Source organism: Fulmarus glacialis, unplaced genomic scaffold, assembly GCF_000690835.1.
Source record: "Fulmarus glacialis isolate BGI_N327 unplaced genomic scaffold, ASM69083v1 scaffold239, whole genome shotgun sequence".
Lineage (NCBI taxonomy): Eukaryota > Metazoa > Chordata > Aves > Procellariiformes > Procellariidae > Fulmarus > Fulmarus glacialis.
In genome coordinates, this window is record NW_009233617.1 from 462 (window position 1) to 57,736 (window position 57,275).

At 46.4% G+C, this 57,275-nt stretch overlaps 3 protein-coding genes across 3 annotated transcripts in view; all 3 read left to right on the forward strand.

The window, feature by feature from the left end:
• The window catches only part of NXNL1 (nucleoredoxin-like 1), a 1,615-nt gene extending 366 nt beyond the window's left edge, over positions 1–1,249 (forward strand). The window contains exons 2-3 of the mRNA XM_009585357.1: positions 87–166; positions 952–1,249. Coding sequence (XP_009583652.1) covers positions 87–166; positions 952–1,249 — 378 coding nt within the window. The remainder of the gene's footprint in view (positions 1–86; positions 167–951) is intronic.
• Positions 1,250–9,697: 8,448 nt separating this feature from the next.
• On the forward strand, positions 9,698–27,136 carry GMIP (GEM interacting protein). The gene is made up of 21 exons (XM_009585359.1): positions 9,698–9,719; positions 15,914–16,007; positions 16,097–16,172; positions 17,041–17,104; positions 18,003–18,128; positions 18,407–18,471; positions 18,904–19,014; positions 19,247–19,327; positions 19,996–20,184; positions 20,303–20,440; positions 20,881–21,071; positions 21,644–21,765; positions 22,014–22,100; positions 22,226–22,324; positions 22,406–22,545; positions 22,854–23,042; positions 23,124–23,261; positions 23,371–23,567; positions 24,147–24,441; positions 26,008–26,121; positions 26,642–27,136. Exons 1-21 carry the CDS (start codon positions 9,698–9,700, stop codon positions 27,134–27,136), a joined length of 3,033 nt encoding a protein of 1,010 aa, XP_009583654.1.
• Positions 27,137–37,530: 10,394 nt separating this feature from the next.
• LPAR2 (lysophosphatidic acid receptor 2) lies at positions 37,531–46,630 on the forward strand. The gene is made up of 3 exons (XM_009585358.1): positions 37,531–37,571; positions 41,739–42,481; positions 46,329–46,630. Exons 1-3 carry the CDS (start codon positions 37,531–37,533, stop codon positions 46,628–46,630), a joined length of 1,086 nt encoding a protein of 361 aa, XP_009583653.1.
• The last annotated feature ends 10,645 nt before the right edge of the window (positions 46,631–57,275 follow it).

Genomic DNA, 57,275 nt, shown 5'->3' on the forward strand with positions numbered 1-57,275 from the left:
TCAAGGATTTCTTCCTGCGGCTGACCGACGAGTTTTACGTGGAACGAGCTTCGCAGCTGGTCCTGGTGTACGTGTCCCGGGACGAGACGGAGGAGGAGCAGAGTGCGTTCCTGAGGACCATGCCGAAACGCTGGCTGGCCGTACCTTTCGGGGACGCCTTCAAAAGGTACAGCCCGGGTGAAGTAGCGAGGGGCAGACCCTGCGCGCTGCAAACGGCCCCTCTGACCGGCCCTGGCTGTATTTCCAGATGTTTAGAGTCTTTTCCAGATGTTTAGAGTCTTTCCCAGATACTTAGAGTCTTTCCCAGGTGTTTTCCCAGTCCCCACTGCAGCGGTGAGGTGGGGTGTGTTAATGGAACAAACGTTAAAGCTGTTTGGCTCCTATGTATAAAGCAAAAATCCTTCCTCTTCCTTCCATCTTGCTTTTTGCTGATATATTTGTATTCCGATTTTATAATGCACTATTTATAACTCTACAAGACACGTCAGCCGACCCTCCAGGCAGAACACGTAGTGTGAAAGATGGATGCAGCCAGGCGAATTGGAAGCACTCACGTATTTACTGTAACCTCATTAGCGACAGAATGAGCTGCAATTAATACCGAGAATTATTCCCAGCTGCTTTTGAAGGCAAACGGGAACACATTAAAATTTCAAGCGTCCTGCTGCTTTTTAACCGCTGCTCGTGTCCCGCATCTCCCGTACCCCAGGGAGCTGACGCCCAAATCGCCTTCCCCTTTTACCAGCCCCCCAGAGATCCGCATCGGGCTCTAATTACCAGCGACGGACAAACGAGCGGGTTATGTTCAGCAAATAGGCTCTGCATAACTCTGCACCAGCACAGCCGCGGGAATCCTACCGGATGGTGAGGATGAGGAGCGGTGAGGACGATGAGCGGCGAGGACCGCTACACCCTTCCCGATTTGAGGTTTCTTCCCCCTTTGCCTTGCAGGGAGCTGGAGCTGCGGTTTGCCGTGTCCGAGGTGCCCGCGGTGGTGGTGCTGAAGCCGAACGGGGAAGTCATCGTTGGAAACGCCGTGGAAGAGATCCGGCGCATGGGCCCCGCTTGCTTCCGAAACTGGCAGGAGGCTGCCGAGCTGGTAGACCGAAATTTTCTCTTGGCAGAGGATTTTGATGACTGGACCAGGAGAAGCATCACCGACCCTATCCGCCGCCTCAAGTACAAGCTGGACAAGAAGACGGAGGCAAAGAACAAGGAAAGGAGAGAGGAAGGTGAAGAGTCTTCTTAGGGGCTCAGAGGTTGCGGCTGCGCGGGCTGACTTGGCCGGGGACGTCCCTCAGGTCGCTGTCCCTACCCGACGTCTCCAGAACAGCAACACCTGCCTGTATTGTAGAAGTTCACTAAAATTCACGTTAGTTTACAAAAGGTGAATTTTTTTTTAAGGCAAATGTGCTCTACTCCCCTGCACAGCTTTTCATATCTGGAAAATTAGTTAGCGTAACAAGGATATTTCGACCCTGACTGAATTACATTTCCTTTTTATCACCCTAGGACCTGGTGTAGTAAAAATCTCACAGTTACGTCTTTGTCATTTATTTACCAAAAAAGTGAGAAGAAAAGTAACTGGTAGAGACCAGCAATTCAGTGAATGACTCACTAAACAGTTTTAAAAACAGGAATTGCATTAAAAAAACCCCACAGCATGCCCAAGCGCTGCGATGGAGGTACGGAGAAGCTGCGGCAAACGACAACAGGAACTGTATCCCTACGATAAGCCCATACAGGGCTTTTTTTTTTTTAGGAGACAGACACCCACGCGCTAAGTGAGCAAGTCCTGAGAAATCTCCCATCGCTGCTCACGTTACACTGCTGAAAATTTACGTCTCGGACAAATCCTGCCAAGGAGCAGGTTGCTCCATGACCGGAATTACAACACGCAGCAGCTGCCCCGGTGACCTGCCTCTCTTTATCTGCTAATCGCGGTTGCCATCTGCTGCTGCAGAGAACCCAGCGCTGCAGACGGCAGCAATCTGCCGGGAAGCCGAGTCCCATCCCGGATGGAAGATCTGCCTGTCCAGGGGAGGGGTAAACTGCCAGGGCAGCGCACATCCTCATTAAACATCACTCTGCTTCGTCCTTTCAAATTCAACAGATTTGTACGAAGGCGACTCTCTGAACGGCTCAGAGGGACCACGCTCTGAAGCCAAAAATCTCGTTTACGGAGCCTGCAGGGAATCCTGCTGCACGCATCCCCCGCTTTCCGTAATCAAGGGGTTTGAAAAGCAGGAGAAGGGGGAAAGGGAGCATTCATTTGCTCGTTTCTGGTCCCCTGTTCTCCACTGTATCACCAGGGGATGAGTGGAGGATTTCCAAAAACTTTGCCGGATCCATGAAGGATCTGGGAAGGAAAGCGCATGTGAAAGACAGAGAGAGGCCGTGCAAGGCCGGCTTGTTCGACTTGTCTTCTCACTTAATCCTCCCTCTCGTCACCCAGCAAGTTTGACAGGTAGACGAGGGAAGGAGGAGAAGTCCTATAAAACAAATGGTTGGGAGGGACTCCGCGTTAGGCAGAACGAGAAGGGCACTTCCTTCAGGATGCTTTGTGGTGCAGACACTACGTGAAAAGGCACAAATAAGACCCAAAAGTGCTTTCAGGTGACATACCTGCGGGAGGAGTGAAGCTGTGCTGGCTGACAGTCACTAATGAAACAATATTCCATTTACCTCGGGCAGCGTCCAGCAGTCAGTACGCCTGTATTTAGAAAAGAAGTTATAAATCACAAATTAGGAACCTGCAACGGGAGGGAGGCAAAGGGCAACATTTTCACCTGTTATTAACTGGGAGTCGGGTGGTGCTTCTCATCCCATGGAACTTTGATGTCAATAAAAGGACACTCTTCACCTAAATTTATGTAAAGTTCAATAATATTGGACTATGTGGACTTTTACCAGCCCTACCCATTTTTTTTTAACCATCATATTTTCCTCTGTTCAAAACTGAAAGTTGCCCTTTTCTTGGTTGTTGTGTCGCCAAGGAAGGGACGCTGTGCAATAGCGACAAGTGAATCCGCCAGCACAGGACAGTGCTGCTGTGCTAACGTCAACATCACCATAAAGAGAAACAAGTGCTTTAGTTCCTCTTCTCGATTTTCTGGATTTCCCCCCCCCCCAGTAAAAGAAGCCATAATGCTTATGAGTGTGCTTTAGACAAAAGCATGAGATGGAGTCGCTCTTTTCTTAGAGCTAATAAAGCTCGGCAATACGTGGGAAGCCAAGAAGGCAACCTCTACGCTGCAGGTCTGAGGACAAGGGCAGGCAGCGCCGGCAGAAGCTCTACCTAGTGAGTGAACGCAGTATTGCACTTCGTGCTGCCTGCGAGAAGAAAAATCCTACGAACAAACTGCCACAAACATAATTTCTCCATCTCAAGTTCCATCAGCGATGAAAATCCTCCCGATGGATGCATTGCACGGTGCTGTTAAGACATTTAGCTCTGCTTTCATGTGTGGGGCTTATTATTTATATTTGTAGACGATAGAACAAAGGGTATTTGAATGCCTAGGGCAGTATCTAAGCACCCTTTAGTGCAAATAATCGATTTCTGATATATTTACTTTTTCAAACATGCTACCTTACAGTCGGTCTGTGTTATTCTTGCTTTACCTTTTCCCTGTGTCACACAATCTCCTTACAAAGAGCCTTGCTGTTCTGTAAAAATAAACCATACTGATGCACGTGGAATCACGAAGATGCTTCACAAGCTTCAGACAGCACAGAGTTAATGAGAGCCAGGTAGGAGGATGGGTCTGATCCAGTAGATAGCCTGGGAAGTGAGTAATTTCACAACTCCCAAGAGGAATGTGGAAAATCCACACAGCCTGACACCTGTCTGAGGTTGCAGACTCATCCCACGCAGACTGCACGTAGCGTCGCTTCCCGCAGCAGAGGCACAGGGCAGCCCAGCGGAGATTCGGGAGCCCAACTGCACCGGGGCACCGGCACCGGCTCGATTTTCTGGTTTCACCAGCAAATACCAAGATGCCGCAGTACTTCGGATAAACTGAGAGATTTCTCACGAGAGGTGATGGCTTTTTCCTCATCCATGGTTTAGCTGAAGAAGGACAAGGAAATATGGAAGACATTCTCTACAGCTTGCCTAAACCAACATTTTTACTTGCAGATAATGTTATGGTAAATAAGAGAGACCGATACGGAAATGCAGCGCTATTGCATATGGATCTTTGGGGCTTGTTTTTGGTATCCAAGCCTTGCTAAGACAAAGTTTCCTAAACTTGGGTTTCCATTTGCTGGAAAGGGTGCGAAGAAACTTGATAATTAAAACTTGCTTCAGTCATTTCTCAGAAAACACTGGTTGCAACTCTACTGAATTAGAAAATGAATAAATGCTGAGAGCATGAGAATTCATCCCATACCTTCCATTTTTTTCCAAGTGTTTTGTCTCGTGTCTCCAGTTGCTTTTGCAGAATGCTGCTTCTCCTCCTTTCAATGAGGGGAAGCCGTGCTCACGGCCCGCGGGACCTCGGAGGTGTGCACCCAAAAACATAGCCTGAGAAAAAGGCTCACCCACCGGACTCGGGAAAGCTCTGCAGCGGGTGCTCCACCTCACCATGAACGGGCCGGGAGCCCAGGACAGCGCCGGTCGTGCTCGGATCGCAGGCGGATCGCCAGGCAGACGCCTTCCACCCAGCCACGAGCCCGACGCCGGATGCCTGGCTGCTGCCTGGGCTTCGATCCAGAGCCCTGCCCCTGGCGATCACGCCGGCCGCGTGGACCTCACGGCCGGCGAGGTGCTCCGCATCACCAAACACCTGAGGAACATCGACGGGAAATTTCAGAACTTCCGTGAGCTCTTCCAAAAAGGTAAATATTTTTTCAATCCATTTATTTGCTTACAAAACAAGCAGATTATGTTCAGCAAAAGCGATCCTGTCTCATTCTTGCTGCATTATTTATTTAAAACAATGAATTTAGACAGTCCTCAGACAATTTAGGGTGGCTTCTCTCTGCACAGATGTTTAATTATGTAAACATCTTTTCCTACAATGAATTGCATCAATAGATAAAATTTCAGAGCACTTAACCATCTAAGTGCACAGGTTACCTCCAAAAGCGATGCAAAAACACTTCAAGTGCTATTGAAAGCACCTGCAATTACTCACGAGTGAGTTAAACTGGCTCGAAGAAAGGGTGCCTGCGATGACCCTGTTGAGAGAACCGGGATTCGTCACCGGGAAGGAGTCCAAATGTCTTGAGTCGAAGAGAGGCTCAAGCTGGTGCTGCGCTGGGTGGTGGTGGGAGCCCAAGCGTGTGTCGCAGCCTGGAAACGTGCTCCAGCAGAAGTGCCATGCCTCCCTGTCCGGCACACCGGCACTTTCCCCCTCTCTCCTCCTTTTTCCCAGGATAGCCTCTGTACTTGCATGACACTCTCCAGGCTGGAGCCCAAGTAAATAGACCTAAACTGAGAATTAAGAAAACAGTTATCACAGGCTCGGTGCTGCTCTAGAAACCTTGTACAGCATGGCAGCGTTAACAAAATCCCTTCAACTACTTGCTGGAACAAGAAACCTCCTGGAGAAGTGCCACCCTCTCCACCAAGGCATCCGGAGTTCCCTGTGATCTTGGTCTCCCCACCCACAGCCGCAAGCTGTAGCTCTAGGTCACGGTGACTGCCTTACCCCAGGCACGCCGAACAAGTTGGGTTGGCCACGCTTCTCGAGCGAATTCCTAACTGCGGTCGTGCTCTTAGCATTGCAAGATGTTTGCTTTTAACAGCCCCCAAACAATGCCGGCTGCACATGGAAATTCAACCTGCCTGGGCTGGCTCCTTCGCTGAGCGTCCTTCTGAGTGCCCAGCTTGGGACTGCATTTTTGTCTCAGAGGTTGGCCTTTGGATGTAAAGACATGAAGATACGCAAAACTTCTGCAGCAGGAAGCGGGGACGTTCATCGCTTGGGCTCGGAGAGTCAAACCCAGACAAAAGGCAGCGTGGAGCCTCATCGAGGGTCCTGGCCCTGGTGACTAAGGACGGGGCAACTTCCACATCCATCCCATCGCTGCATGTGCATTTCTTTGCTTGCTTCGGTCTTCAGAGTTTATTATTTGCTGTTTCGTGAAGAACTTGAGTATTTAGGAACAGCCGGGTACCTGTACCATTGTGCTAATCCTGGGAGAGGTGAGGATGAGAGTTTATGCATGCCAAAAAATTGTAATTTTTCCCCTTCTTAATTTTAGGAGAAGTTATTTCAGCTTCTGTTGAAGCCAAACTGGCAGACTTACTGCAAGCCATCTCCTCCTTCCTGAACACATATCCTGCTTTGACCGGGGATGCCATCCAGCCTGCCGTAGCCACCCTTATCACCAATATCAATGGTAAATCCATAACCTTAGAGAACCTAACGAGTGCTGTACTTATTGCCCTCTGCTCAGTGGTGATGGAAAGCTTTCAATCGGGCTCAGCACAGACACACGCGGGTGTCCATGTGCATGGAAAGCACACATCACTACCAAAGCTGAGCAGAAATCAGTGATCGCAAGGCTTATTTGTATCCAGATCCCATCGTTAGGGAAGACAGTGCTTTTAAAATGCATGAAAGCAAGATAAAGGCTTAGATGTGAGAGCCTTTCTGTTTAGGTTGGCAATTGTGCTGGCAAACCGCACCTATCTGTCTGTTCTCCACTAATAAAGACACATTGCGTTCGGATGGTGAAACCAAAGAACGGAAATGCGAGGCCCCGGGGAGCTGTTCTTGGCTTGGTTATGTCTGTTGGAGCGAGCAGGCGTGTATCAGGACTTCTCTCAGGGCTGAATTCCTGTATAACCCGGTACAAAACGTTTTCACGTGTTTGCTTGTCAGGGCGTGGCACGGGGGTGGAATTAGACTGACCCACAGAACGGTTGTGATAGTTCATGTACACAGCCCTTGGAGGTCTGCAGGCGCTACGCGCTAATTAAGAAACTGTTAACAGCCTCTAGGAGGTAAGGGTAGTGTCCTACGCCACGCTGACCTTCTTGGTTTGATGGTTTGAATATGAATCCTTAATGCTCTTTCTATCCCCGTTTTGCACATTGTCTTGGGAGCTCAGATATACTTAAATCTAGTGGAAAATCCTCACCTGAAAACTAGTCTCTGCCTCCTCAGAAGAAAGGCACAGTGGTTCCTGGCCTTTGTTTTGGGAGTCAGATGAGCTTCAAGAGGAAGCAGTGAATGTCCCGTCCCAATATTCTGTGCATGGTCCCCACCAGAGCAGAGCCAGGACTGGCACGAGGCTCTTGACGGGGAGCTGGAAGGAAGGAAAGTGCATTAACCACACCGCTGCTTTCACTCCCGGTTCCTTTCCTCCCCTGCCTTCAAAAGACTCGCCGACGTGAAAATATATTTGCCTTTTAAAATAGCAGTAGTGACGTAAAAGGAAGTTTAATGAGACCTCACAGGGGGCTGCTGCTGTGTATTGTCTGCAGTAACTTGCCATTGTGCTTGGTCTAAAACAGTAATTAAAAAAGTTCACCTGTTAGAAACGCAGGAGGAGTTTGCAGGCAGCGCTGGAGGAGCTCAGTGCCAGGAGAGCAGCCGAAGCAGCTTTCTGCTCCACGATCAGTGCTGATCTGGCAAGGGGAGAGACTGCTGCTACAGCTTCCCTCTGCTTAGAGGACCACGTTATTACGCTGTATACGGCTCTGTGTTACCTTGGAAGTGGAAAGATGGGCCACTTCTCAAGAATTCCTGTACTTCCCTTTTGTGAGCCTCTGATCTGCAAAAGAAAGTTTAGGGGTTTGCCATCTCCACTTTTACCCCCCAAAAAAACCCCAACCGAAGAAGGACATACTCATTCAGCAAGAATGTCTAGGAAACAGTCTGGTGAGACTGGGAATTGGGATCCTGAGTTATGTTTCTGGTAAATAAGGAACCACACCCCTTGCTTGGTGTTAGCTTTTATTAGCTTTTTTTTTTTAAATATAATTAATCGGAGGGGTGTTGCTGTACTATGTTGCAATCCTTTTGGCTATAAATGCCTTTACACTAGAAAAACACTTTTTATAGCACTTACCTGTAAATAAAGCACTTTGCACACAGGATATGATAATTACACTTACACTAAACGTACCTGTAGTTATACCGATTGAACATACAAAACCGAGACACAGGTTAGGGAAGATTTGGTAGGAGAAACTCATCATGCTGACCCCCTGCAGCAGCACTTTGCCATGGTGATGCATCCCACGTCTCCTGCTCTTCTAAAAGTCAACTGTTACCTCCAGAGTCTGAGCAGAAACCGTCGCACGCGCCACATTCACTTGAGCCTGAAACAGTCAACACTGAAGCTGTAACTCCGAGATTCTAGGGTTATTATTTTTTTTTAATTAAGCAAGTGGTAATGATAGAAAGGTCAGCTGAATCTAAACTCTGACTTGGGTCTGGCTGTAGTTAGTGGGACAGAAGAGCCCGTAGGTTTGCCTGCCATGAAATCTGTGGCGCAATCGCAGGGAGAAATTTCACAGAAGAAATTTAGCGGCGTTACTTGAGTCTCCAGCAAATGCCGAGGAAAGGGAAACTGTGTTTTCTGGGAGTCCAGGGCCACAAGCGTATTTTTGGTTGCATAAGAAAGCGGAGTTTTTTTAATTATTCATTAATCAGTGAAGAAAAATCAATAGCTTCACAGCTGAGCACAAGTTTGTTTGTTGACTGTCACATCTTTGCTGTCAGTTTCTCTAATATTTGCAGAAGAAAAAAGTTCACTTCAGTTTCTGCTCACTTCGATCTATAATCTTTGAATAAATGTTTTCTATTTCCCATAGCACAATTTCATCATTAAATCACCACCAGTATTCCTAAACTGAAGGCAAAATTCACCAACTTTAAAGACGGCAACGCTAGCTACATGCTTGCAGCCAGTAAATCAATTGCTTGGAGTGTATTGTACAGCACGAGGGGTAGTCGGATTTAAAGCCTGACACCCCAGCCCACCATCTGGAGAATGCTCCCAGGCTGAAAAACATCTTGACGCAAGCGATAGCGTTTTCCCTAGCTCATCAAAAACTTACAAAATCAGTGCTTGTTTTCATTTAAGAAACAAACCCTCAAAAGTTTAGATTTCGGTTTTGCTGAGCAAAAGTCGAGAAGGGCTGTGATCTCCGAGAAGGCTCCGTTACACCTACGCACCGGCGAAGGGAGCAGAGGAACGGTGGCTCAGGCAAGGACCAGTGCTGGCCCATCCCTGCCCGAGCTGCTCATCCTTTCCTTTCTTCTGTCCCCTCTTTTAACCTGACAGCCCTTTCCCCTCCCCGCTGGCAGTTTCTCAGTGGTTTGTTCAGTGTATTTGGGTGTTTCTTAGGAAAAAAAAAACTCTCCAGGTGGAAAAACTGGGGCTGCTGCGATAGCTGCAAGCACTGAAGCCAGGAGGACTCAGAAACGGTCCCTTCTTTGCTATTTACCAAGACATATCTGAGTTATGCAAATTGCATGATCAAACAAATGTACGCTGCACACTGTTTCCTTACACGGAAGCGTGTCTGCAGGAAGCAGATTTGGCTACAGCAGCCACACTCACCGACCCGCACTTCTGCCAGTTATTTCAGGCAGGTCTTCTTCACATGCAGCTATCATGGGCCTCTGGATAATTTCTTCGCGTCTGATCTGACCAGGAATTTGTGTTTTACTTAATTCAGCTGTAATTTGGGATTCTGCTGCTTTCAGACCAAAACACTGAAGATTCAGCCATGGGAGACCCAGAACCAAGTGGTATGTGATAGCATTTGAAACAACCTTTTATACTGTTTGTAATGTAAGCTTTTGGGGCATGATGTGACATATGATGCAGATCAGCCTGTGAGCCACATAGGAAATATGGGTGCTAGCAAACAGCTCTAAGTTCCTCTAACTGGGGTTTCCATGAAAATCCCCCCCAACTGTTCAGTTCTCTAAGTCTTTCTCTGACAGATGAAATTATTTGATGCATTTGCACCGGACATTGATTTATGTAAGAGGAAAGGGTGCAAACCCCTTTTTCAGGAGGCAAAAGGTGCAGCATTTTCTCCTAAGAGATTGGAAGTACATAATGCTGGTACTTGCATACCACCAACTCAAGTCCCTCTGATAAAAATTTGCTGTAAGTCCTTGTTCTCAAAGATGACAACCTTAATTATGAACATAATCAGTGTGAATCGGAGTAACACTTACCGATCAAGCATCTAAGAGGTCTCTGTACCACCTGAGAGCACAAATCCCTCCTGCCAGAGCCCCGTCTTCAACAGGGGCCAGTCCCCGGCGCTTCAGAGAGGTGAAAAAAAATTTCACTGTCTCTGTAATCAAGGAAACACAGCAAGCAACATTAGTCCTTTCCCTGCTGTCACATTCAAATGCATCATTATCCTTGTAGCTAGAAAACTCTTTATTTCAGCTTGCCTTTCAGCAGCGGTCATGTCTTTGTCACGAAAATCGAAAAACTATTAGCAGAATTTCTATAGCTCATGATCATACATGAGGAGAGTTAAAGGATGTCTCAGTGTCTTTGATAAACGGAATAAGCTGAGCTTGTTTGGAAACTGTGAGAATAGTTTTCTCCCCACTCTTGCCCTACAGAGCGCTTTTGTGTCTTCAGCAATGTCTGCACAACCCCTTGTCAGAACTGACAGACACTAACATCTAACGCGCTCATCATCAAGCACTGCGTGCGGAGGCACAAGCAGAGCCTGTTTCTGCTCGATGTTCCCCTTTTGTGCGTACCCAGAGCTTGCAGAGGTCCTCTTTCCGCAGCACTGCGTGTTAGGCAACTACCCATTGTGCCCATCTCTGCTTTTCAGGGCAGAGACTTCCAGCCTGGCAATATGACATCTGCACCTAATTTGTGGACGTTCAGCTATATGCTACAGTGGAAGCATAACTGTTTCTGAGGCCACTTAAGGCTCCGTAATAAATAGCTGCCTTACTTCTTGGCCTACAACCTTGGTCTCATCAAGCACTTTACCAGGAGAGATGATGATACAAGTCTGATCATTTAATAAACCCACCAAAAAAGCAGGAATCTGTTTCTGAGCTCCCTCTAGAAACAACCCCATATGTTGATTCAAGATGTATTTTTAGGTTTGTCAGTGAAACAGTTTTTAATACGCGACCAAGAATGCCACCCAGAATGTGACATGACTGTAAAAGTCAAATGCCCTTGAGAAATCCAAGTGTGCCGTATCCACAGAGTGCCTTTTATCAACAAAATCTCATCTGTTAAGGAGGTTTGACAGCTCTTTTGCAAAACCAAAATGACTGGCATAAATGATTTTGTTCAGTCTTATTTTTAGCCAGTAAGTGTCCTAGATTCAGCCTTCTGTTGCTAATTGGGAGGTCCTTTTACTGCTTTCCAGTACTGGAAGCATCTGCTGTGCTTCACTGCCAGGCTAAATTCTTCTTACCATCACTAACATTTCCTTATTCTTAATATTGAAGAAACAAGCAGCCAGAAATTTAACGTAGTTGTACTTTTCTTACTTAATTGCTTAATAAACCTTGCTTTTTAAGTACTGCAGGGGGCTGCCATCTATCAAGACAAGACTGTTTTACTAATATTTTCCTCTAAAGCTGGCAACCACCTTATTTTTCTTTTGCAAACTAATGCACCAGCACTCAGTTTCTGCTGCCAGACATCTGAGGAACATTTGCAGCGTGCACACCACCTTTTTCAATGAATTGATGTATTAAGTGGAAATTCTCCTTTCCCCATGCCTGACATGTTTCATTAATCCCCTCATTAATACATACTGCTATTTAAGACGTCTGACCTTGCTAGTATTTCCTGCCAGTTGTGGGTGATCGCACTGTTTGATAGAGGTTCCAACCTCCTCAAAAATTAGCCGATTTGTAAATTCAGTTTTTGCCAGGGCCTTTGTTCCACTGAAATAGGAAAAGATGATGAGAAATCAGAGTGACAGATGGGAAGTGGTCTTGGTTTTGCAAAACTGTTACCAAGGAACTTGGATTATTTATTATTTTGTTCCAAAACTCTTATTCCTCAGATAGACAGAGATGCTGATCTAGGCAGCCGGAGCAGCGTCCTTCGCTGCTAGCCATAACCGTAGTCTCACTGAGGGATATTTTGGTTAAAGAGGGAAGATTTCACACAGGAGTGGCAGATGACAATTTGAGAGTTTTCAGACTTATTTGGCCTAATTTGATTTGAACCGTTGTGGCTTAGCAAGCAGGGGATTTTACACAGATGCTGCTAAGAAGCATGAGTCCTTTTATGCAGAAACGGGAGATTTGCCCCGGTGGAAAAATTCAGATGTTGTGTTGCAAAGTGCAAGACTGAGCACAGAGAAGAGGAAGGTGCTACCAGGAACAGGCTTGTAATACCGAGGCAACGGTGGCACGCTGAATTAGGGTTTTAGACATTTACCTCATTTCACGGTAACGGCGGCTGAAAGGGAAGTGATGCTTCTGCTGATCGGCAGAACAAGAGCTTCTCCTGCTAAAAATATCCTCAACGCTCTGCACACCCCCCACTGTGGGAGCTTGCTCTCCCCGTAACGACGGCAAAAGACAGAAGGTAGACGATGCAGATGAGAACAGTCTTGTCCATCCAAGGATGGGGCAGAACTTCGCACGACAGCTGGCGAGCATTAGCCATGCAGAGATGCTTTCCTTCAGGATGAAGGTCTAGTGCCAATGCTGAAAGAGGTTTCTGCTGGAATTGGCTAGGATAAGAAGAATAAGGATACCCTGTCCCTCAAGAAACATGGTTTTTAATCTCCAGAAGAGTTAGTTTCTAGATCAGCCTTCCAGTTGTCATTGGGGTGTCCAGTAAGACAACTGGTTTTAAATTGAAGCGTCCATTTGTAAATAAGGCTGCAGAGTCGTAGTGAATGGACAAAGGACTGAGCCAGCGTCTCTTCCAGGCCTGGGGTCCCACATCCCAGCACTGCAGCAGATGCTCTGCTACCTAATCCTCACTGGACAAGGCAAAGGGCTTTCATCAGGATTAGAAAGATGAATTATGGATATTTATGGGAGCCCCTGCAAGCCTGCCAGGCACAAGGGTTCCATTTTCCTTTCAGTACAGGAAAACGTATACAGATGTTTATGTATTTAGCAAGTGGGCAATCAGGAGTGCACGGTTCATCAGGAAGGGACATCTTGAAGGTGTCCAACAGATGGCTGGCTGAGGTCAGCTGTGACGATGAAGAGCAATACATTCGAGGCAATTCATTTCCTTGATGAGATATGTATGAGGCACGTGAATCGTTTGGCCCAGACCTGCACACGCCAAAAAGCCATTCGAAAGATTTCAAATAGATGGGACAAATTGGTGCTGCTCCTGAATGACAAAGGGGCTGCGTATGGGGAAGCACATGTTTAAACTTGTGAGAATGCAGCTAACAATGTCAGCTGCAGCAAAGGCTAGGGGAACTTTTTATGTTCAATTTTTCCACCTTCCTGCTTTTCTAGTATTACATATAATATTATCTTACTGAGATGAAGCAAAAGACCTGTGAGAACCCGAGGTTCTTGCTTATCTTACGGCACTTCACAATAGCGGCTTTCAAAAGCAGAATGTTTCATTTTGCCCATCACCAGCGCTGCTCAAGTTGAGTCACTTCTTCCTGTTATACAATCCTCTGCGAGTGGTAAACAAGAGAAATTAAAGATGTCCGTCTGCTCAAAGTAACAAGAGTAGTTAGGATTCAAATTAAATTAGCATGCCTTGGATTTGTTACGTCTTGGATTGTGAACAATTTGTGTCTCTTGCAGAATAACCAGAATGAGACGTTTGGTAAACTGCCTGTTGATTTATCATGATTAAGCAGGACAGGGGCTGGGTACAGTTTGCAGTTCTCTCTTAGCATCGTTGGTGCTTTTAAATCCCTTCCCCAGGTCCCCCAGGCGTGGCAGGCCATTCTGAGCGATTCCTTGCAGTTCCTTCAGACCTCAGTGGTTTATGGTAAAAAACCAAGTGTGTCTCCACACGTTTTCAGTGTCTCATTCCACTTCGGAGTAAAACGTTCAGAAAACTTTTAAAGAACAAGGCCAGCATAACTCTTAATTATTTGCTCAGCAAAGGCAAGTAAGCTAGGAGCGTTCCCAGCTCATTTCTTGATGCAGAAGAGAACGCAGCATCTGGCCCATGCTGCTCAGCGCTGATTGCGAGTGGCAGTGTGGCTTTGGTGTCCCACCCAGGCCTTCTTCACAGTAATTTCTATTTTTAAGCTGATGATAGGTTGATGTTCACAACTTGGACACTGTAACTATACAATTGTCAGAGAGCGCTCTCGTTTGACACCAAACGAGGAGCTTTGTGGAAGAAAATCCCTAATACTTCCCTGTCTTTCTTTTAATTGTATGTTCTCTCTGCAAATCCTTTCTTTGCGTTGTCTGATGTCTTCATAGAGTAAAAAAAGATACGTATGCATATGTACATGCTCACAGTCTTCCTTTTTACCAGTATAGAGACGCCAGTCTTGTGCTGTTCTGCACCATTTTGACTGGAAGGGTGGAAGATGATCGGGATCATACTGCTCCTCCAGCAGGTGCCCAGTAGCCGGGTCTTCCCCCTGTGCGCTGGGAGTTTTCCGGAGTCATCGGCCTCTCCCAGAGGCAACGTGGCTCTGCAGGTCTGGGGTCAGCAACGATGCGATGCTGTTCACATAGCCTGCCACCTCGCTTAACGGCGGGCCAGCTCCTAATCAAAACCTGACTTGAAAACCTCGATTTTGAAAACCTGGATTTTTCAGGACTAAGACAAGGCCCAGGAGTAGCTACAACTAAATGAGACACAAACTGACTTTTCTACCAAGCATCATTTGAGCGACATTTGCAAGTACTTGCTGCTCACTGTCAAAAACTCAACTATCAGTGAAGCAACTCTAGATTTAGGTCAACCACATCCTGTTTCCTGGAATGTCAAAAGGACAAAGAAGAGTGAAGTTTTCTTTTGTTTTTACCAATTGTGCCCAGTTTAATATTTTAAAACTTTATTCCTTTTTTTTTTTTTTTGTTTTTGCAGCAACTTTCAGCCTGAGTCAATTTTAGTTTCAGCCCTCAGTGACAAACACATGACAGAGTGGAAAGCGAGATTAACAGCGTCGCTCACCCCATGTAAAATGCATGTGCTCCCCTCCACCCTGCTACACGTGCCACTGCGGGCAGAATATGTTCAGACCTTACAGGGATGCGTGGCAGGAGCGTATTGCCCCTCAAGCGGGGACAAGCCTATTTTATATTTTGCATGCCCAATAATTCGTACCCGCTGGGGGACTGAATGAGATGCAGGATTTTGTAACGTAGATTATCACCATAAATAAGCACATATAATATTGAGAAATGGTCCCTGCACATAAAACATTGCGACACACACACAAGTGATGTGCAAGGAACGGGCAACTTCTGCAACGCAGCCCAGCCCGCACACCACCGGACTGCAGGAACGCCTGCTGCTTCCTATGCACGTGGTTCTGCCGACACACGTTGTGCAGCGTGCGCGCGGGTTTGGTCAAGGTGCAGGGCATGCCGCTGCATCCGTCAGGTCTGCCAGCACCAAGCTAAGGACAGTGGCATGACTTCAGCTCAGAGTGGCTACGATAAAGGCCTCCGTGCGGTTTTCACAGCTGATCTTGGGTCTGATTGCAAGCCCTAAAATCAGCTTAGATATCTCCCCTGGACACCCACAGACTCGTTTTCTGGGGGTTCTGCCCAAAGAACCTTGATGAATTTACCATTACCAATTTTCTTTTGATGAATTTACCATCATCCATTTTCTTTTGAATCCCATCTCACCCTCGGCCTCACCTTGCTGTGCTTTGCCAGACCATCGCAGTTTGTCACTTCCCTGTGAATCCGCGCAGGACAGCAGGGCTCAGTCACGCTCCCCTGCACCTCTAGAAACCGTCCTGTCTACCTCCGCGAGCTTTGGGTCAGGCGCTTCAGTGAAATGATTTCTTCTCCAACTCCAGGTCTGGACAATCAAGAGAGGACACCTGAAAACAGGAAGCGGTACAGTGAGATATTCCGGAGCCTGGATGCCATAGAAATCTCAATTGGAAATGCGTATGTAGAGAAGTGAGGCTGAACTAGTTTTCTGGGTCTTTGCAACCTCAGTTTATTTAATTGCCTTTTTTTTTTTTTTCATTATACAGGACGGTTGATATGTTCATTGGTGATGCTGACAGCACTGACGACACAGACCTGACCACAGAAAGAGAGGTCGTTCCGGTAGGCAAAGAATGAGATCCATTTTATTAAAGAAATTATTGATGTCCATTGCCAAAGTGCATGATTCTATGTTATTAAATTCTATGTTATTAAAATTGTTTTTTGAGTGATCAACTGAAAAAAAAAAATAGTTACAGCTCCTTCTTGAATAGACAGAAAAGAACTGTACAACATTGGTTATAACAGTGATGGAGGTGGTAACAGAGCAGATAATATTTAGTGGGAACATTCAGGTATTTACTGTTTGGATGTATATTTTTCTGAAAAACAAGATGTCAAATTGCTGGTTTAAGTTCTGCATGCTAAGAAAAAGATCAAACAAGACAGCAAACCCAAAATACATTTGAAAGTCATGCATCAAAAATCTCTAAAATTTTGGCCTTAAGAAACAGAAGTCCTTCAAAATAGAACTTAGTGGTTTTTGCTTGCTTTGGGCAGTATGGGACTTTTGGGGATAATCAGCCTCATTTCATGCTTTTCTGTATAAACAAAGGGGCTAGGAACTTAATTTTTCTCTGACAGCGACTGTTCTTATGTAATCATATTATCCCGTGAGCTAAACTTAAAAATAAAAATCAAATATCTTGTGATTTATAGTAAAATAAGAGCTGCCAGTATTCAGTCTTGCAGCCCTTTTCCAGCCTTAATCTCTGCCTTCGTGATGCGTTTCCTCCGTGTTTCTGTTTGTGGTAGACTTTTATACCATGCTACCTTCCCTCGTCAAATCTCAGGCTACTGTTTTAACTGCACTGGGTTGCTTAGCTAAGCAGAAGCAGCACTCTAGCTGGCCTTTTTGAAAAATCCTCCAGATTTCTGAATACTCATTTTCCTTCACCGTTTTCCTCTTTTTTTCTTTCCCCCCCCATAGCTGAGTGAAAGTTTCTGCAAGAGCAAAACCAGTTCAGAGAAGCAAGCGCAGGCAGACCTAACAGGTAACATTGCTAATTAAAAATCAAAGAGGTGACATGAGAACACTTAGTCAATCACCTGGCAACGGTCCTGGCAGCCTCCTAACGACACGGATGAATTATGCCGGTGTCTCTGCTGGCATCAGTCTCAGGCTGAGCTTGGGCTGACAGCCAGCAAGGATGCGGATTCCTGTTTGAGCTCAGTAGTCCCGCTGCTTCCTCCAGCACATAGATCTTCCCCTGTTCATCCATTAACATCTCGTTAAGGAGCTTCTCACGAGGTCTAGATTTCTAAATACTGAGACATCAATTCCCAAAGGTCTGACGGTTTTAAGCACTGTAAGGATCTACCCACAGTGAAACTTGGGATACTCTGAAGCACTTTGTTGTCCACTTGGGAGGGTTCTCAGCAGCTCTATACTTGTCACTGGCATCATAAAATACAACATAAAATTGTTTTTTCTTCATATACAGTGTCCCTATGAAGCAAAAAAAAAAATTTCTAAGTTGCTTTCTCACAGATTTCAGCTTGAAATGTGTTTAGATTTGCTCACTGCAATGTGATGAATCTGTATTAGGTTCCACCAAGGAACAAGAATCCTTCCTGCAACTCCCCAGTAACCCATTAGGTCCTTCGCTTTCGGATTTCAAAACAAATTAAATAAAAATATTTAATTAAAGGTGGAGGGCAGAGGAATATACGTGTCTAAATTACCTGGAACTTGTGTGGTTCCACGGGCAGGACTGCATGGGGTGACCGTGAAGTAGACCATAATGACATTGTTCAGTGAAAGACCTTTTTTTATGGCTGTTATCCGAGTATTTCGCAGCACCAACTCTTGAGACTCCAATTTTGCCACTCCTGGGGGAGCCCCTGCCCATCAGCCAGAGCCGTTCTGAACCTGGATTTATTCTGTTGCAGTTCAGGAGGCAGACGAAATGCTGATAAAATGTGAAGGTGGCATCGACGCAGCCCTCGAATATGCCAAAATGTGGTGTAAATACGTCAAAGAGCTTCTCAGCTGGATTGAAAAACGTCTGAGCTACGGTGAGTCTGTGCACAGAATCAGCTGGGCGTCCGTATGCTTTTCTATAGCTTTTTTTTTTTAAATCATAGCCAAGAACACACAGTTGTAAGCAAAAGCATACCAGTGAGAAACTGGACAACCACCAACCCCTTTAACTGCTTTTGCCTGAAGATAAAGACATGGAGTCAGAATTTCTTCTTCCCTGAATGATCCTAATTGACTGGAATGACCTCTGGCTTTGACAAACCCACCTCTGCGACCGTGAATCTGGTGTCTAATCCACTCTGCCCTTTTACAGAGACAGAGTTTGCCAAAGGGATGGTGAAGATAGCAGAATCGGGACGAAATGCCATCTTCCAACAGGTAATGGTCCTTGCGATGTTCCTGCTTCACTGCTCCTGCCTTCGGAGGAGGAGCAAACGTGAGGCTGCCTGCACACATGAACTGCTTGTAGAGTCCGGCTTAAGCAAATACGCCTCCAAAAACCTTCCTAACACTCTCAGTATTGGAACAGTTCCTTTTTTCTTCTATGGGCTTGTAACACAGAGTGACTGTTTGGAAAATTAGATAGAAGGATGAACTGGCAAGGAGTCAGAACAATACTGCCCAGCATAAAAGCTCTTCTGTTTCCAGCATCCCGCTGTGTTGTCTGAAATACCCTCCCCATCATTTAACCAGTGTAGACATTCTCGCTTTTCTGTAATAGATCTTGGTCATAGTTACCAAAAGCTCTTAAATTTAGGAAAGCTGCAGTGATTATCCATCATTTTATATTTGCTTTTTTGGTTTCTGCAGCACAACATGCCTCTTCGGGCACTCTATGCAATGGTGCTGGAACATGACATAAAGGTTGGAAATTCAGCTAGTGAGACTGCAGGATTGCTCCAGCAGAAGGAATTCTACCAGGTACTGCATTTCTGCGTGGGCTAGCCAACTTTGCTGAACGATTAGACAGGACCATCACAGAGACCTAACAGAAGTGATTTATCCTGGTCTGAGGGAAGGAGATGCGCACCAATTTTAAGGGAAAAAGAGGCATCTTGCAAGGCTTGCTTTCTAATGTCCTGCCCCCATCTGTCAGATACTTTTTCCTGCCTCATGAGGAACTGTCGCCATCCTAACTATTATTCCTCTGCAGCCTCTATCAGCCAAGAAGAATGAAATTGAGAAATGGAGGAAAGAATTCAAAGATCAGTGGACAAAGGAGCAAAAGAGAATGGTAAGAGCCTGATAGATGGGCCTGACCTTTATGGCAGTCACAGCTCAAAACACTGAAGACAAATGTTTATGAACAAGCAGTAACTAAATAAAGTAATACGCATCCTGCTATTGAATAAAAGTACCTTTTTAAAGAGTACAAGGGGTGAGTGCTAGCGGCATACTGCCTGTGCTACCTGCTAGATCCCATCACCTCCTGCCCACCGCAGAGGCTAGCAGAGTGAGGACGCAGTTTGGGTTTGCACACGCTGGCACAAGGCTGTCTTCAGCAGAGAGGGATCCCCTGCAAAGGCAGGCTCTGTGCCTGCGACCCCCCTGCCAAAACCCAGCTGCACCCACGCTGCTAGCACTTCACCATCAGCACTTTTCTCCAGGGTTTCCTGCTGGGGAGGAAGATGCTCCTGGGCACCTTGCAGGACATGATCCAGGACAGCCGGGTCTCATTCAGCTGTAGAGGAAACCCAGGGGCTCCCTTGGAGCCCCTGAACTCTGGGAGGAGAGGGAGGGAGGGAGCGTACTGATGTCCATTGTAACAATAATAGCCATTTGAACAATAATAGCCATTTGAACCAAGAGACAGGCGCTTTCCTTATAAGCAGAGTACTGCTGTGACTTGTTCCTCCCACTGCCTCGCTGGGCTTCCTAAACCTGTTCCTTTTCCTATTCGAGAATGAATCCTTGTCCTCCCTGCGCAAGTCCCGCCTTCAATACATTCAGCGCTGCGAGGAGCTGGAGAAAGCAAAGCACTTGAGTGCCAAGGCGGAGGACGAATACCAGAGCACGGCCATCACCAACCCTGGCAGCACCAACAAGCAGCTGGAGAAGCGACGTCGTTCTTGCGAGGAGGCACAAGCCAAGGTGATGACTTCAGCTCAGGCTGCTGGTATTCCCAGCCACCCCAGGCGCCGCGTTACGGCATCTTCCCACCCATCCTGGTGACTTTCTCCTCCTTTGCTCCATTTCTGATCGCGCACAGGTTCAGGAAACAGAAGCTTTGTACAAGATGTGCATCAGCGATGCCAACTTTCGACGACAAGAACTGGAGAAAGTACGAGCACGGATTGTCTCCCATATTCGGAAGCTCATTTACCAAGGGGATGAGGTGCTGACGTGGGTATGTGTAGTCTTATAATTTCTCCTCTAATCCTCGTTTCAGGGCTAAGACCTCTAGGCTCTTCACCATTTCACTGTTGAACCACCCTATAACTGACCATTCTCAAGCAGTTGAAATTAGGGGAGTGCTCTGGACATTGCTTTGCTACCAACCTGCTACCAAAAAAAATCTCAGATATATAATCACATTTTCAACTACTACTGCTTTGAGGACACAGATATCATAGAAGAAGTCTAGGGGGAAAAAATCCTAGAACAAGAAACAGTGACAAATTTTTTATCCAACCTGTTAAGTAGAACTATCAATAAGCAGAAGTGCAGGTAACTGAGTTTGGGTAACAAAAAACTGAAGACTGCTGAATGACTGCACGATCCAAGGGAGGAAAAAGCACCTGGGCTTTGACTAGCAATGGGTTTTTTTTGTTTTCTTTCCCCCATAAGGTCACTTTAAGGATGTTCAAGCAGCGGCAGACTCAGTCAGAACAGATTCCAGTGGGATACCAGTACCTGTCCGAGGTCTGCAAGCCATACAAAGCAGGCGAGAAATACCTGGAATTCATTCAGGCTCTGCAGAAGAAAGACATTCATATGGAAGTGTTTGAATTCGAGCCACTCGCTTCTGGAGGGCAGAGGTAAAAAAAAAAGTGGAAAACTTATATCCTAGCTGAAAGGTCAAAAATATATAGTGCACAGAACAAAAAAATGTTTAAAACACATTTATAAAGTCATTAGCAAAGCTGCAGCATTGTGATTGCTAATTACAGAAAAGCCCACAGCCTCAGATGTTAGGATCTTTTCTCCCTGCGGAGCTCTGCTAACGAAGAACAGATCTCTAGAGATGTGCTTGGTTCCTTCTGCTGAGCACAGGACCAACACCAGTAAGAGCAGGGCAGCAGTTTTGTACCACGTCCCTTCAGTTATTTCTATCATTTGCCAAAGATTTGGATCGCTCTTTTCTCACGTGGGTGCTGTTTGATTTCTAAATTTTGCCTGCGGATAGAAAAGGTGAAATGATATTGAACAAATTTGTTTTGTTTTCCTAGTTTTGTGCAAGTGTTTATTATAGTCTCCTTGAAAACTCATTTCACACCTGTAAGCTGCCTGAAACAAGATGCTTTGTCTCAGGCACCCGTAAGGCACCTCTGTGATGCAATATTGTCCGTTATTCTTCACTGCTGGAAAATTGTTTGCAACCCCTCCTCAGGTCCCCTCCCAGCAGCAAAAAGAAGATGGCATTGCATTACACCGGACCCTCTTCCGCAGCAAAGGATGCGAGCACTCCAGAAGATACATCCAGAAAGCAGTTCTCCACAAACGGTGAACAGAGTAGGTTGAATTTAATAAAGACGACCCAATTTTCTCTCGAGTCACTGTAGTTTAATTTACATTAGTAGCCAATGAGGTGGGAGAGGTTCTCAAATTCTTAGGGCAGTGCTTAAGGCTTTGGTCAGACTGGGAGAAAATATTGACAAGTATTTATGGATTTTCTTGGGAGTTTGGTTTGGACTTCAACCCCGTGCTGAAGTATCCCAAAAGCGCTCGGGATGGTCTGTCACTGTATCCACCTCCCGCAGGTGCAAACAAATCCCTCTGCAGTGACACAGAAAGCCTCGGTGGGAGCTGTGAATCCCGATCCCTGGACTCTCCCAATTCTAGCCCAGGTGAGAGCCACAGAAATTCTTGCCTAATATTGCCCAAAAGCCTAAAGTGGGAATAAAGTCTACACTGACCCACTTTGCGCATCATGAGGACGAGAACAGCTGTTTCTATTTTCTCTCTTCTCAAGGAAACTCTAATAGGAAATTGTTGAAAGCCCCATCCACCGGCACCATGTCCTCCTCAGATGATTTTGAAGAGAGAGATTCCTTGCAAACTTTTGAAAATGGTGAGCCACACATTTGACTCACGAGGTGGAAACCGTGCTTATGTATCGGTTCCTCTTCATGCTTTAATGCTGTTTCCGCAGAAAACGGTACATCCCAGCAGCAGTTTAAGAACATCCTCCTCTCCAGCGCAGCACAGACCCACCGGCTCCGGAAACTGCGGGGACCATCCAAGTGCAGGGAATGCGACACCTTTATGGTCAGCGGCTTCGAGTGCGAGGAGGTGAGGGCTAGAAGATGGCATTACAGATGCCTTGCATGGGAGACTGGGGCGACCATCGTCTCGCTGAAGGTCTGCAAGGAATAAGGGGCCCCCTCTGCAAAGTTCTGTGCTTTTTCTTCCTCCGCGTTACACAAGGCATGTTTTTCTGTCCTTGATTAAGCCACCAGCTGCCACTTGCCTGAAACAACCCTCTTGGGGTTGGTGGGACTTTGGTGGTTGAGGGAACAGGAGAAGTCCTCCAAGTTCAGCCACTGCTGCAGTGCTGGACCACAACCAGACCGTAACTCGGGGCGGTTCTGCCATTTCAGTGCTGCCTGGCCTGCCACAAGAAGTGTCTCGAGAATCTGCTCATCACCTGCGGCCACAAGAAGTTGCCCAACCGAGTACCTCTTTTTGGCATTGACTTCACGCAGGTTCCTCGAGATTTCCCAGAAGAAGTTCCCTTCATAGTGGTGAAATGCACCTCTGAAATTGAAGCTCGTGCCCTCGGGGTGCAGGTGAGTAGTCAGTTATTCTTGCTTCAGTCTTCTCTGCTCTGCATCCAAAACTCCTGACCTCTCCCCCTCTTAACCATGCAGGGGATCTATCGGATAAGTGGTTCCAAAGCCCGGGTGGAAAAGCTGTGCCAGGCATTCGAGAACGGACGGAGCCTGGTGGAGCTCTCCGAGCACTCCCCCCACGACATCACTGGGGTCCTGAAGCATTTCCTGAAGGAAGTGGGTACCAAATCTCCACCGGGAGGGCAGATCTCAGCCGACCGCATTCCTCGGTGCCAGACCAACAGGATGAAGTAACATGCTGTTTTCCTCCCCTCTTTTGCTGCAGCTTTCGGCACCGGTGCTGCTGTCCCAGCTCTATAACGATCTCATTGCCCTTGCCAAAGATTTCCAAAAACCTGGGGAGGAAAAGTTGGACTGTGCAGGCTTCCCTTCCGATCCCATCCAGAGCATGAAGGACTTGCTGAGCAAATTGCCTGGAAGCAACTACAACACTCTGCGGCACCTTATCGCACACTTGTACAGGTGAGGAGCGTGCTGGTTGTCATGCTGGTTAGTGTCAGGTCCGACCACAGGAGATCCCTGTTGAGACCTCGCTGCCAGAGGAGCGGCTAGCTCAGCACCACATGGGTATGAGAAAAGCGTCTGGGCTTCCTTGACCTGGGAGAGGGCTCATCTAGAGCTGAGCAGGCAGTCGTGAGGAGGGTAAAAAAATTAATTCATGGAAAGGACCATCTCGCAGCAATTAGGGGACGGTCTTAATGACCGAGAAGGACCAGAAGGTCCTCACTGGTAATGCTTCATAGTTAAAGTGCAGAGCAAGAGGTCAAGGAATAAGATGAATCAAGCCCCTTTCACCCAGCTCTGAACGCAGGTCACAAGAAACAGCCACTCTCATCAGGGCTGCACCATCCAGACAGATCCAGGCAACTTCTGAGATTTTTTTCCGGAGTTTCCCTGCACAGACCAGAGCTCTGCTCCCCGTAAAAGATGGGGTTTCACTCTCTACTAGGAAACGGGGGTTTTGGTGCATTCCATCTGTGTACTCAGTGCATTCGGGTTGAGAGCTGGGAAGCCCCTAACAGTCCTGTTTCCCTTCCCCAGGGTGGCAGAGAAATACGAAGAGAACAAGATGTCCCCAAACAACCTGGGCATAGTATTTGGGCCAACTCTGATCCGGCCAGGCTCAGGGAGCGATGTCTCAATGTCATGCCTTGTTGACTCTGGGTATCAAGCCCAGATTGTGGAGTTTCTCATTCAGAACTACGAAAGGGTGTTTGGGATGGATGACCTGCCTTCATCCTTATCCCTTGGATGTGAAAATCCTTCGCAAGAAGCATCGACAGAAAAGGACGAAGGACCTCAGAGGCCAAACACAATCCAGAATATAACTCTAGAGGTAGAGCTCCCAGACACTGAGCTGGGCTTACTGACCCTGCTGTAGAGACAGGAGGGTGGACTAGCAATTAAAGAGAACTTTTTTCACGGATAACAAAACCGTTTGCTATCAGAGGGTTATTCAAGAGGAAGGAGCAGAGAGTCTGTTGCACGTGGAGTAGGAGAACCAGGAGAAAAATTATAAGCTACAGATCACTCAGCAGCTTCTCAGACCACTCTGGACGGTGGTTTTGCTCCATGTTTTAGATTCCAGTCATTCTGAAAAATTGTGGGGGTCTCCATACTAAATTGCTTAGGACACTGCTGTTTCTCTCTGTAAACAGCTCTACAACTTTGGAAGCAGCTATGTGCACTTAAGACCCAGCACATTCCCTGGTACAGCCCTACAGGGCTCTGCTGCATCCCTGAGCAGTGGCCACGGACCCTGTTTCCCCCCCCCCAACTACTATTGAGTGTTCTGCGTTCTTCCCAAGCTCCACGGCTCTTTCCTCACAATATTTCACAACCTATTTCACAGCACTTTAAAAACACAAATGGGCATAGCATGCCTAAGCTGGGACGTGGTGGTTTTTTTCCTTTTCACAGCTGGTTTGATGAGCAAGAAAGAGGAAATGACTTTCCTAAACTTAAGCCAAAGGGAGTGGGATCCAGGTTCGGGGACTATCTGCCTCCTGCTTTTGAGTCATGGGTGCTTACGTACAAGACAGTGTGTCTGCAGTGACAATATCCATGTCTGACATGCAGTAATGCTGCCTTCTCTACAGGTCCAGCTCACTGAGGAAGCAGAAATTAGAGTAACTATGATTACAGTTGAAATAAAATCACCAAGGTAGACACAATTCACTTCTTGTGGGCAGAAATCCTTCACAGGATTAATAAACCTTCACAGAAAGCACTTTGAGATACACACAACTATTGCCTTTGGCTATTTTCAAAGCCATTTTTACCTGCTTCTGCAGCGTGACTGAATTCCCCAGAAGGTGTCACAAACCTTTAAAAAGGGGAGTTGCTTCTAAGGGCACTCTCATTTTGCCATTAATAAAACCGACCTCTGGAGCCCCTGCCCAGGTGACCTGCTCCTTGTGCAACTCACACTGGTTCCATACCAACTACGACTCCCAGGCACTCCCGTGTCCTTCACTCATCCTCCCATTTGCATTCGACCATAATTACTGCGCTACAGTTAATGGCTCGGTTTCTGATGTTTCCCCTTTTTGTTCCAAAACGGGCTACTTCAGTGTTCCGCGGGACACATGAATTGGTCTCAGCACACTGCTGCTCGGCAGAAAGCAGCAGCTGCTTTCTGGGGCGAATTTTGTGGCAGTTGCGGCACAGATGCTGGAGTTGGCAGGTCTTGAACCATAATTTTCTCACATGGCCCTGCCCTGTGACCTACTGCAAGCTCCCTCCCCGTTCCCCCAAGCGTTACAGATAATCTAAGAGAAATCAAGGCATTTTCAGCTCAAGTGGTTGCCTCCTCTAACAGCATTTGGGGTGAGGTGGGAATTGGCAGTACCTTCATGTCAAATAAGAGTCCTGTATAAACACTCATGGCTTTTTCCAACAGAATTTCTCCTCCAAGCATGGTTTAAATGTGGACTGTGTGTCTGATAACTCGTCTTCCAGGGAAGCCATCAATGAGCTGACTCTGGAGGGAACCCACAGTCCCTTAAGCGCGGATGCCCTAGGTAAATGAAGTGGTGATTGTAATGCTGTTATAGGTCGTTTTGTATCGCGTTTTCACACCTCCTGCCTGTCTGCCTCTACGTGACACAGCAGAGAAAGCATAGCTGGGCCCTCTTCAGCATCGCTGCTCAGTCTTTGTGCAGATAACCTACTGCAGAGCAACCGCCACGTAGCTCACGTGAAATCACAAGCACATTTTTTGCTCTTCTCAGGAAGGGCTTTTCCCTGCTGCTGCCTCAGCTCTCAAGCCCACAGTCACCTCTGCCAGCTCTCCTGGCTTTAATGCATCGAGGACAGCTTTAAGAATATAAACCCGATTCATATACCTCTTTCAAATGCATACCTTGCCATTGCTCCTCATTAATGAAGCTGCTAGAGGGAGGTGTTTTAGCCTGTTAACGCAGGAGGGATTTCGGTGTCCTTTCTAACAGCAAAAGAAGTAATCAGCCAAAATTGTTTGTCCTAGTAACCGTGTCTCACTGTTCTAAGATAACTGTCTAATTTTTTGTTCAGAGATGAATACAAGTATTGGCTCTGAGCTGGAGGACCTGGAGGACTCTGTGCAGGAAAAGACAGACAGTGATTCGGACACGGTCCTAGGGACCCAGCCCAGATGCCATTTCAGCCGACAGCCTGTCAAATACATTCGAACACAGGCAAAAACGAAACCAGTCATTCCTAAATCTTCCAATCTGCCCTTGAGGACTACCACACTAGCCAACGTGGCAACCGAGTCTGATGCAGAAGGCAACCCTACCGACAGCAGCTCCACGACAAAGGACGTCCTGGAGGAGAGCACGAGGAGCAGGAACAGCCCGACTGACACAAGCACACTCAAGCAGCGCTCAGGAGGGAGACAGCAGCTCAAACATTTTGAGATCACACAGGAAACCGCCAGGATTGTCTCAAAGTTCAAAGTCGATAACACTTCTGCATCCTGTGAGCCTTCTCTGGAGAGCACAGGATCTACTGAGAAAGCACAGGACCTCAACCCAGGGACATACCTATAGAAAAACCTCTAAGCGTAACAGATAATAGCAATGGAAAGGGAGAGAGGACTGAAATCCTGAGCAGCGATGGGGTGAGAAGAACATCCTATTTGTATTTACCATGCAGGCTGGAGAAAAGGCACCTGCTGTGAACTACCTGGCAGGCTTTCAGCTAGCCCAGGATTTGCTTTTTATTTGTTAACTAACCCACAGGATGGGTAAGAAGCAAGCCCAATGGCTCGCGCTCTGGAACACGCCCTGTTTAGCATGAAGGACAATGCAAGAAGTAGAGGAAACACAGATCGCCTGGCTAGAAAGATGCAGCCAGGAAGGAGGCAACTGAAATGTAGGACATTGAACAGAAAATGTTCCCAAATGGTCATTTTCTGGCAGCTGCAACAAGTACTGATTTTTGTCATTTTTATTTCACAGCATTTTTGAGTGTAACTCACTTTTTGAGTGTAATAGAACAGGGTACACGGGCAAAGCTCATGTACTCTGGATCCTTCTGCTTCCGTTGCTGGAGCTTCAACTTGCTAGTCAGCACAAAGCCATCTCTGAGCTGGACCCCATTTCTCCAGAACATTAATTCTATTTCCCTCAAAGCACGCTGAGCTTCTGCAGTGCTTCCACGTGAAGCTGCTGCTGTCACCAAGGCAGCAAAGCCCTGAACCCCCAGCAGATAAGAAGATTTCTTGGGTCTGAGATGTGAAGCTGCTGCTGTCACCAAGGCGGCAAAGCCCTGAACCCCTAGCAGATAAGAAGATTTCTTGGGTCTGAGATGAGGTTGCTCTGACTTGCTGGGTCTCCAACTCACCCACACGTGGGTCACCCCAATGCTCCTTTCTGCCTCCCTGCAGCGGATTTTCTGTCCACCAAATTTTAATGTGAGGACAGGGAGGACCCTGTCCTATAGTGCCATCTCGTGACGCATGCATGGGAAGAGAGGCTTCCTACACCGCTCACTCCCGGGGATAGCTTTGCATTATAGGATGGGCAGTGTTGCAGATTTCCTTGGTGGTTAGCTGTGTATACCGCATGAAATTCAGACGACAACGTCAAAACTTCTGCACTAGGGCAGATTTCAGTGATTACCATCGGCTGCAAAGACACTAGGAGACGTATGAAGACGCCAGAGCGAAATGCTAAAGGAAAACTTCCCCCAAAAACACTTTCCCCGAACAGCTCAAGAGGTTAAACAATCTACTTTACAAATTTCTTTTGTCTCATCAAAAGACTGTTAAGAAACAGGACCAAAACATAAAGTTGTAAAAGAAATACTAAAGTTCTATTCTTAGTATTTGTACAGTTCAGGCTAAAGAGAGGTTACATCTCTGGAGCAATGTATATTTGTTAATAGAGTGCTTTGAATTCTTGAATACTAAATTATCTTTTACTGTGGAACTTCTGTAATAAATTACTGGGTGTTTTATTATAAGGTTATCCTGTATTTGTTAAATGTGAATAGGGAAGCCTTAAGTAAATACTTACTGGACTATTATTAACAGTGCCAAGTGCACTCAGGTCTCTATAAAACAAAGGTAACGCTTGCCCACAAGAATTTATAATTTGAGGAACCAGCAGAGCTAAAATAATATCCCTGGTAAAAACCCTGGTTTCCTTTTCCTGCTGCACACTTAAATAGTTAAATAGGAGATTCATTCTATGCAGGAGAAGTGTTAGGGGCTTGTAAAATACAACTCCTATCAACCACCACTGCCCTCCAGTTTTCCTTCCAGCAGTCCAATACATACAAAAATGCTATTAGAGAAAACACGCTTGCTCTTACCTTGTAACTCCTCATTACTTGCTGCTTTCCGCAGAGCTGGTAATTTGTTGAGGGTAGGAGCTGCCAAAGCAACGCTTCCAGCCGGAGTTGCACGGCTGCCAGGTCCCACTCGCACGGGGAAAGCTTGGATGCAGGGTCCGAAACATCTCTCCTCCTGCTCGGGATGGGGATTTTCTGTCATCCAGCCACAGCTAACGTGGTTTGGGTTGGAAGCTGAGACGCTGAATTTAAGAAGAAACTTGGCAGGGAGGGAAGCATCATTTCCTCAATTCCTCCCACCTCCTTGAGGCTGCATCTTCACTTCAAAGGAACAGCCTCAGCTGTATTTATGTGCGGAAAGGGACAGGCAACAGTCCCGGGAAACACTCACAAGGAACGACCTCATTTCCCAATTCAAATTAGGAGCAGAGAAGATCTTACAAATACCCTATTTTCACAGCAGCACCTTACATAGGTGGCTGTCTGACCCTCCAACTCAGAGCTACACCGCAGAGGATAGCAACATTTTCTGTGTAATTGATATACAAAGCCATAGCAACCCTCTCAAAAAACCTTTTATCAGCCAAACAACCAATAAACCGATTTCCTACTTTAAGTCTTTTTTTTTTTTTTTTCTTTTAAATCGGCCAATGTGAATTCAGAGCACAATGCAACCACCTCATCTCAGCCAGTCAATGTGCTTCTGAGCATCAATCACTCCTCATTAAGGAAATTAAAGGCCCCAGGTCTTCACAAATAAGGATCTCAGCTGGGCTGCATACACTGGACTCTGAACTGAATTAGGAAAATTCAAGCACCTGACAATTTCAAGCAGGGACCAAGAGATTCCTTTTTCTTGGAGAAGCCAGTCGGCATTTGTGATTTGCTGATCACCAAGTTTTTAATTGCGACAAGGCTACTAACAAATTCTGTCCTAAATTTCCTACCCTCAAAAAAAGGAGCTCTTTAGTTTATCATCAATCAAAGCAAATAGACCAGCAGGTATCAGGAGTCTGGAGGGGAAAACTTTCCAGGTTTTTCCAGCAGAGACTGCTGAGGGATTACCTTTACAGTGTTCTAACAGAGCAAGGTACAGCAAGGCAAAAGTCATTAAATTTTTTTAAGGAGGTCAAGGCTTTGGTCCAATTCTTGATGCCATCCTTTTCTTTTTCTTTTTTTTTCTTCCTCACTTTAAGTTTTGTGCTGTTGTTTCTTATTATTTAATTGGAGAAGCTAAATGGAGATTAAAACACACCTGTCAGATACTTCTTAAAATTACCCCCAGAAGGAGAGTCTGAAAAAAAAGACAGTTCAGGCCATTTATTAGCTGGGAACAGGCTTCATTCACAGGTGCTTCCTTTTGAACCATTAGCACTTCTTCATTGTTTGCCTTTGAACCAGCATCCTAGAATATAAAGACAGGGATGACTGGCTTGCTTAGAGCCTGAGGCTTTGATGGAGGAACATGGGAGTTCAGTGGGATTTGTTGCTGGTTTCCCTGGAGCAGGCTTTTTCTAGGAGCCTTTATACTTTGCAGAATCCATCCTCTAAGGGTAAGAAGTATTTGATTATCAGGCTGTGCCTCTCAAAATGTGAAATGCTATGGAGTCTTTGTTATTTCTTAAAAACAATCTAAATACTAGGTAGTATTGCAAGAAGCTGGTTTATAGATTAGGGCCCCTTTGTAGGTCATCTGCTGCCTGCTTTGAGAGGAGTCACTGGGACGTATGTGCTCAGAGGAAGCCAGATCCCAGTGGTCTCTGTGTAGCATGCACGCGCATACACCCTTAGCGTATGTTGAGTGAATGCTTGTAAGGAGATAAGCTGCTGCTGAATGTTTATGTGAGCAGATAGGAGAGGTCTTTCCCCGAGTCAAGAAGGGGCCAGCAGAAGCAGCTATTTATAAAATGGTAGCTGCTGTCTTCCTGAGGCTAGCTCGGGCACAACTCAGGCTTGGATTTGGGTGGGAGGTTTCATTCCTTAAGAGCGAGCAGTATTCATGTTACCCTTGTGCAGGGTGCTTCCTTGCTCGGCTGTTGCTAAAGATCAGCCTAGGCCATTATGTTCTGCTTTGCTATTCTGGCAGTTACTAGTAGGCACCAAATTTACTTTTATTCCTCCTTCTAAGCTGTTTTCCTGTCTCGCACTACAGCGAGTGGTTTAGCAGCAGGAGTGGCCGTGTATGTTGTTGTTTAGAGTCAAATGAAATTATTCCTATCCATACCTTGGACATTGACTTTAACACATCTGGAATACTGCAGGGTATAAGATCCATCAGTATTATTGCATTCCTGTTTTATTTTACTTTGAAAGCTGTCTTCCAACAGTCAACTAGCAGATCGGATGAGGCAGAGTGCTGGGCAGATGAGGTAGTGAAAAGTGAGCTCCTCTGCATGTCTTGCTGAGAGTTCATGCTGCTGCAGACAAACAGCTTTTGTTTTCTTCTTCCCTCTCCCCCCTGCCCCGGTATGTTTTGTAATATTCTTGGCTTTGTGAATGTACAGAGTAATGGTACCTACAACCATATGGAAGATGGGAGAGCAAGTAAACCAGGCTTATGAATTTCTGATCAGCCAAAACTCCCACATCTGAAATTCAGAAAACACTTTGCTTGGGGAATTTTTGCTAAAGATGCTGAGTTACAAATGAAAGGATGGAAGCACACTGTATCGTAGTGCAGGCATGCCCCTCGGTGTCGTAACCTCAGGGCATTCGAGAAAAGCACTTGCAAAGGAAAGTCGGGAATGAACTAAATTAAATATGCATGTCTACACATTCAGGCCCGCAGCTTGTGGCTGGAATCCTTTCAGGGCACTGGCTGCTCTCCTCTATCATTTATTTTAAAAAAAGATGTGTAGAGCTGTAATTCAAGCTTTGCTTAGACAGCGAGTTTCAGATACTTGGCATCCAGGGCCCTGGAGAAAGACAGTTTTGTAGGTATCTTATAAACGGGTTTCAAGGGAGTTGTATTTTTCAGTATAAATCTGTTTAATAAACGAACATGTAGACTTCCTATGCCCTTTACAAGAATGACTTAGTTAACGGAATATTTTTCTTAGAAGGAGCAAGAGCTTTCTTGTTGCTTTGCAACAGAAGGAGACATCTGAAGTAATTTTTTTTTCACTAGAAATGTGCCTAAAAGCTCAAGGTTTTAGGAATTTAGTAAAACATCACCAAAAATGATCAGAAGGTCAGGAATTACACAAAGAAAAGTAGAAAAGACCATTTCATTTGCAATGGAAACCTTGAATGTTATGGGCCGGACTGCGGCCTGAATCTATCGAAATCATTTCTGTTACCCCATGCTTACTGATACGCAAAGGGCAAAGAGAATCCAGGCTCTGGTGGTGAAGGCAACAAAAACCAAATGGTTTTGGCTGCTGACCAGCAGCTGGGTCTGCCTAGGAAAGACCTTGTCTTAGAGCAGGACTGCAGGACCAAGGCAGAACAGGAAAGGTTTGCTAGCTATCGCTTGAATGTGTTCAAGGGACTTGGTGGGGGAAAGATTTGTAAAGGAAGGGTTGTGCTGAACATACCTTTTGCTTGTTTGAAGTGGGGGTGTTGTAATTTTTTTCCCCATGACCTCACTCTTGTGGGAGCTGATTCTTGAGAAAAAATGCAAGACTTGCTAACGTGATTCAGTCCATTGATGAAGCAGTTGTGGGCACAATGAAACATCCCCAGAGTGAGCTGAAGTCTTCACCAGCCTGGGAAAAAGCCATGTTGCTGAGAATTTTGCTTGACCAAGACCGCCCCAAAGGCTAATTCTGTGGAGGAAGTCACATTTCCTTGAAGGTTTCCTTGAAGGGCCAGATATTCCCTTTTCTTGCTCAGGGGTAGTAGCATGTGTCGGTCCCTGATGCTCTTTTTCAAGATAAAGCTGCATCTGCTTATTCTGTAGCTGGAGGCTTTTCTGAATTGGTTTTGTTTTTTCTTTCCAGACTTAAGCGGAAAGGCATGTTAAATGCTTTTTATGACTCTCCAGCCATAAGCTGCAGGCATCTGACATTAAACCAAATGGAGACACGGGGGAAGTGGGTTTTCAGAAATAATCCCTATAAAAGCAAAGGCTGAGGCACGCGGAGCTTGAGTGCCTGTAAAGTTCCCTGACTTTCCAGCGAGTGCCAACTAAACAGGGAGACTTCATCTTGCTGGGTGCCAGCCAAGATCAGAGGAGTTCAGAGCAAGGCAGCGTGCAGCCTCCTTGCAAACGGAGACCGAGCTGAGGGCTGCCTGCATGCGGCTCACAGGAAGGGAATTTCCACCCGGTTTTGTTTTTATTGACAATAGTGTGAAGTGCCAGATGAAATTATCTTTGGGTGAAGATGAGGCTGAGTCCTGCTTCGTAAACACAGCATCCCGACTTGATTTTAACCTCGCTGTGGCTTCTAATAATGTGACATCATTCAGAGGCCAAGCTATTCTTTCTCTGAACTGCTGCTTCTGCCTTCAGTATTGCTTGTCTCTGTGTAGGATAATCTCCTTCTTCCTGTGTGAATTAGGAGGAGCAGCAGCAGAGGGGCCCCTAGACCATCCCGACTCCAAACAAAACACCACTGCAAATAACCCTCTCATCCCTCCCCTACCCTGTTTTCTCTCCTCTGCTGCAGAACAAATGTTTTCATCTTAGAGAGTGCTGGAATAGCCAGTAACTGTGCAGAAGGAAGTTAGCCCACCAAAATCCATTTCCAGGATAGTTACCTGGGGAAGGTAAGAGTGTTGTTTTGCCAGGACCCGGATGCATTTGAGGGAATATCCCGGCTACTCTTTCGCAGCTGCTTTTCCGACTTGTCTAAGAAGGCAAAGGTGACAAGATCCAATGTTATGTTTCGTTTCAGCGGTCTTCCTGCTTCAGTTCAAGGTGTTGTCTGCAATATGGAAATGCCTCAACTCTAAGTGTCCAAACGCAGCCAGGGCAAACCTCAGGAAGGTGAAAGGGGGTGAGGAATTTTCCAGGTTCTTTGTGATTTGTTCTGGAGCAATTGATTGTAAATGGTTGCTAACTTGCTGGAGGGAAAGAAAATTCCTGTTGTAGGCAAGGCTGCAGTGGGCATGGATTTCTTCCCTACCTCTTTTTCAAAAAGTGTTCTTTGATGCTGTAGGCTTGCAAACAACAGCTCTGCTCCACCTCAGGGTTGGCGGCATTTCAGCGGCAGTGGGTGTTAGGAAATTCCTGCATTTTTAACGCTGATGTATATGCCGCTTTCCATCGAAAGATTTGGCTGTTAGCTGAAGTTGTATGAACCGTGTTGTTTTGTTGTACTCGAGGGAGTGCTCCTCACTGAGGGTTTGGGAATCTCTGGGCCAGTTGGGACTTGGGAAGTATTAATTTGAGCAACTGGTTCTCTGCAGAGATCTGCTGGGGGGGAGACGATGACATGACTCTCTCCAGAAGGTTTTTAACATTCCTGGGATTCCAGGAGAGGGGTCTCAGCAAAAAAAAAAAAAAAAAAAACCCCAAAACTTCAGATTGTCATCCACGAACAGTCACAGCTATGAGGCTTAAAGAAAAATCTTGGCTTTAAGTTTGAAAATGCAAAATCTATTAAAACAACTAACTTCACTTTGAAAAATAGAAGTGTAATAAAGGGGAGGCAAACATCTGTTGTCTCTGGAAATGTTTCTCTACCAATTCTCTGCTGGGCACCAGAATGCGATCAGGTCTGCTGGCTGCATCAAGATCAGGTTGAGCAGCTTTTCTGCTTGGGGGAGGAACAACGCTGCACAACACCCTACGAGCCCCTTTTGAACTGGTGGAAACAGGAAAACTCACAGAGTGATTGGAGGGGAAGGGCGGCGGGGGAGAGGGGCTGGACACGATGGGTATCTGGTCTCCTTGGTCTTGCCTGTGTTCAGCGTCCGGTACTCAGTCCCAGAAGTATCGTTGTTGGAAGATACCGGAGCTCAGTCTTCAAGAAATCATTACGTTGGCTGCAAAACCTGATGTGAGGTTTTCAGGTGCAATGACTTTTGGTTTTTTTGCAGGTAGCACCCTGAAAGGGTGGGGCTGTGTGGGGCCCAAACTTGTGTATCATATGGTTAGAGACACAAACTAAATGGGTCTTGGTTCCTTCTAATATCTCCCAAACCTGAAAATAAACAGGCTCCCAAACCTCTGTTATGCAGAGAAGTAAAGTTAGTTTTTTCTAGACACAGGCACTAGAAAAATTGCTGTTATCAAGGTCAGGGCTTTGAAACCTGAAATATTCTCTCACCTCCATATGTAAGCAGATGCTGTCTGTGACAGGCTTCCGTGAGCCCTGGCCTGATCCAGTCTGACATTTCTTGTGTCCCCCTTTGTCCCAACTCTGGCGTGTGGGGACTGAGTTGCAAAAGTGCTTCTGACCCTTTGTCAGCATTGGGTACTCCGAACTCGCTGGGTCTGTCTGACGTGCTGAGCTATTGTGATGAACTGTTGACACTTCAGTTGAAACCAGTTATGCTGGGCTGTTTTCCTGGTTGCTCTGGGTGTTTCTGTATGAAAACGTCGCCTCTAAAGCACTCGCTGAGTGCTGGTTTGAAACCTTAAAGGAACGAGTAAATCAAAAGTATTTTTAGACTGCTGCCATCCCAAACTGCACAGCTGCAGAGCATGTGTGACTTCCTAACTGTCTGAAGCCTATCGAAGCCAGCGCTGCTGCCAAACGGTTGCTCTGACCTGGGTTCTGCTTCTTGTGCACCAGCATGGAGAGTTGGATCTGTGACTTAAACTTATTGCTGGCAGCACAAGTGCTGGAGCAGACCAAAGGGTGGGCTGGGGAAGCGGGGAGGCTGTTTTATTGCAGCTTGGGCCTGGGTCTCTTTGGTCTTAAATTAATCGTGTAACCAAAAGGATAATAAATGCCTCGTGGGAAGGTGAAGGGTCTGCCCTGTGTCGCTTGAGTAAGACGCTTCAAATTTGAAATGACTTCTTATAACTGTAATATTGTTGTATATCTGTCTAGTTGCAGTAAGGACTTTGGCTCTCCGTGTTAGGACTGGAATTCTTGGTGACTTGGTTCTCTGCTATGAGAAAGCAAGCTTGTTAAAATACAGATTTTTTTTTTTTTTTCGGGAAAGGACTCTAGGATACCTGTTAGTGCAGCTTTTTGCTGCTTCTAAAAATGCATACAGAAATCTTGTGAAAGGCCCCTGTGCGTGGCACTGTCTTGTGGGTGGCATCATTGGTCTGAAGGCGCAGAATTTGTAAGCGGTGGCAATGATAGGCGCTTTTCGAGTTTTTGTAGCTTTCGTGAGCTTTCTGGTATGATTGTGGCCTTTGGAGGCTGCAGGACGTAGGGGTAGAATTTAGGGAGCCTGGTGCAATTTTCAGTTTTTGCAGGACTCGATAGCTGCCCCTCGGCTATCTCAGCCTGTGCTATTCATCCACCTTTTCTTCTGCCAGTGTCACTATTGCTCTGCTTCCATTTATTGGCTCTGTTAATGTGTCCTTGGATCTTTGGCTCTATCTCCTCCCCTTTGTGCTGGGCTCTCTTTGTAAATCTCCTGCCTATTTTACATAACACTACTTGGCTCTGCCAAGCTCTACGGTGTAGACTGGCAGCAGATTAGGGTTGCGCTTGGTGATAACATTGTTCCTTGGGGAACAGATGATGGTAGGAGGAGGGTGGGAGAATAGGAAACTGGAGGCGAATGGAAATTGCTGGGGCCTTTGCAAGAGCAGCAGGCATAAATCTAAATGAATGGATGTTGCAAACTCAGTGGGTTTTTTTCCTTCATAATTTATACAACTAGGGCTTGTTAGCGCTAAGGGTGCTGATGGTATTTGTACAGTACTTAGCAGGTAAGATAATCTTGTGTCAAGGACTAGCTAGACTGACATATCAGAAGCGTAAGCTCTCTTTCTAGCAGTGACACATGCTTTTACCAAGTTGCAGCAGGGGAGTCCTTTCCAGTCTGTGCCTCAGTTTCCCTTGTGTCTCACGACGTCTCCTTCTCCCTGCCTTTTACCCATTTCAAGGTTTCTTGTGTTGCACTGGGCAAGTGTGGCTGCTGTAGTGGATGGGGGGGGCCACATCCTGACCTGACAGTCCGCTTGAGATGTGGATGCTGTAGTTGTAGGCAAGGAAAACAGCCTTCTGGTGCCAAGACAAGACAGCTCCTCCATGGTGGGATCACACCTGGTCATTCAGAAGATCTGCTCTCCTCCTGCGGTGGGGCAAAGGCTCTGGGGCAGCAGGCGAGCACAAGCGAACCCTCACCACGGGACGAACCGGTGCGGTGGGAGCGTTGGGACCAGAGGGTGCCAGTTCCCACAGAGCAACACCTTGCCAGCAGGAACGGTCCACGAGGGTGATGCTGGTAGATCGGAGCTAACTCGCTCCAGTCAGAACCGGAGATGCTTGGAAAGTGGCTTTGGCCTCCATGAAGGCGGCAAGGACTCGGGTTACAGCTCCTGGGTCTCCTGGAAGGACCCGCCTAGGGGAGGACCCAAGGAGGGACGGGCTCATCGGAGCTCTTGCAAACTTGCCTCCCAGGAGCCAGTGTTTCGGAGCGGTCCGTGATGGACTCTGGGGCTGCAATGTTTGTCTGAAACTTTCCTGTAAGGCACTTGGCTTTTTTTCTTGCTTGGAAAGCGCCTCTGCCCTCCAGAGATGGGGATCTCCTTGCTGGATAGCTACCCTGGTTTCCTGTGGTGGGGAGACCAATGCTAAATGTCAGGTTTGGATGCGGTGGTTGTGCTTTCAGGTAAGGACATTATTCTTTGGAGTAAAAGCTTATACTGTTTATGGCTTAAAAATATAGCAGTGGTTTGAATGTTTGGCCACATAAACCTGTGTGCAGTGGACCTGGGTAAAACAGGTTGGATTTGAGTCCCTGTGTGCCTTTATAGATCCATTGTTCTGTCTTGATTAACACTGATTGTGGTTATTAGTGGGAGCATAAATTCAGCCATTCATCCCTGTTCACTTCCACACTATGCTGGCTGTCGGTTTGTTCACAAGTGTTGAATGTCTTCCCAGATCTCAAGAAGCTGACTAGCATTTTCCACTTTTGCAAGCAAGAGGAATTGGAGAAGGGAGGACGCTTACACCTTTACTTTCTGTGTAAAAGGACTCTGAACTTACTGTGAACCTGGGGCAGTAATTAACTGAGTAAAAAGGGGGATGGTGTACGTGTACGGATAACACTGGCGAGGAGAAAAGACGTGTTCTGCGCTCATTTTGTGTAGTGGTTCCTACCAAACTGCAAAAGCTGTACTCGATTTTAAGGGGGAGAGACTTGAGCGGAGTTTGAGGTAGCGTGATTAGAGAAGAGGCTGTGTTTGCGTATCGCTCAAGGAAAGGGGCTGCGGAATTGTTGCAGCACGTAACTAGAGTCTTGTTTTACTGAGTAAACAATGCTGGTAAGGAAAAATCTTGTAAGATCCTGCTGAGGAGTGTAAGGCCATGGAAGGGGGTTGCTCGGACACTGAACAATAGACTCATCCAGCTCCTTTGTGCATCATGGCACCAGCCTGACTTTCTATCTGCTTGCTGCTGTGGGCAGGGTGTTTCTCTTCCCCCAGCGCTGCCTGTTAAATTTTGATCTGTGGCGTTGTCTGCCCTTGATGCCAAGCTCCAAGGTCAGTTTTCTAATTGCAGGGTAGCAGTGAAGTGGCACACACGAGCTCCTAGGACCAGTCACAAGCATTAACCTGTCAGTCCCTCCTGGACCCCACCCAGGTCACGGTATTGCACAGATTTAGTTTGTAACCTACGCACATTTCAGAGGGATTTGCAACTCAAACTTCTCCCTGTGCTCTAACTAGGTCTTGCCTAAAGAAGCATTTCAGACGCTGTCATTAGGATTAACGCTGAGGGACTGTTTCTCTAGATTTGCGCATTATACATGCAGAACACAGCTCCTTTGTGGGTTTACATGGCTCTAATCCCCTCCCCCAGTAAACATGCCATTGAACCAGTACTTGTATAATGCTTTGAAAAAGTTCACAATTTGCCAGTGAGTGTGCAGTCTTGGGAGGAAGTTTATGGGGCCTCATAGCTGTGGAATCTTTAATATTTGCAGCAAAATAAGATTGGTCTCTGTAATTTAGTGGCAATTTTAAAGCCAGTCTTAGCTGGATTTAATTTGTCTTAGTCTCAGCTCAAAAATTACTGAGAATAAGGCCTAGATCTGTCAACACATTATTTCACTGTAGTATTTTAATGTTTCTTGACAATTAAAGCATAGTGTGAGCTGTCTTTGTGCTACACTGTGCACAGGCAAGTTTCTGTTCCATTATGGTCTTCATTGTATCACATAAATTTTATAACTGGGGAGCTACTACATGCTACTCCACAGCGAAAATGTGAATGGGGTTAAATGGCATTTGAAATCTGCTTGTTCATGTGGCTGGACAGTGTATGAGGCGCTCCAAACCCTGATGCCACTTCAGTTTCCCTCCTTCCCCGCTTTCTTCCTTGGGCATCCCTGTGCGTAATCTTAAAAAGGTGAAGTGACTTATCTAACTTCAGCAGCAATTTCCTTTTTGATTTGGGATTAAAGCTTTCCAAAGTGTTTAGAGGAAACTGTTTTGCATAAGAATGGCCTAGCCTTGGATTTGGTGCTTCTGGTGCCTCCCTATGCAGGTAGTCATCTACCTGCCTGTGATTCACAGCAGTTGTGTTCGTTCCTAGGCTTTCCTCGTTCTTCCATTACTTTCCGCTGTTCAAGCCAAAATACTCCCCAGTTACCTGCCAAGTTGCCACGTGGTATCTCTGCAGAACCCACTTCGTTGCTTTCACCCCCTGCGCTGCGTTCGGACTACACGACTCTCCTGAACAGCTCTATGGCTTGAGATCTACAAACATCCCGTGACCTGAAAAGAGAGGACTTGTTATATACTACTAGCCCATGACTCCATCCCCTGGGGCAGGTCGATTCCTCCTCTGCCTCCTTTTTCTTTTTTTCCCCACCAATATCTGTAAAAATAGTATTTCCCTATTCAGCAGATTTCACAGTGAATTAGTTCTGTTGTATGGGCTTTCTTGCCTCATGGTAAAGACAACCGTATGCCAAAGCAGGCTGATACAGAGCCCATTAGGCAGCGGAGATCGAAAGTTCAGCTGCAGGTACGATAGGGTTTCCCGGCTCAGCCATCTTGTTTGCACAGCTCAGCGTGGGTGCGGTGCAGGTGATAATAAGCGGGCCTGCCTGCAATGAGCTCGCCTCCCTGTTACCAACAGCAGCCTTGCTGCTACGCCGAAAAAAAGAAAAAAGAGCAGTTGCTGCCTACAGCGTGGAGGAACATGCAACTAATTAGGGCCCCTGAGCTGTGTTTTGGTTTCGGGGGTGATTAAAGTGAATTGTGAGTCAGGCACTTTGGGTTTTCTCCCTGTCTGAAGAGGACGGCGCTCTTGCTGCGTGGTCTGTGTTAAGCTTTCTCTAAAACGAGGATGACTGTTGAGCTCATGCGAGGACAGGGAGAACCAGTGACTTCATGTGCAGAACAAACCAGCGTAAGGAAAAACCGTGTCATTTTTCAGCACCTCAGTGCCGCAAGGAAGGAGGCTCCAAACTGGGTTTGCCCATCCCGGCGGCAACCGCAGCCAGCCCTGACTTGAGATTTCCAAGCTCTTGGTTAGGGAAGGAACACGAACGTCTGCTGTGGGGTGTAACGATCGGGCTTCTTCTCATCCCTTGGGTTTGTTCGTGGTGCTGTATTTTTCATGTTTTCATTTTTTCATGGACAAGTAACACAAGCCTCAATTACTGGGTTTAAATTCTGGCTCTGTGAGGTAAAACGTCCTTTAACTTAACCTGCTGCTTCGTGTTTGGCTGGCCGCAGGACAGGAAGTTAACTACCAGAGAGATATATGGGCTTTCAAAATTAAGACTTCACAATTATGATCCAGACGAATGGCTTGTCTGGTCTTGCTCCCAGCAGTGCCCAGTGCATCAAACAAATGTGAAAAGTCCTTTCTGAGACTTAAATGTCTTTTCCTATCAAGTTTTTCTACTGAGTTCAATGAGTTTTGAATTGCAGCCTTGTTCCAGAGCTGGAAGGGAAGAAGGGAATTGCTTCCTGCACAGGTGACTTACTGGTTGATACTCGGAAGCTGATACTCTGGGTGCTGGCCCACACACTGTTGTATAGCCTAGAAGCGCTGCAGGGGTTGCAGATGATCCAGCTCTTCCAGAGATCCAGCCCCATGGTTTTATAAGCTGACTTCTTGCTACTGGTTGCTTTTCTGGGCTGAGGAGTTTGTTTCTACCCAGCTCTACGTGCTCTTTGCCTCTTGGCAAAGTTTGGGAAGTACTCACCTGTTTTGGAAGGATAGGTAAGCGCTGTGCATAGACCAGTGTTCAGAAGCAGCTGAGCATTACATTAGCCTTTAAGCAATAAAACTACCCAGGAAAGATGAGATATGTGTGTTCACTGAACCAGAAGCAGCAGTCCTGGGGACTGCAACAGCTGCGGAGGCTCATAGTCTTCATCAGAGTGTTGTTTAGTGATTGACTGATAAACCTTCTTTGCTGCTGCTTTGTTTTTACATTTCTGAAGTAGGACATCTGGGACAACAAAAATAGTTTTGTCTGTCATCCCCATGAAGCTGCGTGGGCCGGACAGGGAGAATCTCTTATCAGATCTGGCAAACCCTCTCTCCTCCCATGAATGTTCAAGGTTTTGCTGCATCCTCAATATGGCTTTGAGGACAGATGAGGACTCAGCTGTGAGATGTGTGGTTCTGTCTTGAGTACAGAAGTGGTTTCCTGTTGCTCGTGTGGTTGTTTCTGTGTGTTTCAAGCTCCTCCCTGCCTCCATCTGTGTCAAAGGCATTATCGTAATGCTCAGCATCTCCCCGGCTTGTAATAGTTGTGTGTGTGTGTGCACGGGCACAACAAGCTAACAATACTCTCATCCCTCTTTAGGACAGCAGCGATGAAGCACTGTTTTTACAATGAGACTGTGGGGTTCTTCTACAACAACAGCCGCAAAGAGCTGACCACGTACTGGAGGACGAAGGATGTCCTGGTAGTTGCCCTGGGCCTGACAGTGAGTGTCATTGTGCTCCTGACCAACCTGCTGGTCATCACCGCTATCATCATCAACCGGCGTTTCCACTACCCCATCTACTACCTGCTGGGGAACTTGGCAGCTGCCGACCTCTTTGCTGGCATCGCGTACATGTTTCTCATGTTCCACACGGGGCCCAGGACAGCAGAGCTCTCCCTGAAGACGTGGTTCATCCGCCAGAGCCTGTTGGACACCAGCTTGACAGCCTCTGTGGTGAACCTGTTGGCAATCGCTGTAGAAAGGCACCAGACTGTTTTCACTATGCAGTTACACAGCAAAATGTCCAACCAGCGTGTGATGATCCTCATCTTCTGTATTTGGGTCACAGCCCTGCTCCTGGGGCTCATCCCGTCCTATGGCTGGCACTGCCTCTGTGCTCTGGAGAAGTGCTCCAGCATGGCACCACTCTACAGCAGGAGCTACCTGACCTTCTGGGCCATCTCCAACCTGGTCATCTTCCTGATCATGGTGGTTGTGTACACGCACATCTTCATCTATGTCAAAAGGAAGATGACACGGATGTCCAAGCACACTAGCTTCCACCCCCGCTACAAGGAGACCATGATCAGCCTTGTCAAGACGGTCACTATTATCCTAAGTAAGTCCGCTTGCTGTAGTCAATCTAAATGATGCTTTGATCCTCCATCCTGGGTTGTGCGGGGCTGGAGAGGCGAATGTGCTCGGGACAACAGGGAGGACTGGGAATTGATGTTCTGCTTCCCTGGTCTGTGAAGCTGCTGGGGTGATGGCTTGATTTGGCTGCTGAGGAACTCGACAGTTTCAAGACTCTGTGTGAATTGGGTGAGCTGTAATGGGAGCAACCTGGCAGACAGAGGGGAGGGCAAGCTGCTGAATCTCTTCCCCTCTGGCATGGCTGCTCCTCTGGTTAGCAGGGACAAGAGGGACTCTTGCTAATGTGACTTGGTAATATCTGACTACTGTAAGTGCAGGTGCTTTGGGCACACAAGGCTCTTTTATGTGCTCAACTCTAGTATGCTTCCTCCATAAAAGAGTAGCATGGAATTAGGAACCTATAATCAGGCCTTGATGAAGAAGCAGCACTTGGTGCACCCTTTATTAAAGGATGGAGAGAGGTTTGGGGCAGATATTACAAGGTGATTGGGAAACGAGGGAGTTGCATCCAAATTCCTTACTGTTTACTGGAACAAAGCACTGAACTCTGTTCAGATTTTTTTTTTGAGCAGCTCAGTACTGGATCTCAATCTGCTCGGGTAAATATATCCCTGGGAACTCTCAACTTTTAGTTCAAGCTACTCTCCATGAGCACAGGATCTCCAGCAGAGTGCTAACTGCCTGTCAGTCTGTCTGCATCCGCCGTCTGTAGTGCAAATAGGAGCAGATCAGTAACTGGCAGTGGTTGGCGCTGAGGCTCTGACTCTTCAGGATATTTATTCAGATATGTGCTGTTCTGCCCAGTGCTGTGCATCGAACAGCAGAGGCTGGTGCATGCATTGTGCTTTCAACAGCCTATCGCTCCATGATTTCTTTAATCTGCTTTTGTCTTGTGCTTTAATGGTCTAACAACCTTTCTTTAAAGTGAAATAAATCAATGCGCTCAGATCTTCCGCAACCCAGCTCGACTCTGGGCTTACGGTCACAACCCCTTGCTTGCAAATCTTTCCTGATAAGCGCAGAATTTGCTCCGTCAGGGAAACCTTGTAGCTGCAAACAAAGACTACTCCCTTGCAAACTCCTGCTGGCAGAGCAGGCTCGGCAGGGGAGGGGAGCAGGGTGGGAGCAGTGTGGGGGGGCTGTTGGTCTGCTTGGTGTGTCCCTGCTCGGGGGCACGCCGGCTTGCTGGGTCCTGTTGCAACTTGTGAGCATTGAAACTGGAGTTTTCTGCCTGTTCCTGCCTTTCCTGTGATGTCTTCCCTGCCTCGCAATCTCTCCATCTCTTGAGCGCAGCTGGGAGTTCATTACTGCCTTGGAGCTGATCAGATGCAGCACAGAGGGTCAGTGGGGCTGAAGAATGATTTACTTCATGTATTTTGCACAGTCCACAGCGGAGAGAAAAGTTGTTTTGTTCCCCTTTTCCTTCCTGAACAGTATCGGAGGGTCACCCCATGGTGTCAGCAGGACTGCTTAACTTTATGGGACTTCACAACATCAACTGGAAGAGGGTTGGAGGATGGGGATGCTGGCCAAGAAGGAAAATACAATTCACGCTTGGTGCATCACCTTGTTTTGGGAGATCCCCTTCCTCTTGCTGTCCCCCCCTCTTGGCTTGGTCTGCCTGCTTTTGTCTTCTGAAATGAGTGAGGAAAAAGCTTGGGTTGAAGGAGGCTCAGAAGAGCTGCTGTGGTTTCATAGGGAATTGGGACTGGTGTCTGAGGACGGAGTGGGGAGGAACTTAATGTAGAAAGTTGAGGGAGACTCAGGAGTTCATCAGACCTTTGGGACTCTTGTAACCCAAGGGATTTTCACTTCCTCAGTGTCAGAGAGAAGCAGCAGTCAATTCTGTACAGGTCCCTTGCACAGGAGGGAGCAAGGGAGGGAATTGCTCAACTCGGGGAAAATACCTTTCCGTTCGGACTCAGCGTACAGAAAGCCGAGACTACGGAGGGTTTTTTCCCCTCCTCGTGAAAGCCCTGGTATAATTCCATCTCCACCCTCGTTTCCCAGCCTTCTGCAAACTTGGACTCTGCACAGAGGAATGCTTTGCGCCTTATGCATCAGAGGGTGTAGCTGCTGGTGAGCGTGCAAGGAAGTCGAGGGTGTGGTAGGAGCTGTCTGTGTGTGCCACTTCATTACGAGGCTGCGGTTGATAATCCTGCAGGTCCTGGGCATTAAGAACAGGTCTAGGAGCTGACCTGGAAACCAATAAGAAGTCCAAGGTACATCTGGAAACTAGTTGCAAACTTTCCCACAGACCAGTTGAGTGACACAGGATGTGATGATGACCAAACCACAGGGCAGAGTCGTTAGTGACCATGCTGTGTTAGATTATTAAGAGTTCAGGCTTCTTTCTGAACACTTTAGCTTCCATTAAGGAGCAAGGAAATCAGCTGGATTTGCAGGCAAAGGCCCAAAATTTTATAGGTAGCTCTTTTTGGGTTTTTTTTCCCCCCTCTTGTCTTTAATATTCCTCTGGCTTTCCTTCATGCTGCTGGGAGCCAGTCTCTAGAGAATCTGGCTTTCCTTGTGGATCTGAAAATCTGGCTAAAAAAAGCTACATCACTAAGCAAGGAGGTTGCTTTCCTGCAGGCTCGCTCAAGATAAAGTATTGGACCTTCCTTCATGACAGCCAGGAATCTATTTTGTATATTTGCTAAATTTAAAGGGGGCAAAATCACATCTGCAAGTGTGGGGAAAGCTGCCTGGCCCAGATGTGGTGGCTGCTGTGCTGACCTGGGAGTGTGATTCGCTTAAATAAAAAGGGTTACATGATGCAGTGGCCTGAAATCAGCAGGGAACACTCCCAGAAACCCAGGAGATCCCTCCCATGTGTTCCTTAGACTTTTCACCAGTGCAGCATTTCACTCAATGACAGCTTTAAATTCAGCCTCTCGTTTTCGGTGCAGCTCCTCTGGCTGTTGTTCTTTCCCGACAGATGTTTTTCAGTGAAGGGTGTACTTGCAGAGTTCCCAGCAAGTCTGTTTTCTTCCACCCTTTCCCAGAAGACACAGCAGGGTGCAGCTCCTGTGCTTTAAGATACAACCTTACGCACGACCTCTGGGAGCACTGATGGGCGAGTGCTCCATTTACGTCAGCCTTAAAATCATGACTGTAAAAAGGGTTTTAGGAGCTGCAGGCACCTCCCACTCCATCATGCAAGCAGCAATTATCCTTTTGCCAAAGAGCTTTGCAGGTGGTGGCAAGAACATAGTATCAGCCCGACTGAATCAGTGGTGGAGCCTGTCCAGCTCAGTCCTGGTGTTGGCCAGCCCGTTGCCTGGCTGTTTTCTACTCGGCGCATAGCTGTGCGAGAGAGACTTCGTTGGACTGCCCGAAGTGTTGGCCAGGACTCTTCTAAACTCGTACTGTTAGCTAAAGCCCCCATAAACTGTGTGGACAGTGGAGATTATTTCATTCAAGATGTATCACTCTGACTCTTCCCTAATTTTATGGCCTGTTCCCCTTTTTGGAGGGAGTGGCACGTAAATAGGAAATACGGACACTTTATCTTCACTCTAAATGCAATGATGGGGACGAGGGGAGGTAAGTGAAAGTACTTGGAAGTGTTGTTCTGAGTGAACGGGGTTGGGGAAAGCGGAGGGAAAAAACGATGCCTCCGTTTTTAGTATTTGCTGGTTGAATCCTTGGTCTTCCTCCGAAGCAAAATGCAGAGTGAAACTAGTTTTTTTGCTCATTTAACTTTTTTCAGAAGATAAACCACCAGTGATTCCATTGAGCATCTTTACGGTGAGTGACTGGGCAGGACCAGGAACCTGCTTTTTCTCTAACAGGGGTTCTTTTCTCCCCAGGTGCTTTTGTCATCTGCTGGACTCCGGGACAAGTTGTGCTCCTCCTGGATGGCTTGGGCTGCAAGAGCTGCAATGTTCTAGCGGTGGAGAAATACGTCCTTTTGCTGGCAGAGATCAATTCGTTGATAAACGCTATTGTCTACTCTTACAGGGACAACGAGATGCGTAGTACCTTCCGGAGGATCCTCTGCTTTGTCTGTTATAGGAATTCCAAATACACCCCCACGGTGGTGAAGTTAAACACCACAGACCGCAGAACGCTTTCTCAGAACGGGCACTTTACTGTGGATTCCTCTATTTAGCTCTTGATCAGCGAGACGAGCACGGCGCTGAACAGCGGCCGCTTTCTGAGCAAAAGAGCAGAGGCTAAGAGCGACCTGCTTCTAAAGCAGTAAAGACTTCTTTTATGTGCTCAGACATAAATATTTCTATAGAACGCTTGTCATCGATAAAGGACAAGATGCTTTTAAGGAACTGCCGGATGGTGCGTTATTTAGGACAAACATACTTTGAGTAGTATTCTTATTAAAGACTGCTATTTCTAATGCCAAGTTGATTTAATTTAGCAGCATCTAAAGTATGCTATGTGCAACAGGAATCTCACGTGATGTCTCAACGAGGAAAGTATTTTCTTGGTACTTCAGTATTACTGCCTCCAGAAATAGTCGTTCCAGTGGTAGCGTACTCCAAAGAGCCAGAGCTCTTCAGCTTTACGCGTTGCTTCCTCAACAGAGCTGCTTAGTGTTTCCCCAGAGAGTCTTATTCAGGTTGTGTTCCACCCGCTTCAGAAATCGTATTCTTCTTAAGGCCTCTTCTGAGAGGAATCTGTTTGAATTGCTTCCCGAGAAGCAGATTCCTGCCTTCCTAAGTGTCTGTTACTGAATTTCAAAGTATGCTGGGCTTGTGGAGGATGTCTTAGGAGCACCTAATTCTTTCCTAAAATGGAGAGTGGTGCTGTAACTAACTGCAGTTGTGTTTGTGTTCTGCTAAGTGATACCATGTGGTATTCACAAGTTCATTGCCTATTCATAAATGCGGAGTGAGTCATGTTCTCATTAAACCATCTTTCTACTCACTGAAAGCCCTTTGGGACAGGTTTAGGTTAGATTCCAAGGCAATCAGTATTTTGCCTTAGGTTTTAATGTGCAGTTTGTACCTTAATACTCAGCTACTCAAATAATGCGTTAACAGTCTGTTCAAATGTAGCCTTTCTCTCAGCAAAGCACCATAAGAAATTAGCAATATTAATTAATATTAGTGCACGTAGGATCTAGTTTTCTGAGTAAGTCCATTTGCTGCATCTGACATGCAATGTAAACTGTCACTCTTGATTGCAAGGCCAGACTGGAGGGCAGAGGCTCTGCTGGCAGAAGAATATTCACGTCTGAGAAGCTGTAAATACTTCTCCAGGTTTCCTTCACGCTGTTAAACTTTAACAGTGTGAATGTGCCTGTGACAGTCCAAAATCCAGAGCTAGTCTTTTACCATGGGCTTCTGTGAGAGCAGAGAGAGGCTAACAGAAGGCAGGTTTTGGAATATTGTCTAAATTTATAATTTCAGGGTTTTTTTTTTAATAAGACAGCCCTGTTCTGTCAGATGATCAGCTTCCTGACTGATCACTTCAGTTGGCTTTGCAGAGAAGACAACTTACTGGGGGCATTGTTACTCGAATGTGCGTGTATGGACTCTTTCTTGCAGAACATGGTCAGGAAGGGACAGTGTAAGGTGACAGTCTCCTGGATTGACTAAAACAGTTTTGGAATATGGTTCCCATCTCCGTGTTCCAGAGACTTTTTGAATAAATGTTTTGTCCTGGGTTTTAGGGGGGAAAAATTCCAAGTTGTCTTTTCTATCCCCCCACTCTGAAGCCCTGGGAAGAGGAACTTCCTCCAGTTGTGTGTTGTGATGCTGGAGGGGAGGGATATTGCCCTTCACGCTTGCATCCATTGTCACTTGCTGCGTGGTGGCCCTGCTGCTGATCTGCCTTCTAGGTAGGCAGGACTGTCCGTGTGTGTCTGGAGGGGTTATAGCCTCCAGAAAGACCGTGGAGAGAACTGGAGGAAGTAATTTTCAGCCCGCCATCTGCAGCCAGGGCAGCGGGTAAGACTACAGCCTTGGTCCATTGCTTGCAAACACCAGACTTGGCTGGTTTGGGCAAATTTCACACCATTAAAGCACACCAGGTGGTAGGGCTAAGAGAAGGCATAATTTCATTTTTATTGCCAAAGATGACTTCTAGTTACTTTTACTTTCCCTGGAAAATACTGTTACTGGGATACAGGTACACACTGCAGTGGAAGCAGGTGGTGAAGTAGCAGTAGCTGGGAGGAAGACTGTAATAGCAAACACCTGGTAAGCTGTTACTGGGAGTGATGGAGCTAGGACAGAACAAACTTAGACCTTTTCTGCTTTCCTGAACACCCCCAAAGCAGGAAGCGCATGAGTCCTACTTCATGCAAAGCTAATTTACAATTAAATAACATGCCAAGCTCTGCTTTTGTTAACAAACGGCGAAGGAGGAAATACAAAAGTTATCTTGCCTAGGTATGGGATTAGTACCGGTCTGATTTAATCGGGGTGTGTGTGCATGTAAAGAATTTAGTGGACCGCATTTGGGCATGAATGAATCTTTGTAGTGGGCGAGATGACACTTGGCTCCTAAAAGAACTGCAGTTGGCTTTTATGCCCAATTGGGCCTTTAATAAGCTGTACACGTTCTTCCCCGAGGGATCTGGTAACTAGCCTGACCTCAGCCTTCTGCTGGCTGCTTGTCGAGCTGCGTTTCAGCAATGCGATTGTGCTCTGACAAGCGCTTTCGCGTAAGTACCTGCAACGCGGGCAGACTTTAAGACACTGACAACAGACTCTTGATACTTTATGATCACCATATAGAAAGGATCATCTCTCGGTTTTTTTCCCAGTATTTTAAATGGCTTATTTAAATTTAGCTTAGCTGCCAAACCCGTATAAATACTAAAGAACTGTTGTACACCACACTGATCGGAAGTGTATCAAGGATTTGACCAGTTTGTACCAAGCAGAATATCCTGACTACCCGGAGGATGTCAATACTTCCGATATAAAACTGGACCCTGCTCAATAAGGGTAACTGAATGTACAAGTGCAGTTTGCATGATTTCACAAAGGTAAATAGCAACTGATTAGTGTAAGGAGGAGGCAAAAAAAGTCCCAGACCTTTAATGGAGCTTGTTTCTGAGTGATGGCTGGCACCCATAAGGGACGGAGGTGGGTTGCCTGAAATTCTTCAATGAGATTTCTCTTCCCGAGTGATTTGGGACCCTTGGATTTCTAGTTGTTTCCAGCTGGCTGTAATAGATGAGAGAGCAGGAAATTAGGAGTCATAGAAACTAGCCTGGAAAGTGTTGTTTTCAGTGAGATTTGAAAAGAAATTGTGAATCAATGAGGCAGAAGAGATAGGAGGAGGATTTTAACAGCCCTCCCAGCAATGAAGATGGGGGAAGGGAGAGGGGGAGGCATAAATGGTGTATATAGAACATGCATCACAAAAAAGAGGGGTTTAGGTCATTCAGGATTCCACATGACTTTACTTTCTCGTTTTAAATTGAAACACAAAGCCTTGTCTAACTACATGGAGGCAGGAACCATGTTGCACTGTGTTTTCCACTCGCTGTTTTGTGTCCTAAACAAGATGCTGCAGCAAAGGGTGTGGTGTTGTCTGATTACATGTTCGTTTCCCAAAGCTGCCTAGAAGACTTTAAGTATGACTTTATCATTGTATGCAGAGCTGGATGCTGCCAGGTTTATGGGATAGCTTGTTTTTTAATTCGCAATCCGCAACCTATGGTGTATCTAGCTTAAATGTGGCAATATCCCTCTTTTCAGTTTGAGAAGACCCCCTGCCTTTTTTTTTTTTTTTAAATCGCAGTATGAAACTGCCTTTGAAGGTTCATCACTGGTTTCATCAAGCTTTTTTTTTAAAGGAAATCTCCTTGAAATTAGTGTGTGTGGGTTGTTTTGTGTTTTTTTTTTTTTTCTTTTTTGAGGCATGTGAGATTTGTTCTAGACTTACTGTGTGTTGGGTGGGAGGAAGGAAGAGACACCTAGGAACTATTTTAAAGGGATCAAATGTGGGACAAGTGAGAACACACAACTTGATCAAAGATAGGCCGTATGGTTCCAGGAATGAGAGGTCATGCCTTGCTGACTGGTTGGAATTCCTGAAGCAAGCTGCTGCCAAAAGTAATATGGATTTTGGTGTGTTTTTGGGGAGGGTAGCACTGGAGACTAATACTGTAGGGACTGATGGACTCTGAAGGTTTATTTTATTGAGGGGAAAAAAAAAAATCCTGCAAAAAACCCCACCCTGCAGGAAGGGGAAAGAATAAGGGGGGGAAGTGAGATTAATAAGGGGAAGCTGGCGATGGTGGGTTTTTCTTTGTTTTCAAACTTCAGTTTGTCATCTCTCTGACCTACTGAGACATGGAAAATGAAAATCGATGTTTCTGCTAGACTGTAAGCGTAGCCAGTGCAAAAGTTAAGCTTTGTGGAGTCAGTTGTGCTTTTCTGAGTCTTGGGCAATACTGGAATATCAGGGCTGAGAGGTTTTTTTTTTAACGTGGAAGGATGTCTGGTGTGACACCTGGGGCCCCTGGCCTGTGGGATGGTTTAGGAGATAGTTTAGGAGCCCACCCATACGTTTGCACTGTGCTCCCCTAGCAGGCCAGCGAGGCGACAGCGAGCAGCTAGAAGCTTTTGTGGGGCGAGTTCTTGGCTTAGGACATGCATTTTATTAATGCCGTTGTGAAGTGAAGCCTGGTATCTCTCTGCAGTGGGTTGGCATGTGTGTAGCCAAGATGATTTAAGAAAGGTCACGCTGATGGTGTAATAATTACTTCCCATGGTACTTCTGTGAAAAGCTTTTCTATAAAAAGCACAATGTTTAGCAGCAGCGGTTGGGTGTCGCAAGTCCACGCTCCCACACAATATGTGGGTGTAACTTCGTGAGCAAAAGTGCGAAGAACCCGTGTCTCATCTCATCTGAAAGCTGTTACAGCCCGGTGTCCAGCTTCAAATGGAGTTTCTGGAGGATGCTTCTTTTCTAACTGGTGGTTGTGACCAGGTTTTGTCCTTAGGCTGTGACTGTCACAGAGAATACAGCAGGCACCAGAAGGAAGAGGTAAGGAGGGGCTCTGGGTTGCCTGCATTCCCCAGCAGGGAAAACAAAACTGGCCTTTAGTTGTTCACACCCATTTCCTGATAAATCTCACCTCAGTCTCTTCTGTAATGGTGACAGCATTCAGCTGCCTTCTGCTTGGCTTGCATCTGGAAAGGAGCACTTGGTTGAGTTGCGTTGACCCTTTTCATGGTAGAACCAGTCTTGCTCTCCAGGTTTTTCTTTGCGCACTGAAAGCAAGGAATACAAATTGGAAAAAAATGTGCCTTGGATTTCTCAAAGATTTTTCAAATGTGCCTGTAGATGTCTCTAATGCTGCAGAGTGTCTCCATCACACCCCTGATGACCTGAGCCCTACACAGGAAGAATGTCCAAAGGCAGCAGGAGAATGTCTTCCCCCTAAGTTTCATAATCATGGGCTCATCTAGGTTTCAGTGCCACCAAGCAGGAAGAGGAGCTTGCATGCTTGTTTTTGCTCTGGTATAGTAATTTTTCACAAAATGATATTTTTTTTTTTTGTGATACCCAACTGATTTTTAGCATTTGCCACCCACTTTTGTCTTGGTAGGAGTAATACAGCACGGTAGAGAAATGGGGTCTGGAGATTCCAATGGCTAATTGGCTGCTGTGCTATATGGTGATGGAGAAACAGAAATGCTTTTGGCACTGCTGCTTTTCTCTTTTCCTTGCTGTCTCCATGCCTTGGGGACCTTCCCTGAAGTGGTGCTTGCTCTGATTTTTCTCTCTGGCTGTCAGGGAAATTGCACTTTTTATTAGAAACAGTCAGAGATCAAAGATGCATCCTTGTATCTTGATGTTTTCTGGCATGGGCTGTTGCGAGTGTAATGCAGCTTTCAGTGGTAGACGGTTTTATTTTACTATTTCCTTAATCTGGCTGTAAGAAGCAATTTAGTTCGCAGCCCAAATCAAAGTAAAACCCATCGGTGTTTGGAAACCCTGGCAGATCACGGTGAGTCCAGGAGGCACTTCACAAATACAAAGGCCAATACCAGAGCATCCCAGCTCAATGTGGATGGGGAATCCTTGGGGTATTGATGGTGTGACCTGTGTCACCGGTGTTGTATATGGTCTGAGGCATGGACTGTGCAGTTGTCTTCATCTGCCGTAACAGCGCTTGAGATTCCTGAGGCTGTTGCAGCGGTAGCCAAGGGATATGTAAGCAACTTGAGGCTGAAGCTGCAGGACATGTGCATGAATAACCACAAGCAGAAGTCAGGAAGAGTATGTCTGCACACATGATGGGATGCAGCTCTCCAGAGCCCACGGAGATCTCTGCAAGTGATGCTTTGAAATGCCAAGTGTATGATTCTCCTTGGAAGTAGCTCACGAGTCCCCTTACTGGCAGGAAAACCTTGGCAGCTGCTGCAGGGATGAGGGTAGCTGCTGTGTGGCGTGCTGTAGCCTTCCTCCGCCGGGAGGCAATGCAGCCAAGCTTTTCTTTCACCATGTGTTTTCCTGTTCTCTGACGCTTCTTCGTGTCCCTTTCTCCCCTGAGAAGGGGGGATGTATAGCCTCCCATCAGCCAGCTGTCCTATCGGCACTTTTTAATACTCTAATTGGCACTTTTCAATGCTCCATGGAGGGGCTGTGCCACCCATGCTGTCACCAGTATGCGAATCTAGGAGTTGGGTGACATTAGTCGTGGCAGTGGAGCCTGTTTCCCACAACTTCCCTGTTAGTTTTGGGGCTGAGCAAGTTCATAAGCTCCAACTTGGAGGACACCGACAGCAAGCGATAGTCACAGATGTGAGAGCAAGGCGAGTATTTCTTCCCATGCAGGTGTAGTGGGCAGGTATCTTCACTTATACATATAATTTACATATCTTATGGGCAGAGGCATTTACAAATAAGTCTGTTGGTCCAGTGAACTCTGAAATACAGCTGGGGAGCATGCAAGCGTCTTGCTGGGGAGATGATCATTTCTGTGTGCTGCTGCTTCCCCTTGCAAAAGCAGCGATCATGGGTCTAGCAGCTAATTTAATCCCATCACAACGCAAACACTTATTTGAGCTGTAGCTCTTGCTATGGAAATGCCCAGAGATAAGGCATAGACTACAGTGGGGGTATATCTCCCTGTGAATTTGTGTTCTGTGGGCTTCAGGCTCAGTTTATAACTTGTCAGTTGGCATCTGAAGTCCTGGCTTTAGTTTTAAAATGAACTCTTCCCCCCACCCCTCCTTTTTGTGCTGACAGGAGAGAATTCACTTGCTAATTATACCCCAGTCCATTTCCAATCGAAATGCACAGGGCGATTTATCAGAGAGCTGGAGACAGCTCTCCCCGTTCCCTTGGCTGCATCAGCAAGAACTTTTGCAAGACAATTTAATTTCTTGTCATCTTTTAATCCAGCTCCCTTTGCTGCTATAGTCAGTCTGTGAATGAGAAAAGATGGTTTATTAATCATTTTAGCAAAAGGCTGAGGAATACAGCGTTTTTTCAGTGGTGCCTGCTCTGTATCTCATCCGTCAGCATTCCCAGAGCACTTGGAGCCACAGGGTCATAAACATTCAGCCCTGTGACACGGGAAAATCGGTTCCCTCATTGTGAAAACCTGACAAGAATGAACGCAGGGAGCCAGGTTTTACCTTCTTTGGGGTCTCAGTGGGTGTTGCTCAGGATTGGATGTGGCCCCAGCATTTTATGTGAGAACCTGCTTAAAATAAAGCCTGAAGAAAAAAAAAAAAGTATGTGTGTTCTCAATGTCACAAAGTGTGTGTGTGGGTCACCGTCTTACTGAGTTGAGTGGGAACTTCTAGGTTGTAAAGCCAGGCCTAAATCAAGGTGCCAAATGTTATGTTGGAATAAATGGAAGATTGCTGGATGCTGCAGAACTTTTCAACTAAAAAGTGATGTGCTAGAATCTATCTGAAGCTGCAGGATAAATACCGCTGTCATTATCAACTTTCTGGTGAGCTAGGATAACAAAGGAGGAGGGGTTGATTGTTCGGAGCCAAGTCACAACCCTGGGACTCGCGGTGTTTATCGGTTTCTTCTGTCCCTGTCATTCTCTTCCCTGCCTCACTCTGTCTCTCCTGCCTTCATCCCCACCCTGCTTCTGCTCTGGTGCCTTTCCAAATAAGCTGTCCCTTGCTTAGGACACTTTTTAAATTATTCCACAGGAGTTTTAGCTAAAATTTCTTACCTGAAATAACAAAGGCAAAACATCTAAACCTGAGATCAGGACCCAGAATAGATCTTAGTTTTCCTTATACATAAATGGTAGAGCTCAATTTGAATTGATCATATTTGGAAATTTTAACAAATAAGCTGCTGTTTGCTGCAATCCCCTAATGTGGCAGTAATGGTGGAAAGCATTAGCGTGAGCAAAAGTGCTGCTTTGCGGTGCAGATGTCATCCCTATAGAACCAAATCCAGCCAGATGTAAAGCCAGGGTTACTTTAGCACTGAAGCTTCATAATAACCATAAATGGGGCTACAGATGTACATATACACACACAAATACGTATGTATACACAAGAATAAAACAGTAAGAAGCTGTAATGCTGCTTCTGGTGTGAACACTGCCCAATGATTAAAAAAAAAAAAGGTAAGTATACCAAGATCAGGTTGACTGAGAGTATTACTCGAGTGAGAGTGTTGCTTCCTCTCTGATTTAAAGCTTCAGTTGGTTCAATCAATAAATGCACCAGTACTAAGAGAATGGTAATGCTCTGCCTGGAAATAAGATTTCATGATCTGGATGGAGGTGAGCAGAGTTCTGGGAACTCCGTACTTACATGTTTGTGTTTACTGATACCAGTAGTTTCTTGGAATTTTCCAAAATAATAAATTTTTGTCCTTTTTTGTCTGAATACAACAATTACCCCCCAAGGAACAGCGGTATGCTAAGATTTCTGACCATGACTCCAAATTGGTTATGGTTATAGAGGCGCCTGAAAACGTCAGTGGGTTTAAGAGGTACATGGTGTCATGGGGGAGAGAATAAGCTAAGCCGGGGAGGAGAAGGCGGTTTCCCTGCTTTGTATTTGGAGAGAGGCCCTTGGCCGGGCTTTGCCAGAACCGCCGAGGGGTCCTGCTGTCTTCTAGACTCAGGAGGACCTTGCATGTTACCATAATTGCTGCTTTTAGTAAACTTTTTTTCACAAGAACATCAATGAGTTTGCTGCAGAGGGACAGAAGAGGTGTTTTAACTTTGTCAGAGCGGAGCTACTTCAGCCGAGCAATTGCCCATACGCTGCACTCGTTCCGCTGGGAACATCCCCAGCGGGGAAGCTCCGGGTCAGTTTGCAGCACTTCCATCGTTCATCATGTTGTCTAGGAGGGAATGTTTTCTTTACAAAGATTTTGCTGAGCAGCCGGAGAAGCCGACATGCCTGCCTGACACCGAAACTCGGCCACCAGGCGTCTGAGGGAGGGATCGAACCCGGATTTCGTGCTCTGAAGCAGATGAACGTCATACGCTTGCTTTGGAGGATGGATGCAATATTTCATATTTGCAGAATTGATATTGTTATTTTAAACAGTGCTAAAACTGCAACACTGAATGTTAAATTAGCCTTGCCTATGAGGTGAAGATTCAAGCGTTGGGTTGGATGGATGCAGTATTTCATATTTGCAGAATTGATATTTTAAACAGCGCTAAAACTGCAACACTGAATGTTAAATTAGCCTTGCCTATGAGGTGAAGATTCAAGCGTTGGGTTGGCAGCAATCAGGAGCGTGGATGATGCTTCTACTTGAAATGCAGCTGTAAAAGGACGTAAATCCTATAAGCATGTTATATGGTTGGACTGTAAAATGCTGAAAGAGGTGAAGAACGATGACTGATGCAGTCAGCTCTGTGCTTGCATTTAAATACAGAATCTAGATTTGAGGTTTTTCTCCTTTTTTACCTTCTATTTTTAGGCAACCCTAGGTCTAGCTATAGTGCTATAACTTTAAAGTAGCAGCTTAGGAAGATACCCAAACTTTGTATAAAGCTGTCTGGGTGACCCTCTATAAAAAGTAATTTTTTCTGCACCGCTTCGTACCCACAAACCTTGTTCAGCTGCAAATACATGAGATGCGCAGCAGCTTTGCTGTTGAAGCCTCTGCACGCTCAGAGCCATGCGCGGTCACATTAAAGCATCTTTCCAAGGTGGCAAAGCAATGAGTGAACACGACCTGAGCCCGGGTTGCGGCCTGTGCCACCTGCTGATGGGAGGAGGCACTTATGGCACTGTTTGGTACCCGTGGTGTTGGTGTTTCAGGAGATCAGTAGCTTAGCGGTGACCAGGCAGAATAAATTGGTTGAGAGGTGAGTTTCCTCAGGTTACTCAAAAATGTGAACAGTCTTAGTAACAAAGAAGAAATATATAGTCTAATTCTTCCTTCAGCAGTGTTTCTTACCAATGAAACTCCATTAGTGTTGATGTGAATAATTTTGCTCTCTTTGAGTGCAAGAAGCAGAGAATCGGGACGATGTACTGTGTTTGTTCGATGCTTGGCCTGACATCAGGTTCATGCAAAAACGATGGTGGCCAGGCAACAAACGGAATCCTTGCACTGCACTTAAATGCATATTTGCATGTTAAGATTGCTTATTGTCTGCCAATAGACAAATTAGAGGTGAATTATGCGGGGAACCCCAAATATCACCACAGCACGGGTTTATGAAATGGCCGATTGCCGCGCCGACCTTACGGCGTGGATTTGATCCCGTCGGCTCCTCGGTAAACGGAGCGGACGGGGCCTCCGGTCGTGCCCGGGGAACCGCAGGGCAGCAACCGTGAAGAGCGCGGCAGGCGGCGGCGGCCGGCGCTAGGACCCAG

Coding starts and splice junctions, on each gene's coding strand:
- GMIP (XM_009585359.1), top strand. CDS start 9,698: ATGGGAGACCCAGAACCAAGTG. Junction 22,325..22,405: donor CTTGCAAACTTTTGAAAATG/GTGAGCCACACA, acceptor CTGTTTCCGCAG/AAAACGGTACATCCCAGCAG. Junction 23,262..23,370: donor TGAAGCATTTCCTGAAGGAA/GTGGGTACCAAA, acceptor CTTTTGCTGCAG/CTTTCGGCACCGGTGCTGCT.
- LPAR2 (XM_009585358.1), top strand. CDS start 37,531: ATGCTAAATGTCAGGTTTGGATGCGGTGGTTGTGCTTTCAG. Junction 37,572..41,738: donor TGCGGTGGTTGTGCTTTCAG/GTAAGGACATTA, acceptor ATCCCTCTTTAG/GACAGCAGCGATGAAGCACT. Junction 42,482..46,328: donor GACGGTCACTATTATCCTAA/GTAAGTCCGCTT, acceptor TTTTCTCCCCAG/GTGCTTTTGTCATCTGCTGG.